This window comes from Falco cherrug, chromosome 3 (genome assembly GCF_023634085.1).
Source record: "Falco cherrug isolate bFalChe1 chromosome 3, bFalChe1.pri, whole genome shotgun sequence".
NCBI lineage: Eukaryota > Metazoa > Chordata > Aves > Falconiformes > Falconidae > Falco > Falco cherrug.
Window position 1 is genome coordinate 119,841,265 of NC_073699.1, and position 69,178 is coordinate 119,910,442.

The following is a 69,178-nucleotide window of genomic DNA, read 5'->3' on the forward strand; positions in this document are numbered from 1 at the left end:
ATGTGACTCCAAACAGGCTCCCCAGGCCAAGTTATCCAAGAACTGTTTACGAGTTAGGCCCAGTTACCATTCCCTGAGAGCTTGCAAAGCGATCACCGAGGCTGTTCACTCAGAGCAAAAGAGAAAACAATGCAGGCTGGCGTCTCGCTCGCCTTCCAAACCAGGGCAGCCACCAGCCGGACTGGGTTTGGACAACCTCACCGAGCAGGGTGCCACGCCAGCGCAGCCCAGCCCAGCTCCAGGGCAGGCTAGGAACCAACGCCTACCCAACACCACCTCATCCCAAGGAGAACAACCCTTCCCCGGGGGCAGGGAAAGGAGAGAGCCCACAGCACTGACTCACCCTGTCCGTCGGCTCCCTGAACCCCAGCGCACCAGCAAAAGCCCGTAGCCACTGCTGGTGGTGGCGTGCCTGGAGCACCGGCAGCAGCTGCGGTACCGGGTACTGGCCCCGCAGGTGCGCAGCCGGTGTCAGCAACCAGCCCCACCCCTGCCAACCACCCCTGCGCAAACCATGGCCCAGGGGAAGCGCTGGTTACCTTCTGCTCCGCAGCATCTGCAGACACAAACGGCCCTGTGCAGCGACAACAGAGAAACTGTCTGTTTGAGGCTGTAGGCATCACACAAGCGACTCTGACCCCACCTGAGGGGCTGGAGGGGGCAGGACTGCCACATATCATGCATGTGGCCTCCGCACAATGCCTCTTTTCTCCTCACTGGACCTGCAATTCACGTGGCAGCATGAATATCATGGGGTATGTATGTACAGACATCTCTGAGCATGGCATCAAGGAGCACCCAGAACGCTCCTGAAGTCACAACAGTCACATCTAAACACATCACGCATTCCTGTCTCAATCCTCCTGCACCACTGCTCAAGAGAGTCACCAAAGAAAGGACCTGCACTACAGCCTACCAGGTCTTTCAAGTCAACAACAGTGCTGGAGAAATTACCACAAACTGCCCACGCAGCCCAACCTAAACCAAGCTCCATTATTAATTCCCTGAAAAAAGTCCCAGTGGCCCCAGCTCCACAGGGAGGAAAAAAAGCAGCAGTGTTAAGCCAAGCAAGTTTGTTTTGCACAGAAGGCCAAAGAAAGCCACATGCTTACAGCAAAATACAGTATAGGACTGTTACTTGCTGTCAGCCCGCAATGTTCATGTGTGCTTTACAGAAAGTCAATCCTCATCATAAAAATTTCCATCAAAATGGGAATAAGAATCAATCATTTCTGACAACTGAAACTCTGTAAAAAGCATTTTAACGACTGTAATCAATCTCTTCCTTCCAGCATACAAAAGGAGACAAGTTTCTCAGCACTTCCTAAATTAAAACTGGTTTATTTTCCAGGGGTTTTTTTAATATAAAATAACATCACAAGTCTGCTTTTCACAAGGGGCTTACTAGAAAGAGATTCTATAAAGTATCCTTGAAATCTATATTCATGCACATACAAAAATCCAGAAACTGAAGAAGAATCAGGGCTGCTGCCACATCTCCACTTGCTTTCCAGAGGGTGAAATTGTTCACTTGGGAAAAGCTACAGCAACCCTTGACGTTTCAGGTCTTCATAGGTCTTCTTATTCACGACGTTCCCACTGGAATCCTCGTATTCCTCCTGGAATGGAACTAACAGTTTAGAGACACGCGGACACAGCCTGCCTCAGGCTGTACTACAGCATTTCAATCTTATCTCCAGCACCACCCGCTGAACACAACCACCCTGCCAAGAACCTCTCTACATGGAGGCACGCACCATCTACCAGCGGGCTCCATGAGAAGAGCTCAGCCAGAGTCAGAATAATTACAAGCTACACTACAGGCTGTTATGTCCCACAGGTACCTGTGTACTGTTGAAAAATTGTTTTGAGACAGAAGTTTAAGAAAAAGCATTAGTACGAGTGACCACACTTCTCACAACAGTTTCTTTTTCTTCTCACACAACAAAGATGACATTGGTACTGCAAGCCAGGGTATTAAAAGATTCTTACACAGAGGGCTGAGTCCATCCCATCAGAATTACCCTCCAGCACGGCACAAGAAGCGCTTTTCATACATCACCACTAACAGGAGCCGTGCAACCAGCAGTGTAGGCTCCCGCTTATCTCTCCAGCATGCAGAGGACCCTCTTAGACACTCTCATGACAGAGCCAGACAGGTCACGCAAGGTAATTGGGGGGTTTCCCATGTACACAGGGCTAGAGACATCCAAATACCTCCAACATCTCACCTCTGTATCAGGCTGCCATCTCTCCGAAGCCTTCTGTTGTTTCAGTTTTGCCCACACTGTAGATAAAAAGTCATACAGGATCTGAGGCCATTTCCAATGAGATACTATTTTTTAATCTAGTAAAATATACACATGATGGGGTTTTTTTCCCCCTTTTAAAATACCGTCACTTCAGCAACCCAGGAATATATCTAATATCCATTACAAATTTCTCATCCCTCTGTATGGTTTACTGAAAGGCACAGAACTAAAGCAAACAAGGCTTTAAAGTGATTATCCAGGATGGGACACAAGAGACAAAGGTCCAGAAACATTACTTCAGAGATGCAGCTCCAAAGGAACAACAGTTTTTGGGAAATCAAGGCTTTACTTGTTTGGTTTCTTCTAGGCAAGAATTAATTTACTGCCAGGAAACCACAACCTTTATCTGCTAACCTGAGTGGGGCAGATTCAAGAAACAGCCTCTGCAAGAGGTAGCCTCTCAAAACATTGGCACAGTTTAGCCGCTTTAACTTATAATCACTGTTAAGTCCCAAGTCCTGTTAAGGCTTTCAAAATCCGCTCTACCATTTCTGAAGTTTTTTTTCTGGCTTCCCCATGAACTTGTTAACAAACATCAAATGAGTAAGTTACATGGGATGATGTACCCACACTCTGCCTGAAGAAATGGTGGCCCACTGCACTTGGCTGAGATTTCATACGCAAAGCATCACAGACAAATAACTGCCAACAAATGAACACTTCGCTGGCAACCCCAGCAAGCATCTACTCCTGCAGGTATCCAACCAAGAAGACACTCTCCTTTTCAGAGCTGGGAGGGATGATCCAAGGAAGGATTATCCCACATGCACAGGGTTTCTTACCCTCTATCCTGAAACTAGTCTCTGGTCACAGAACAAGACAAATTTTTGGTCAGAGCCAATATGGGCGTTCTTATGCCACATTCCTCATTCTGCCGTCACTACTTACAGGACACTGCATCCTCAATCTGTGTGACGTTGGCAAAATGCGCAGTGTTGGGAATGCCCAGGCATCTCATTCCGTGAGCGTGTCGCCACTCCTGGGGAGAAGAGGTAAGAGGTCAGTGCATGAGAGGGAATGCCACTTCATCCACAATGCCAAAAACTACACGGCATATTAAAATCTGGACATATTGAAACAATGTAGGAATCAAAATACAAATCTACCAGTCCTAAGAACTTCCATACAAATATTTTTTCTGTATTTTACACAGTGTCAATACACTGGCAGTCAAGAGGCACTCTGCACCAATCAGACCTGGATACTGCAATTAGTGTTCAAACAAGAAAGGACTGCACAAAAACTGGCAGAAGAGATCTTAATATGCCCTACAAAATGTATAGTTCCAGTTGCATAGCCCTGCAGCATCATCCCAGACCATACATTAGAAGCTGAAGAAGTGCCACACGGGTACTCCAGTGACTCAGCTACTTACTATAAAGATTATCTGAACACAGTACTGATGTTTTTGTAGCAAAATGTTACTTACTGCAAAGTGACGCTGGAAAGCTTTGGGCCCTCGGTAGGTGTAGTTACCACAAATCTCACAATTGTAGTTGATGTTTAAACCATGTAATTTATACAACCAGTATGGGATTGGCTGTCAAGCAAAGAAAAACCAAGATGAGGACATGTGGCAAGGCAGGTTCAAATGGAAGAGCAGTGTGGAGTCAGTGAGATCTCCCGCTTTTCCAGACCTGACAATCTCAGTTACCTTGCCATCCCAACCAAGAGGCAGGTTTTTAGGATTATAAATTATTTCATTTTCTTCATCTTCACTCTCACTCTCACTGATCTGCTCTTCTTCCTCCTCCTCCCGCTCTTCCCCTGTCCGTGCTTGCTTACGCTGCACGTTCTCGTGAGTAAGGTGTCTCTGTTCCTATAGCATGAAAAAAAACAGAAGGAACTGTTCACACAACATGACAGCAACAAAGGGCGGGCAAAATCTTGCAGTGTGAAACACTTTTTCAATGTACAGAGGGAGGAGAATGGAAGACTGGTACGAAACAGAGAACTCTCATTTTACTCAGCCCAACAGCTTAAGTTTTTAGTATAACATTTCCTACTTAAAATGCATGAAAATCTTGTACTACCACTAGCACTTCCAAGATGACAAGCTAACGGCAACAGCCACCCTGCTGAAAGCTCTCACCCCAAAATGAAGCAAGGAATTAAGGCAAGCATCAAGACAGAACAAGTGAAGGTTTGCAATACCCTGAGAGTTAGCCATAAAATAGAAATTATCTACATTGATGTGCCACCTAGAAGAAGGGGAAAAAAAAAAAAAAAAAAAGGAAAAAGACAGGCCTCCCCAAGGGAACATGTCACCTCTCTACCTCGGTCTGCGACTGACACAAGATACACCTGTTCACAAAAGCCTGCCAAGTAATTACCTAATGGAAATACAAATGTAATCCACCATATCCTACTTAATGACAGAAAAAGCTATCTGCTAACATGCACTTTAAAACATTGCAACTCTGGATGTGAAAATAACTTTTCTGGGCATGCTGTCCACAAAAGCGTTGGGTACAGATATGGGTAACCTTCCAGTCACTATTTGATGGTCCTGAAATAAAAAGCTGAAAGACAAAATAAAATCCTTACCCCAAGAACTTCTACATACTCATAAATCTGAGCTTCCAGGAACGCAAGATCTTTATTTCTTTCAGTGTCTCTGGAAATAGATAAAGAAACTTTATGAAGTCCATTCCAGAACTGCAAACATCATGTATACACTGAACTTCTAAAGAGAAATTTGACTTGTACACAGCAAGAAAACAGAAACAAGTACCAAAGAGCTCTGCGCACAAACGCACAAATTCAGCTCTGATATCTTCCATTTGGTTCGGGACCATTTGGTCCAACATAAAAAGCTTCTAATACTCCAAGAATCTCTCTGTCACGACATCTACAGAATACTTCTCATCCAAGTGAAGAGAAAACCACCAACCACAGAATGACCTTTAAGAATTCACCTTTTGCTTCCTTTTGTCTTTGGATTCTTAGCAAACAAGGAAGGATCAAGTGCTTCTAGGGATTTGCCTTTAGTGCTAAAAAGTCTCTGAGCACGCTCTTCCAGAGTACTGTGGAGAAACAGGGAGAAGATGAGTCCAAACCATAGTTTTACGTTTCCCAAGAACTATTTGAATTTAGGCAACAAAATTCTAAATTTAGCTTTTAAGAGATCATGAGTTTTCCTATTATCTTTGTCTTCATTCCTTACGCCAAACTCTTCTATACAAAAGACTTCAGTACAGGACACTTCCCAAAACGGTAGATTCACAGTATCCCCTGACTGGTTCTCAGTGTTCTGTCTTTCAAACACCATTAAGGTAATTCTTGTACAATAGAGACAACAAAACAAGTATCCCATAAAGTAATGCAAGACAGGAAGACCTCAAAAACTGAAAAGGAACCATAAAAAGACAGCATCTTACCCGCCACATTTTAGTCCCAGGGCCAGTAAAGCTGATTTTAACCTGTCCAGTCCCAGGGAGGCCAATTCCTGATCAATTAAAGTAAATGGCAATAAGAGGAGCTATTAAACAAATACATTTTTATTGTATGTCCATTTTAACTCATTAAAAAAGAAAAAAACCCCAAGGAATAGCATTCAAGAAAGGTCTGTCAAGGGTGCGTCATTTCTTACTGAAAAATGAGGAATGTGACAAGCGTAACCAGATCTTTCAGGTTACATCCCCCTAATGGGAGAAATTAAGTCATCAGCATAATCAAAAGTTTTATCTAGAAAGCACAGAGCCAGAGACAAAAGCACAGCAAGTAAAATTATGAAAAGAAACAAAATGACTAAGCTTCCACCTGCTCAAAATTTAGCACTAAGCACAGAGGACTGAAAACATACCTCCCAAGAGGAAAATGCTGAGAGGTCCAGGTGGGCTCCAGCGTGAGTGAGAGCACTGCTGGTCTCTTTCTGCCAAGAAAAAACAGATGCAAGATCTTGGTGACATCCTACAACACTTCATGCAATGCAATATTCTGCCCTCGAGAAAAGCAGTTCATTTGACAGAAAAATTCTCTCACTAAAATGACCAATGGAACAACAGAAAAGATACAAAATCAGCAACCCTTAAAAAAAGGTTTGTTTCAAAGGGGTTATGTTGGTTTTCAAATTCAAGTTAGCATTAAATTGCATCTTTGTGATACACAGCTACACACCTCGCTATAAGATGTAACGTCAGTGATGACTTTACACAAATGATTCACAGAAAACCTATCACAATTACAGCAGCATTCACACGGCATTAACAACTGCTCACCGGCCAGCCAGGGAACGTTCCGTTTTCCCACTTCTTCTCAAACTCAGTTTGAATTTTCCCAAAAAGTTCATTCTGGTCCAGTAACGGTTTCACACGATCGGTGTAATCCTGCAGGTACTCAAGAAGCATTTCAAGGTACCTGGCACAGTAATCACAAGCACAGGTAGTTCAGTATCAGCCTCTAACATATTTCTCTAAGCACATCTTTGGAAAGTATTTTCCCTCTAGTACTCCAAAGGGAAGTCATCAAGATTACGAGTTTTCAACGCACAATTTCTAGATGCAGCAGTTACAAGGATAACTTAAAAGGTCTTTCCAGAGTAGAATGCAACTTCCCACATTTTTGGTGTGCTGTGTGTTTTCTCAGGGCTCAGACACATGACTGAGTTACTATAGCTCAGTGACCAGGCTTGCATGAGTTGAGTTTGACTGTTAATTATATTCTTAGCAGCTGCACATGTAAGAAGCAAATTCCTTCCCATCAACTGTCATAAAAGCAGCAGGCAGGCAAAAAGGCTCACCTCTTATATTCAGCATTTTTTCTCTCCTTGGGAATATCAAAGAGTTGGTCAAATGTGGATAAGTAAGTGATATAATCCAATTTCTAGGGACAAAAAAAGTTTTGAGTCAAGCTTTATACACATGCAGCCAAATTAACATCTAGTTTCCCACTATCAGACCAGAAGAAAAGCACTAGCTCTTGCCATTATTCTGGACTGCAGAGGCCTGGGGTCCTCCGTACACTAACACGTTGCCTCAGACACCTATTAGTCCTCGGCAGCAGCAAACAGTGGCTTTTTACAAGGCCCTCATCACATTAATGACAGAGCGATCAACTCAAGAGAGCAAAAGAGGAGAGTTGAGACACAGCATTCAGAATTCAGATGCTGTCAAGCAGTATGTGCAACAAAGTGACTTCAACACTGCTACTTGGAAATAAATTTACCTATGTAAGGACCCCCACCCCCAAATAACCATGAACCAACCAAAGAAAAACCCTGGCCTTAAGCACTGAAGCTGCCCAGACACATACAGCCATTTACCTCTGACGATTTTAGATTAATGTACTTGAGGTAACAGTCATGCAGATCTAAGTATCGTCCATATCCTTCTTCGTCTGTGAACTCCACCAGATCTATAGGAAAGATCACAAAGAGCTTTACTATGAGCTTAATCTCCTCTATTTGTTATACATATGCTTTAGAACTTGAAAAGGATTAACTGTGGACTAATCTATGCTTCAGGAAGATGCTGACAATGCAAGTGAGATATTCAGTGACCAGGCAACTGAGAGCTTCTCTCCGTAGGCACAGCAGAATGTTCCTCAAAAGGAGCACCACTACTGTGCAATATTCCAGGGGCTGCAGTTCAGAAGAATTTAAATGACAAAAGGAACAATTTTCAGAAGTCATTTAGTAAAAGGGAGGTGGAACTCTGAAATGTGCAAAACAGATCAAATAACTCATTAAATAATACCTCAAGCAAGCACCATGTTTTCACTTAAACTGACTAGCCTCAGAAAAAAACCTACAAACTTACTTTGAGCTTCTTCACTCGGGTTATCTCTGGCCTTCAACAGTTCCTCAAACTCCACTGACATCGGAACACAGATCTTCAAGTACAGACAAAAGTTATAGAAAAAATGGTTACTTCAGCTAATGTCCTAGAATAATTAATATCAAATCACGATAGGTTGCATCAAGAAAACTGCTAACTGAAAGGTATCCAAGCACTTCTTCACCATGCACCAACAAAAAAAGTCTGATTTTAGCCAGCATGAAATAGGCAAGACCAAAGGCCAGCGCAGCAGCAGAACACTGAGCTAACACACAACAAGCAGAGAGCATGGTCAGCATCTTGCATCTTCCCCTATTCACACGACTCTCACAGGAGCCCGTCTCTGAAGCACCACCTAACCTCCAACACCTTCTGTTCTCAAGTGACATTTTAGTGTACTTAATACTGGTATATTACGGCAATTAAACTGGGGGGGAAAAACCCCAGTCTATTATAGGGATGAGGCCAAACAGACCACAAACCACTTATTCTTACCAAGCAGATAACTACTCACCTCATTTGGGTGCTTCCGGTGAAATTCCTTAATTTGTTTCAATCTGTTGTAGAATTCTGCAAATTCATTTGGCCCTGAAATGGCACTGAGTTCTTCCTTCCGTAAGCTGTGCGTTCAAGAAAACAGACAGATTAGAAGTGGAAAGGAAAACACGTTGGCTGCGTTTTGGTCACACAAAGCTCCAGTAAGACTGGCTGCAAACCTCACAAGGTCACATCAGATCTCACAGTCTGCCTGGTTTACGGTTGGAGGCTGAGGGTCATATCTCCCACTGAACACACCGTAGCCTCCACTTAGAAACCTTCAAGGCAACTCAGGTCCTCCCCCCAGGACTTACAAAAAAAAAAAAGAACAAAAGGTGTATACATAGCATGTACGTGTCCAACATGCAACATGGCTCCTGCTCTAGCATGTTTAGTCTCCAAAATTTGATTTCTGGTGTTGCACGCCAGTGTTACTGCCCATATATTTACAGCTGACTTAAAAAAGCCCGCCAAGTCCTTTGTCCGCAGAAGGTGCCCAGCAGATGCTCCGCTGCACACACTGGACGGGGTGTTTGTGTCAGCACTTACCCGTCCTTGTCGTCGTACAGGTCTCTCAGGTTGCCGCTCACCTCCATGTACCTCTGAAGAACAGAAAAGAGCCCCAGACGCCCAGGGACGTTACCGCGGTGAGACCCGCTGGCTCCGGCAGCACCGGGCAGAGGCCAGGCCCACCCCGCTCCCCCGGCCCCCTGCACTCACGTCCTGCATGGCCCGTGTCCGGTGGTCCGAGTTGATCTGGTCGCGGAGCTGTGGGGAGAGGAGCGGGGGACGGGGGGGAGGGAGGGAGAAGGGGAACGGGATTAGCGTGGAGCGGGATTAGCGCGGAGCGGGGGCGGCGCGGAGCGGGGCTGGCGCAGGCCCGGGGTTGGCGCAGGCCCGGCGCCCAGACGCACGCACGCACGCCCGCCCTCCCCGCGGCCCCGGACGCACCGTAGACTTCTTGGTGAGCATCTCCTTCACCATCACGTCCATGAGCCGCTCCCGCTCCTCGTGATAACGCCGCTGCTGCTCCAGGATCGTCTCCATCCTCCCGCCCGCCGCCGCTGCCGTTGCCCGCCGCCCGCTTCCGGTCCTGCCTGCGCCCCGCCGGAAGGCCCCTGCCCGGCTCGTGTCCCGCCAGAAGGTTCCGGCCCGGCCCGCGGCCCGGCGCGGAGGTTCCGGCCCGGCGGCGGCGCTCGGCTGCGGAGCGGAGTGACCAGGCCCGGTGCCCAGTGCCCGATGCCGGGACGGAGGGGCCAGGCCCGGTGCCCGGTGCCCGGTGCCGTGCCCGGTGCCGGGGTGGAGGTGTCACGACCGGGGCTGGCAGCGGCTCGGCCGGAGCCGCCAAGGGGCCGCCGGCAGGAGGCGGCTGTGGCCTGGCCGTGCTCGTGCGGCCCGGAGCCGCCTCAGGCTCCTCTCGGTCCCGCCGGGCACCCTCAGGACGAGCCCCGGGCGTCAGGGCCCGGCACGGGCCTGGCTCGCTGCGCGGCGGCGCCGTGCTGCCGGCTCGGCCCCCAGGCCCCGCCAGCCCCGCGGCTCCGAGCGGAACCCTCCGGAGACTGGGGGCATCCACCTGGCTCTGACAAACCGGCCCGGTGCCACCGGGAGCTGCCCAGGCAGAGCCGCAGCATGAAGTGACAGCTGGTGGCCCTGGCATGGCCCTGCTGCACTCAGCCATGGTGGTGGCATGTGCCACCTCTGCACAGATGCCACATGGCTGCAGAGGGGCCCGCGGAGATCTGAAAGCAGCCTCTCTGCAGATGGGGAGCTGGGGAGAAGGGGGTTCTGCCGCCAGCATCTCCCCCCTCACACAAATAACCTGCACTGCAGCTTTGGGCACAGCGTCACGGCTCAGGCTGCAGCCTGACGGTGCACCCAAAGGAGCAGCTCGATTTTTACTGTCCCATCTGCCCGCTGAAGAAAACAGCAGTGGGACTGAGGCCAGCAGGAGAGGGATCTCAGTGCAAGAGCAGCTGCTGGAGGACATGACAGGCCTGAAGACCACAGTGGTAGCCACCCAGCACGCTGCAGCCATGGCGGCAGGGCCAGAGGAGGGTAGGAAGGCAGGGCTCTGGCCAAAGCCCACATCAGAGGAGGCCTGAGGAGCTGGAGGCCCCCGAAGCACGTCCCTGGCATTTCTGTGGCCTCAGCTGCAAGTGGCTAGTCTTTCTGTTGCCAGGGAGAGACAGATCATTGTGTAAGTGCTGGAAAAGCAACAACAAAACCAAAGGTGCTGACAGCATGACCTGGACAGAATCTGGGCACTGGAGCCGCAGAGGGTCTTGCAAAGCTCCCCAGCACCCCTTTTCCCACCATTTCCACAAGTCCTGTTATTAACAGGCTCAGTGTCCTGCTGTGGCCTAGCTCTGGCAGCACACCCTGTGCCCCTTGCTGCTGAGGCCACAGGGCCATGCTGGCCGGGACCCTGGAGCCCCATCCAGGTGGGTGTGCATGGACCGTCCTCCGCTCTGCTGCTGGACGACTCCGCCACAGAGCGTGGCTCCCGGGGGCAGTGGCCAGGGGAGAGGGTGTCTCACTGGGAGCCTGTGTGTGTCAGCCCGGGCATAGGGGACTGGTAGCAGCAGTGCTCAGGACCCCCCTTGCCTCACAGGTGCCCCTTGCTCTCCAACACAGGGCCAGGCCCTGGAGTCGTTTGTCCACTCTGCAGGAGGGGACACGAGTCTGATAGTCAAGAGAGAAAAGGGGCTGGAGAGAGGACCCCAGCAAGGGGCAGGCAGACCCCTGTGGGCAGGAGCAGGGCTGGATCCCCGCGCACGGGGCTGGCTGCAGGCACAAGGCCCTCTGCAGACATCTTTCAGCAGAGAAAAGGGTTGCCACTGTGGCAACTGCTTACGCTTCCTAGTCTAAATCCGAGTGAAGGAGAGAGTCGTGTTGTATGAGGCCATTAGCTTAAATTATACTCGCGTAGTTAGCAGTCACCAAGAAAATGCTGTTTAATGAAAGCAGCTGGGCTCCGCGCTGCCCAGGCCGGCAGAGAGCTGGGGTGGGTGAGCAGCAGTTGCTGCCGGGAAAGGAGGGGAAGCCTCTTGCCCGGGAGAGCTGTGACACCGCACAGCCCAGCCTGCCTGCCAGCAGTCCTGCCTGTCCCCCTGTGGCAGCGGCTGGACTCTGGCACCACAGCAGCCCAGCCTGGCCCCACTGGTGGGGGGGGGTCTGCAGGCAGGAGCCCTGCTGGCGGCTGCCTTCCAAGCCCCTCCGGGCCTGCCCGCAGCTCTCCCCAGCACTGACCGTACCTGGTGGCACAGGCTGCCCCAAGATGCTGGTGCTGGGTTTGGGATCAGGTCTGGCCCCAGCCTTGGAGGCACAACGACTGCCCAGAAGCAACAGCAAAGTGAAGGCAAAGTTGAAGGCAAGAGGCACTTTTGAAGCCATTCCCATCTCTGCAGACAGCAGCCTCGGGGCGATCGAGGAGTAGGAAAGGGGCTGGGCTGGTGTCAGAAGGTGGGAGAGGGGGGAATGGGAGAGGAAAAAGTCAAATAGATATCCAAAAGTCCTGTTTTGAACACTGCTAGAGCGGCTGCTTTCCGTAGTATCGTGTGTGCACTCTGAAGCAGCCTTGGCATCTCCGGGAAACTCAGCACAGCGTTCGGCCTGGCAGCACGAGTGCCTGAAGCCCACCTACCCATGGACCGCTGCTCCGAAACTCACCCCTACGCTGCGTGCAAGCGTGGGGCATGTAGACAACACCCCCACCAACACCTCCAGCCCGCACAGCACCCCTCAGCCATGCACCCACATGCTGCCCCCGCAGACCTGCGCCCTTCCCCTCTGCCACCGCATCGCTGCCCAGCGTACGCAGCAAGGGCAGGGAAAGCAGGAAGGTGCACTTAGAAGTCTGTGTCATGGCTTTAATTAGCCTTATCAAAATGGTTATGAGCTTGCTTACGTAAACATTCACGCTGCGCGTTCTAGGACCCGTCTGGAAGCAGAAGGCAGTCCTCATCAGGGCCCCAGCAGGCCGGCCTTTCGGGGAGCGCCGCTCTGCAGGGCTTGCCTGGGGACAGGGCGGGCAGCACGCGCATCCAGCCCATGCAGCACCGGGCGCTGGGCGCCGAGGCAGAGGGTGCCGTGACTCTGAGCTACCTGCAGGCCTGCCGCCACCGTGGCTTCCTGAGGAACCTCCGGAGCCCCAGGGAGCCGGACAGAGCTCGCAGGCAGGCTCGCTTAGCCCTGACACAGTTGTTATCCACAGCATGTGGCTTGTAACATCACCTACAGCTGGGCCTGAGGGGAGGGCTGGATGCAGGGCAGGGAGGGACCGCCCAGGCTTGGCACCGCGGGGTGTCCCTGTCACCTGCGCCAATCGCAGCCCCATGGCCAGCACCCTGCACCCACCCCGGTAGAAGCCCCTGTGCCCCTGCAGCCAGGGGACAAAGCCTTCCCCAGCCCATGCAGGTGGCATGCCAGCGGCTGGCGGAGTGACAGGCTCCAGCAGCTTCATCCCATCATGAATCAGAGTCCAAACTGGAACATGCCTGAAGGAAACAAGCCTGTAGGATTGGGCGCGCACCCTCGCTGCCTCTCCCGGCTCAGAGCTGTTGCCCTTGGTACCTGGGAAGTGCAGACGTTTGTGGCCTGACAGGCTTTCAACAACATGACTGTGCTTGAGTGACACGATCCTGGTGGAAGTCCTCCCACAGAAACTGTGGCTGCAACCTTCCACTTTCACTTGGATTTTAATTGCCTTCTTCAGATCCACCCTAAATGCCAAGGAGGGATCATGCCAGTGCCTTGCCCCCACTTTGCCAAGTGCAAAGCTATAATTAAATTTTAACTTGCAAATAAATTATTCATATTTTTCTACCAAGCATGATAAATTATTTAAGCCAAAAGCAACAACAAAAAAATTTGGCCTAATTATGGCAGACAAACATGATCCTGCCCTGGGAAAAGCCAATTCACGGAGGAAAGAATGATACTGAAGGTAAGAATATTGTCTTTAATTACTCTCTTGCACTACAGGCTGCCCCAAAGTACGTCATTTCTTCCTCATGAATGCCTGTCTAAAAATAAAAACGGAGATAAGATTCTGAACTTAGTGTTCTTCCATTTCCCCTTGCATGAAACTTCATCCCTGGAAAGGGAAAGAGTTGAAACCTAGCAGTGTCACATCCAGCCACATGGCCTCTTTATTTTGGGCCGCTGGCATTAGCAGGGTTGAGGTGGATCAAGACCAGCCAGAGCGTGGCCTCCCTCCTCCTCACCCCAGGAATGGCAGCACACCCGGGAGAAGCTTGCTCCGGTGGGAGAAGCTTGCTCCGGGAGGCGATGTTCCATGCCGGGGCAGCCCCTGCAGCCCCTCGGTGCCTCCTGCTGCAGCAGCAGCCTTTGTGCTGGTGGCTGTGGGATTTCTCGTGATTTTTCTGGAAGGAAAAGTGGGATTATGGGAGGAAAAATACTTGTGCTGAGCTACCGCACCTTCCCCTCCTCCCTGTGACCTTCACTAGGTGCTGCCCTGGCTGGGTGGGGACAGAGGGACAATGAAAAAAGGCCCGGGGGAGCATTCATGGGATGCCTGCAGGGTTCAGCCTGCCTATAACTGCATCCCTACCTCCTGATCCTGGGACAAGGGAGAGCTGTTCACCCTTCGGCACCGGCTCTCCCACTAGCCCTGGGACCTGCCTGAGCCTCCCCACTGGTCACCCAGGGGGACGCAGGAGCAGCCTGGGCAGGTCCCTGCCTGGTTTGGGGAGCTGGACATCACCGGCACAGCAACCTGAGCGCTGCCTGAACCCGTGTGCAGCCACAGCTGGAAAAGGGGCCAGTGCCAGCAGCCAGCTGGGAGCTAAGTTAGCTCTTCCCTCCCGCCTGGCCGCAGGCAGCAGCAGGCAGAGCCAGGCAGCTCCCGTCAACTCTGGGCCACCGGCACACGGCTGTACCCGACGCACCAGTGGCTCAGCTTTCCTCCAGGGGAACCTCTGGCTGGAAAGAGAACAAACCCCTGGGAGCCAAGCTGCTGCCTGCGGTGAGCCTGAGCCAGGGGCAGCCACGTCGGTCCCCAGCGGGGAAGCACCCGGCGCGGGCACCGCTGCACGGCTGGCAGCGAGCAGCCATCGTCACCGCTGAGCTAATGCTTCTGGTGGCCTGGGCTGGGACACAAGGCTGCTTCCAGGCACCAGGGAGCATCGGGTCCCTGTCCCCATCCCTGCACCAGCAAGCCCACGGCAGGGCTCCGCTCCCAGCCCAGCACTTCCCCTGGTGCAGGGCAAGCAGCCCCTTGGGGACACCTCGCCGGGGCCAGTGCAGGCTCTGCCCGTGGGGGCCGCAGATCCAGCTCCCGATCCCACCCTGGTGGAGCAGGCGAGCACGGCTCGGGCATGTGTGGTTATTGCTGGGGCCTGTTTCTACACCCCCAGCGCTGCCCTGGCCCCCTAGCCGGTTCTCCTGCTCCCACCTCACCCCAAGCAGCAGCCCAGCCCTGCCCCCCACCCCCCCACCCCCAGTTTGCCTGTACTTAACAATATTTTCATGACTGCTTTAGATCCACTCTGGGAGTCTCGGGGGGATGGTTGTGCATGACATCACCCTCCCCCTCCTGTAAATCAGGCACTGGGCCATGCACAGCCATGACCCATTCATGACAGGGATAAAATCCAGATGTTCCAGCACTACGTGCAGCTGGGTCGTTTCCTTTTTTGGCTAAAAACGTGAGGCTCTGGAGGCTGGCTGCAAGAGGAGCCCGGGGGCCCTTTGTACAGAATCCTTCTGTGGTTAATCCCTGGAAACAGCGCAGCAGGAACAAGGGTTTGTGGTGCTTCTGCTGCAGGACGGGCTTGGCTGGAAACCTCCAGGGCCAGAGCGGCAGCAAAACCAGAGCCCAGGTCACAGGGCAGCAACAGCAACAAAAATCTCACTTGAAAAACCCCGTCAGCTGCCAGAGCAGGAGCCTGCGATGGAGCCAGGAACGTGCACACACAGAGCCGGTGCCATGGTGCCACATGGGCTGTGCCGGTGGTGCCACCGCTGCAGCACCCGCGGGAGCCGAGCCGCCATGTGGGGCACGAAGGGGCGCTGGGGGCCGGGGCAGGCAAGCCCAGGGGAAGTCGTGGCAGCTGTTAGTAAATGTAAAGGAATCTGTGGAAAATAGTTTCAGATGTTAGGGGAATAAATGGCTCCCCAGCTGATAAAAGTGAGTAACGAGCACGCACGGCTTTGGGGAAGGCTGCCAGGAGAGTGCTGCTACCCCGACTCCAGACTACAGCAACTGCCCCACTAACCCTCCTCCCCAGAGCCTACGTGCGCGGACCGGGCAGTGCGTATCGCAGGGGAAGGAAGCTCGTCCGCACAGTGGGATACGATTCAGTATCGCAGCGATCCAGACCAGCTCCCGCAGCAGCGCAGCATCCTGGCTACTGCTGAGCCCGGCGGCATGGCTCCCGTGTGGCCCCTGCTCAGCCCCGTGCTGCAGGACAGCCCAGGCAGACAGCGGGCACGGACGGGCAGGCAGCCCTGGCACCAGGCACCCGCTGCAGCCCCACAGCAAGAGGCAGCGGCTGCTCCCTGCCATCCTGCACGGGGCTGGTACAGCTGATGCTGGGCATGTGGCTTGGGGAGGGGGAGGCACGAGCGCGGTGGGGATCGGCCGCCCCCAGTGCAGGTTTAGGAGCCAGGACAAGTCTGACGAGTGGAGCAGCAACACCGATTCAGCCAGCACTCTGCCCTGTGCCTGCTGTTCGAGAAACACATGAGAGCGAGCATCACTAAAACGGTTTATTATATAAAGCCGTAGGAAATACACAGGAGGCTGAGGTTTAGGACACTTCCTTCTAGAGACTGCTCCAAGCTCCTCAGAATAGCAAACACACAAACTCTGATTTTCCTGCATCAAAGCTTTCAAACAACGGTTCAACAAGGATCTGAATACAGAGTTAAAAACACTTCAACATGCATAACATTTTCTGTTCCTAAGTAAAGCTGGGGGGGGGGGGGGGCGGGGGGGGCTAGCCCCTTCATCCTGCAGTTGGTTACAAAATGACAGATATCATGACAAAAGAGTACAAAAGGAGAAAAAAAAAACCAAAAACACACAAGAAGATGCTTTCAGAAAAGCACGTGGCCATCTAAGCAGGAAAGCAGGGTCAGCAGAAGTGCCCCAGCAAGGTGAGCGAAAGGGATGTAGAGCCAGGGCAGGGGGGGCCCGGGCAGGGCCCAGGGCTGGCTCAGCCCCCGGGCAAGGACGGCTCCAGCCCTCGCCTGAGTCTGGGATGGCTCAAGACGTTCTATTTTGCCCGCACAGGGACTTGGGAGATGCAAAGCCCCTCCTCAGGGCAGCCCAGGTGCCACCTCTGCTTTGCTGGGACACAGCGAGGCAGGAGCGTGGCTGGGGGGAGCCGCCACCCCCTGCCCACCGCAGTGGCAGGGGACGGCCTTGGCAGGAGCAAGTTGTGGACACCCTGAACGTCCCCCTGTCCCCCTCGGCTGACCTCCTGTGCTCCCGCAGACCCTCCCTTCCTGTGGGCAGCACTCCCCTCCCCGAACTAATGGAGGGTCTTCCGACCGCCTCGGGAAGGCAGCTCCTGTCCAAAGCCCTCGGTGCTCTCACCCTTCTCTGGGCCTCAGCCAGGCACATCACAGGGGGGACCACCAGTGGGCCGACAGCCACCGGGCTCCAGCTCAGACACACAGGGGCAGATGTGGGAGATGGGAGCACAGATGGACAAGAACGGGCCAGGGAGTTGGGGAGCATGGGGACAGAACGCCCCGTACCTGCGAGTGATTTGAGCTCCTCATCCACATCTGAGTGAGAGCACCTCTACGGAGATGTGCAGAGCAAAGGGTCTGGCCCACAAACGGTGACGTGGCTACAGAAATCCAGAGGTGGATCCCATCAGGCAGGACATACGCTCTTCTTGGCCACACTCCAGCCTGGTGTCCCCAAAAGGGGCAGAGAGCCCTTCATGCCCAGGTCACCACAGACCAGCCGCACGTACGGAAAGGCTGTGCTGCAAAGCCAGCCGCTACACAGGCCAGCACGGCCAAGCTGCACGCACCAGGAGCTGCTGCTGCCTTGTATCACACAGAGCAAGGGAAGCACATGGGCAAAAGAGAAAAGTCAGCACTGTGCCAGGGGGAGCAAATACATGCTGCCAGCGTGCAGGTCCAGCAGCCCAATGCTGAAGCTGCTGCGACTGCCCTTTGCTTGGCTGGGGCCCTGGGCTTAGCTCATGCCTGGTCAGGCAGGAAGCAAAAGGAAAGAGTAAATTATGGGGGGTCTTGAAGCTCCTTTTTCAACTTTATTTAGCTTTGACTCTGCACAGAGCCATAGCATAGCGTACTCTAGCCTTCAGGGAGGGGCACAGGAATCCCCTGCACACACCGTGGTTTGGGGTCAGCCCCCATCTCCTGTGCCTCGTGCCCTGCCCTGAGATGTTGTTGGGGTGTCTGGCACAAAGACCCTGAAGAATAGAGAAAGCCCCTGCCCCACGGTGTCCTTAGAGGCTCATAGGTCGCTGCTGCAGTCGCGGCACAGGATCTCATCGTTGTCAGGGATGAAGCCTTTCCCGACCAGCGAGGTGTTGCAGCGGGCACAGTTAAAGCAATTATGGTGCCAGTGACGGTCCTCAAAGGAGACGTATTTACCACCGCCAAAGCCTACAGGAGGGACAGAGTGCAGCATTAGAACCCCTGGGGAAACTGGGACGAGCCTCCCGCACAGACCGAGTCTTTGCCTGCTCATCTCCAAGTCAGGTCTTCAGACGCAGCGCTGCACCGTGGCACCCAGACCCCCCCCCAGCATCAAATACATGTGAAATACCAATCTCCACTCTTGTGGGGAGAAGAGGACCAAAATGATTTCAAAAAAATTTCAGATTTTGCAGGGTTGAGATTCTCGGACCAGAATCACCATTTTCCCCCCAGAGGGAAGCAGGGAGTGGAGCTGCACCGTCACAGCGAATGAGGGGGCTGCCAGGAGCAGCTCTTCCAAAGGACAGTGCTAGTGAAATCCTGGGAAGAGCCGTCCTGCCACCAGCCCAGGCTCCTGCAGAGGCTCCACGGGCAGCTTCCTTCCTCTGCCGGCAGTGGCTGGACTTGTGGGCTGTGACCCGCTTCTCCCCGGGACTGCGCCAAACTGATAAGGAGCAGACGGGAAGCAGGGTGCCCATGAGCTGCCCTGTCCTCAGCCAGAGTCATCCTCTGAGTCACCAGCTGATTCACGGCTTTGCCTGCCTTCCCAGCAGCAAGACACAAGTTGCAAATGGAAAGGTCAAGTGGGGGAGGACAAGGAGGGAAGACCCTCTCAAGGGTTTCTGCAGAAAAGGACCCCCTGCTTCCCCTGTCTTAGGCAGGTACGACAGGCCCAGACTCCCCTGCAGCAGCAGCTGCTTCCGCTGTGGCTGGAAGTCTCTGGCTTTCCCAGTCTGTGAGCAATCTTTCCGCGGGACCCGGCAACCAGCCTCACGGCAAGCTAGAGACATGAGATCATGCTGTGAGGGGTTGTTTTGGGAGCCTTTACCCCTCGGCAGAGGGAACTCCTCCCAAGGGGTGCAGTTCACCGCTTTGAAAGATGCAGGCGAAGGGACAGAAGTGGCCCTAGGACCACCGCAACAAAGAGATCCTCCCTCAGGGGGTTCCTTGGAAAGCAGCCGCAGTTGTTTCTGCAGGGGACATGCCTGAGGGCACCTTGCACTCCCCAGCATTTGTCCCCGGGAGGCCTGAAGTGCCTGGAGACACTTGAGCAAGCCTGTATGGTGGGGATATGTACGAGCATCGAGCATCATATGGGCCTGGGTCACACAAGGGCAGCCTCCCCCGGAGAAGTCACTGCATGTCTGGAAGCAGAGGGCGTAGGTCATGCCTTGCCCTGCAGAAGCGCCCCATAACCAGGGCTGTTCCGCTCACCTGTGATGGGCTTTGTGCAGGCGCTGCACTTCTTGGCATAGAGGTTCCCAAAGCACTTGATACAGTATGGGTTGTCATCCTGGGAGGTGAACTGCTGGCCAGCCAGGGGTGTCTTGCAGCCTGTGCAGACGAAACACTCCTTGTGCCATGGCTCATCCCGGTAAGTCACTCCTCCCTTGGTCAGGGTCTGCAGGAAGAGACCCCACACTGGTGACACACAGGCATGGGGAAAGGGGCTGCAGCGCATGACCAGCAGCTGGCTGGGGTGCTGCTGCCTGACCCCTTCTCTGGTGGGGCTCAGACGGGACTGAGGTCACAGAACTCAGGGGCTTCGGGCTGTCAGGCCAGACGTACCTTTTTGCAACGAGTGCAGCGAGGAGCGAACTTGCTCTCATAACAGGGGACACAGTAATAATCCTTCTTGTCTGGGATGAAGGATCGTGACCCGATGGGCTGCTGGCAGCTGCTGCATATGAAGCAATGCTCATGCCAGGTTTGTCCGTTGTACTCCAGCTTACGGGATCCTGCAGAGAGAGCCCTTCACAGTGATGGGAGGGAGCAGCACATGCAGGGGACACAGGAGGCTGTGCAGGATAAACTGCAGCCCTGCACACTCGGCACTGTCCCTGCCCTCCCCGTGGCAGTGCAGGGCTGTGAGCAGCTGGAGAGGGGCCCCAGGCCCACCCCACAGCTGCCAGAGGAGGGCTGCAGGAACATGTTCCCAGCACTGGCACACAGGCCATGGCAGAGATGCCTGTTGTAACCTACATCTGAAGATGGTGCCAGAATGGCCAAGCAAAGACACGCCTTTGCCTCAGGCCATCTCCAGAGACGCTCACACACCTTCAGTCATTCCTTCTCTCCTTGTCAGCACACACCAGAAAATGCCCAGGAAACCCTTTGTTATCTCCTCCCCAGCTCACTTCCCCGTGAAAAAGGGGAACAGAAAGACAGGGCTGCTGTGGTGATTGCAGCTGGGGATCCTGCTGCCTCGCCAGCCAAGCACAGTGTCCAGTCCACTCTGTACAGTGACAGAGGGGCAGGAGGGCAGAAATTCAGTTCTCTTCCTTGCTGCCCTAGTGCTGGACCCTGCAGCCCTGGCTGACGGTGCTGGGACCCGGAAAGAACTGCAGTGCTCAAGTCTGCCTGTTCCTACCTGGCATGACTGTCTTCTCACAGGCAATGCATTTGGAGGAGAACTCGCTGCAGTAGCAGTCATTGCACAGCAGCTCCTCGCCTTGGCAGGTGAACGGCTCGTCGGCCAGAGAACGGTCACAGCGGAAGCAACGAAAGCAGTGCTCGTGGTAATGGCGATCCTCGTAGTACAGCTCCTGGGGAGAACAGCCAAGATGAGGAGTGGACTGATCACCCCAGGGAACCACCCTGCCCGGCCGCGGGGTCCCGTACTCACTCTGCAGTCGTGGCTGATCAGCTCTTTGCACTCATCACAGGTGTTGGCAAAGTGGGCATCGTAGCAGGGGATGCAGTACGGGCCATTGTCCATCTGGATGTACTTGCGCCCATACAAGGACTCCTTGCAGTTGTCGCAGTCAAAGCACTCTGTCATGGTGCCAGTCTGAGGGCCTCCTTCACCTGCTACGAGATCAGCGGAGATGCTGGGTCAGTATCAGCTTACGCTGCCTGCGATGTCCCCGCACAGCCCGGCCGCCTCCAGACGGCAGGGACCGCGAATCCCTGCGCTGAGCCAACAAACAGCCGCTCTCAGGGAAGGACACAGACCTGAGCTGCGGCGCCTGCTCTGTGCCTGTACGCGCTGCCAGAACAGCTGCGCACGTTCAGGGCCTGGGACGAGTCTTCCTTCAGGTTTACACTCAGGTTCAACAGTTGGAGCACTCAGGCACCACTCTGAGAAACTAGGCACGTAAGCACGCAGTTGAGCTTCTCCCTGCCTGCCTCCCTGCCAGGAAGCAAAGCATTTATGATGACCAAAAGAATTTTTTTGCATGAAAAGTTTTGATTTGGCACCGAAAGCAGGACCATGCACACACTGTGGGTGCACATCCCCTGTCACATCAGAGCGCCAGCCACCTTGAGGGAGACCCGTCTACCAAGCAGCCCTTCAGAGACCCACGCTCAGCCACCAGCATGGCCCTGGACCCACGGCAAGATCCCTCCTGATGGCCTCCGAGCTGATGCTCTGCCTGATAGGGCTCTCGGCGTTCCAGATTCTGGAACCTCTCCAGAGCTTTAAAGCAGCTGCTCCACAGGGAAGCAGGAATCAGGCACCCCGTGCTGTGCCTCGCTGCGCAGCCACAGCCCAGCAAACCCTTCTGCACATGTTGCTCTAACTGCAAACACTCTGCAGGGAGAAAGCGCTGGTGAGGGTGGGGGTTTTACAAGGAACAGAGGGGTCAGGGATTTGCACGCAGATCAGACATCTCTTGTTGCCCCTCGTCTCCCTCTCAGATGAGAGGTTTGTGGAACTATTTCCCTTTCTTTGGAGCACTAACTCCAGAACAAGAGTATCCTCCTCCTGTTTGGTTTAACCTGGTTATTCCTAAATATGGAGTTTTCCACTTGCGGAATCACACCCTTTTTTAATACGGGTCGCTATCAAGTGTGGACAAGCCCATGGAATTACATCTCAGCAGTCAGCTGTGGAGTGTGGCACGCTGCAGTTTTCTTAATGAACCCACCCACTCCAGAAAGCGCTCTTATGGCTCAACCAACAGTTTAGCACTTCGTGGGGCAGGGGCTCCCCCCAGCCCCTGTGCCCCCCCCCCCCCCCCCCCCCCCGCGCCTCCCGTATGCCGAAGGCAGCCTCCAGGGCAGGAGCGGATCCAGACAGCTCTGACTCAGGGCAGTGAGCTTCCCAGGGCTATTCTTGGTCAAGCCACACAGCTCCCAGCTGTTGTCAAGCCTGGTATGTGCCGATAGGGTTGCCGGTGAATAAATCCAGTGTTCCCACATGGCTACGTGACCCACAGAGGGGGAACAAAGTCCCTTTTCAGACACTCTCGTTACCCAGCTGCCGCCCCGGCCGTTGCCTGCTCTGCTGACCGCTCTGTGCCCTCCAGCACGGCAGGCTGGTGCGTGCGGCTGCGGCTCTGTGGCGTGTCCCTGCGAGCAGCACGGCCTTGGGGCCACCGCTCTGCTCAGCCTGGCCTCTGGAGCCCCAGCCAGCAGCCCCAGACCGGCTGCGGGCTGGGCCAGGCAATTTCCAGTCTGTTACTGGAGACGAGGCAGGCGCTCGGGGTGGCTGGCACAGGCGGGCTGGATGGGTGCCAGGGCGCCAAACTGAGCCCGCTGCCACAGCTCTGCCCCCAGCCTGGGCTGGCCCCCCAGCACCCCCTTCCTCTGGGGCACCCCACGAGGTGCTCACCCGACTGGACAGCAGCTCCCATGCCCCCAGCACCCCGCACGGCTCCTGGCCGCTGCTCACCCACCACCTCCTCCTCTGCCACCCCACACGCCTTCGCTCTCTGAAGCCACCCGGGACCTTTCTCTCTGGCAAAGAATGAAAAATCAAATTAATAACCCTCCTCCTCCCAGCCCTGTTGAAGGGAACTTTCCAAGGTGTGTCTGTAATAAAAGGGCCTCTAATTAGCACTCCTGCCCCGGGAGCACGATACCGCCAGAGCAGGGAGCTGCCATGTTTGCTCAATGGGCTGCACTTTATCTCTGGGGTCCTGTAACCGGGGTCAGAGGACATCAGAAAACGCGAGGGAAGGAAAAACAACTGGAATGGAGAAGCTTTGGGTTTTACTGGTGACATGGACTCAGCCTCTCGAGCGCTGCTGCCCCTGCCCCTCTGTGAGCCCCGGTCCCCAAACTCAAAACAAGGGGCAGCATTTTGCCGTGTCGTAGGGGCAGGAGGTGGGCAGGATCAACCCACCACAGACTGCTGGGGGCTCTCACCCCCCTCAACCACAAGGCACCCCAACAGGGCAGGTGCTGCTGCCCGGAGTGTGCGCTGTGCCCCGGCCCCACGTGCCCCCTCAGGACCCAGTGCCAGCAAACCACAGAGCTACGGGGTGCGAGCACCAGCGCCACAGCGAGCGCTCGGGGCCAGAGCAAGCCCTGCTCCCCTGGGGCAGCTGAGCTATCACCATGACCGAAAGAGGGATTAAAAAAAAAAAATAATTAAGCAACAGGAACATTTCAATCCCAGCTGGTGTTTGCCACCCAGGCCCCTGGCAGTGCCAGCCCTCCTCTCCCACTCCTGAGCCCACCGGGCTCGCCCCGGCTGGAGCTGCGGGCCGTGGGTGCTGTGCAGCGCTGCTTGCACCGCAGGTGCGCGTCACGCAGCAACCGCCGAAGGGGAAATGAAAACCATATAAACCCTCTGAAAATGACGGACCCAGGAAGACCCTAAAGCAGCGTGCCGTGCTTGCCTCCGCTTTCAGTAGGTTCTCCCCAAAGTCCTCCTGTGCCTGCTGGGCCAGCCAGGCTCCTGCTCTCTGCCAGCCAGAGCGGGCTAGCAGCCAGACAGGCGGCCAGCGGAGCAAGTCCCAGGAGCATCACGCAGCCCAGGCTGCTATGACAGCATACGGGATCAGGCTGCGCTGCCTCTTCCACAGAAAAAAGAACGGGCCCAGGAAGTTTGCTCAGGATTATTTGCATTAGATAAGCTGTTTGCTCGCTTTGTTCTGGTCTCACAGGCAGTGCTGGGGAGGGGTGGCAGAGCCCTGTGCAACGCCAAAGTAAATCCTGCATCTTCGTCCCTGAGGGTATGGCACTGCTGGAGACCAAGTTCATGGAGAAAAGGAAGATGAGACAAAAGAAACAGAGTAAACTAAATCGTACAAAAGCCCACAATTATTGCTGTCTTTGTAATGGGGAACCTGGAAATTGCCTCTGTTCTTGAAGAAAGGAGGTGAAGTTTTAAAATGTGTTAAAAAAAACCCTTTAATTGAGGCTCAGATTTAGAAGGCGCAATATAGGCAGTCACTATGCGTGCTAATTAGCACGTGCTCATACTCTGCAGACTGCACCACCCTGTAAACATTAGGTGCGCGCTAGGCTGATGTAAGTAATGCCTTCAAATCCTAAACAAGGTGTTGCCCTAAAATGATGGGATTCCAGTTGCAAAGCGAGTGTTTGCTTGCCCATTACCAGGTGGCTGCGGTCCCTGTGGGACAAGGCTCACTGAGGCAGGTCCCTTGTCCGTGGGGATGGTGGAGCTGGATGTGGGGTGTTCTCTCAGCTGTCTCTCTGGCTGTCTGAGGGCAAAAACAAACAACAGATCTATGCCTGCCAGCTGCCGACCCTTTCCCTTCGACCGATAGTTGTGCTCAGGGAGGAAGGGAAGTTCAGTTCCTCTCCTGTACCCATGAACAAACAGTTTTGGGAACAAGAGCTTCTCTTGCAAACAACATTTAAAGTGCTCCAGGATGCAAATCTGATCAGTCTGGAACTGAGCTCAGAATAGCTTCATGTATGAGAAAGGTCAGCAATTTGTCAAGGACACACAGCAGAGTCCACTTTCTAATTAGAGAGTAACATGCACCTAACACCACCCCGGTGTCATTGTCCACAGCAACTGCAGCAGATGGCTTAGCAACAGCCCAGGAGATTATTACATTAATTCTAGTGTTGATAAACTGGGGACCTATTACGCAAAGGAGGCAGCACAGACTGTCCACAGCCCGGCTTTCTGCTGCACACAAGCACTTCAGAGCTTAACCAGCCTCTTGAGACGACTCCTGCTACAAGGAACTGCTTCAGCGAGAGGTCTCATGTATATGGTGAACCTATAACCCCGTGTAACTTCACACCAGTTTGTTTTTCGTTGTCAGCTCACAACCAGCTGCTCCACGAAGTGATCCTAGAGCAACCCATATGGCTATTCCTAGGGAAACACTTAATCTTTCCAGGACACAGGAATAGACCTGCCTTTGATGGTCTGTCAGGTTCCTGCCTATTCTCACCTTCCCTGGGCTGCTCTGAGCACGCTTGTGGCAGTTGCAGTTCACACCTAAACAGAAACGTAGAAAAGCAAGCACAGCCTCGCCGGGAGAGGTGAGCTTTCCCCATGTAAGGATGAAACCACCCAGGGACAAGGGGCTGGAAGACCATCCTCAACGTGCTTCCCAGTCAGAAGAGGAGAAGAACGCTTTTTGTTCCTGTTGGCTTTCCAGAACCATTATGGGTCCTGGAATCTGCATGAAATTGTTTCTGCCTGCTACCAACCCTAAAAAGGGAAACCAGCTGCTTGCTCTGAGGAGCAGCTCCAGCTCCTCCGTTACTCTGGGAGCATTTTCAGTCCATATTTCCTGACCAGCATCTGCGGATGCGCCCAGGGTCCCTGCATGGCATGGCCAGCCTGGGCTCTCCGGGGGCAGGGCAGCCAGCTCCCTGGGGACAATGCGGGTTTCTCTGCACCTCCTCACACCACTGCCCCTGCCTGCACCCTCTCGCTCTGCTCCCAAAGCCACGAGCGCGGCTGCAGACCTGGCACAGTGGGAACATCCTCCATCTGTTGTTAAAGGAGATCCTGCTTTGGGGCCAGAGGCTGGAGGCAGCTTTCCAGAAAGGGGCTGAGTGTTTCATCAGGGTAACCCAACCAGACCCAGCCTGCACCCAGCACCCTCAGGAGCTGTGTTGCATCAAGCACCCGCCTGCTCCCAGCACCACTGAGTCACTTCCTGCCCATGGAGCTCACCTCCGAGCCGCCGTCCTGCCCCAGCCTCCCCACCGACAGCTCAGCAGCCTCCAGTATGAAGGTCCTCACTGGGCCCATCAGCTCAGCCACAGAGCTCACCCGGCAGCTCCCCCCTCACCAGCACAACGGGAGGATGCTGCAGGTCATTCCTTGAACACGCAGGGGAAATCTGGTTCTTACAGTCAGCCTCGGAGGCAGGAGGCAAGTGAATCGGCTGGGTGTACAGCCACGCAGCCCCCACCTGCAGCACTGGGACATTGCGCTTACACCTGTGCACGTCCTGAGAAGCTGCACTGCAGTCATATCCCCAAGCACGGGCAGATCATCCTCCTGCCCAGAGCAGTCATGGGCTGCTCTGGGCTCTGCGACACATTTAGCAAAATGGTTGGCACAGTTGTAAGGAAACACCCTGCATTTCAAGTGAAGTAAGTGCTGTCAGAATCACCCTTGCTCAGCAAAGTAGGCAGCTTCCTGCAAATGGCCACAACTTTTGAAGGAAGAAGTAGCAGAAACTGTTAAAGCATCTGACAAATCACAAGGTAGACCTGGATCGTTGCACGACTTTAATAGTCTTAGAATGGCAATTTAAGGGTTTCCTAATGTTCAGAAGGGATCTCTGAGGTGCCCTCAGTCCAAAGAATGAAACCACATTGCATGGACTCCTCCTGACAGCTCTGCATATAGATCAAGATAGTCCTAAAAGCACAAGTGTCCCACAGATGTCCAATCTTACCCTTAAATTCAGAAAATCTCAGCTGATGCCAGCCCATAACCTGCCCAGAGGTGCCCTGCACTGTTTGTACATCTGTGACACAGACATCACACCTGGTCCAAGGTGAGCAATGGCAAATGGCTGCAGTGCAGGGCACGGCCACCACTGCTGGGCTGAGCTCACATGAGGTCCTGGCAGTGCAGGCAGAGTCACAGGCATGCCAAAGGCGAGCAGTGCCTTCGCACACAGCACTGCCTGCATGGAGCAAAAGGGTTCCAGGAGGGTGCTGCTGAGGGCAGGTACAAGGAACCCAGTCCTACCCAAAAGCAGCTTCCCACAGAGAGAAGAGGCTGAAGAGTGAGGTTACAAGTGCAATGAGAGCACTGGAGGACCTAACAGAGACAAAGCCCAACTCTGCAAGTGCCGTAAGAGGTGCCCTTGCCTCACACACAGGATGAGAGACAGGAAGCATCTTTATCACTTTAAACATTAGTGACATGGCACAATGTGTACGCTAATACTTATTTTCTATATCAGCACTATTCTACAGAGGAGGTGGTGATGGGATGCATCTCCAGGAGGCCAGGCTCACTTTCATGCTTTCTTGTAAACACCAGCAATGCTGATTTTGGGAGGAAAATGACCTCTGCTGCCTGGTCTTAAGTACCTGCTGAATTCAGCCAGACTAGATATATTCAAAAGATCTGGAAAGCAGCAATGATTTTTTTAAAGTTTAATTCAAATTTTCTGAATTACCATGAATCATTGGCCAGGTTTCTCAGGCAAGCCAACAAACCCTAGAGAGACAGTACACAGAGTCAGCTCCCCACACACGGAAATAGCTTCGTCCTGCAGACTCACCAGTAGACATGGCTCGGTCTGCAAGACACCTCAGCACCCCCTGGCCATGAGTGGTCCTGCCTGTGGACTGGGGATGTGGGGCTGTTGGGAAGTTCAGGGTCCTAAGGAGCTCCAAAATGCTGCTCTGGTTTCAGAACCCTAGTGAGTTCATAGGCCTTCCTTCCTCTAGTACTAAATTCTTCATTCTTTCTCCTACATAAGGAAAGATAAAACTTTTCCAATGTGAAAGGAAAACGTGCTGCTACTAAGTCCAGCTCTCACAAGGCAGCATCCCCATACAAGGTAACAGGACACAGCTCTAAGCCAGTATTTGTGCACACTGGGACTTTTGTCCCTTCTCTACCCTTTAAAGAAAGAATCGCTTTTTAATGAGGCTGCAGTTGCAGGGGAATCTGATTTTCCATGTTACAGTGGAAAACCAGGCAGGTTTACCCATCTGAGATTTGAACTGTAATTTCTTGTGGCAAAGACCTTCCTTTGCATTTGGTTTTCAGCTACTTCTGTCCCTTTCCTCCCCATATCCTTCTTATCTGAACAGGCCTCCTGAATCCAGCTGTGAGCTGAACCATCCACATGGTGAGCGTGAAGATATGGGGTTTGGAGGAAGACAAACAGAAGATCTAGTCCAACACCACCAGTGAGAAATGCCAGGCTTCCCGTGGGTGCCCGTCTCCACTGTGCCTACCTACCTTCCAAAGCCCCAGCAGAGGGACAGCAGAGTGCAGGCTGACAAGGAGAAAGGCAACAGCCAGTTCAGCCCTTGCTCTAGGCTTGCTTTCTTTAGGGACAGTTAATTGACAGAGAAAGAAGCTTAAGAGTCCCTACTGCGCAGCCATAACACGAAAAACTCTGCCCAGGAGGAAAGAAGAGAATGATTTCAGAGTTAAAAAATTATTACTGCACACCTGTAAGGGTTAATTAACTGTTTCAGGTTCTGAACAAAACCCTCCCTCTGCAGAGGGCAGCTTGGATGGAGGGCACAGATAACAGCAGTGGAACTGTTGCAACGCTTACAGAACAAGCAGCCTGTGTCATTCTGCTGACATTAAAACTGAATGTTTGCTCAAGAGATCAGCTGTTAATCTTTTGCATAAGATATACACAAAGTAAGCAAATTTTGCACACTCAACAGGAAGTCAGGAATTAAAACCACTTGGGCAGTTTGGACCTGTCACGGTTCAAACAGACCATTTAACTGAAGGAGGAAGTCCAAGAGCAGAGGAGTAAGATACAAACACACCAGAAACTTCTCTCCAGCCAAATCAAGTCACTTTCACCAGACGGTTAAGAAACCTGTGGCTTACAAATGTGCCAGAGGAGATTCTGGCTGGTTTCTGAAGAGGTCTGGGAGAAGACAGAGACAGCCTGGCCCAAGCTCTAGGTCGCAGGTACCTTCCCCTGCCACGTGCGGGGCTGACCACGCAGGAGCCTGCTGGCAGCGGCTTGCACCACGCCAGCCTGCTACCAAAGCATCGAACCGGCTGCAGGGCAGCAGCTGCTGGCATGGCCAAGGTGACCATAATAGGAAGAAAGATGCTGGAGCCAAGTTTCAGGGAGCATGACTGATCGCAGGAACTTCAGCGCGATCGGAGGAGCGGGAGTCACAGTCCAGGGAAACGGCTGCTCGTATCAATTCTTAAAAAGGAACAAGGAACAGGCATGCAATCGCTTTCTGAACTCCTGCTCCTCTCAAGCACGTTAGTGGGGTGACTAGAGAGAAGGACACATTCCCGTTCAATTACGGGAACACTGATATCAAAAACACTGGCGTGCACGCTGCCAGTACACACAACCTCCGGGCTTTCCTCGCTTGTGACAGGCAGTAGGTGTAACACCAGCCCGGGCAGCGCTGCCAGCGCCGGACTGCACCACCAGCTCACACGACATCCCCACCAGGGCAACACACACGATTCACACCTGCTTGTGGTGTCTCAGCCTCAACAGCCCTGGCGAATCTGCCATCAGCTAGTGGGTGCTTGACAAATCTCATCACGAGGGTCTGCCAACGTCAAATCCACAAATTCTCTTAGTTTTCCTCTTTCAACTAGAAAATTGGGCAAGAACAAGGAACTTGTTGCTCGCGCAGGGCTGAATAGACCTTTCAGACATATTGAGCAGACTATACATTAACCATCGTCATACTGGCAACAAACAGTAATGCAAGAACACAATGCAAACCCTGAAGATAGTCATCAACCATAAAAAACAGCTTAATGGGCGCTGGCTGGCCTCCAGGCCCCAGGTTTCACACCAGGTCTAGGCAGAGGTTAATTTGCAGGGTAAAACACTCGCTGCTTCTAAATGGTGTAGTTTACCTGTGAACCTTCTTTGCCCGTGTCATTATGAAGTGATGAACAAGAAGAGGTGGTGGGAAGGGACCATAACTGGATGAAGTTTTGTCAAGAAAGTCACGAAGAGAGTATAAGTATATATAAATGTACATGAAACTACAAATTAGTAGATAAGGTGCTTCACGTTACCTGCCTGTTGTAGCACATGTTTTCTTGTTCTGTTTGCTACAGCCTCTTAACATCACACATCACTGCAACTACAACCTCACATGAGGTACAGAGCCCCCCACATGAAGTCAGTATTCTCCAGAAACAAACATATGAGCACAAAGATCAAACGCATCCATGCCCCAAACTCAAAAGACAGAAGTCTTGCACAGAGCCTTGGGTGGTCTAAATCTTCCAAATGCAGAATCCCAGAGAGAACTTTATAATGCCCTGACTATTACAGAAAGAAAAAGGGACTCCCGAAGAATAAGCATGTTGTGAGGATTATAATCTAGTAAAGAAAGTTTAATTTTGGACTGAATTGATTTATGCCCGTGTAACCCAGCAAAGCTGGCCCATAGCCATACAAATGCCTTACTGCTTATCCAACCGCACAAACCCAGGGCTCCAGCAGTAGTGTTTCAAAATCTCTTTGCCCCACAAAATAAAGGTCATATCCAGTACACTAGAATTCAAACATTAAAGCATGACAGGAAATGACTAACTGCACACTGAGGCCAATTTACCTTCATCTTAGATCTGCTCAGCACACAAGAATCTTGCAATTCAAACAGACATCACAGCCTATATGTAGAAAAAAGAATCTGACCGCTCTGACTGCTAGTTCTTGGGTCTGTGTGTCTGAGTACAGATATCACTGCAAAATAATGGATTTCCGCTCTATTTCCCTAAAGTTCTCTTGTAAGCCTAGCCCTATGCTGCCCTGTTCACTTTTCTTTCCCTTAGGGTCAGCTGTTTCTTAAATTGAGGATGAAGCCATTCTTATTTCTGAGGTGACAGAATCACAGAGCCATTTAGGTTGGAAGAGGCCCTTAAGATCATTAAGTCCAACTGTATAATTTAAGTTAGTGTTTACAAAGCTTTTTGCAGTCCCCGATTGAAAGGTACTTAGGAGATTATACGCCTGTTTTGCACATGAAGGCAATCAAGAGGCTGCTTCAAGCCCCCACCTGAGCTTGTGGACAGGCTGCAGGGGATGGGTGCAGTCACAGTGCTCACATGCTGAAAAGCAAACCTGCCTGGTCTGAGCTCCATCCCTTAACTGCCTTCCCCGGAAAGCCTGGCAGCTCTTTTGCTGATTAAGCCTCTGCTCAGCTTCAGGGTTTTTTTTAACAAACAAAGCAACTTTGACTTACAGTAGCAGGGAAAGACATATAAACCAGACATGTTTTATTTAATGTATGCCTATTACTTAAAGGACAAAGTGAATTTTTTCACCAAATTAGGTCAAAATATTCCTGTTTCCGATTTGATTCTTTGTCTCCCAAACATGAGCATTTGTAGTTGGCTTCTTGCATATAAGCAGATATACCGAGAGGGGTAACCTGCGCTGTCACCCTGGCGGTTCTGTGCCTTTTGGGGCTCTCTGCACCCACATGCAATACCAGCAGAGCGAAGAGAAGGCCAGGAAGGTGATGGGGCTCACGTGCCATGCAAGCTCTTGCCCAGCAGCCGCTCTCCCACCCTGCCAGCCACTACCCGTGGGCCTCCCCACCTGCGCTGGCTGTTTGCACGAGAAGTAAGGACACTCTCCATCTAAAGCACTTTTTACAGCTGCTGGTGTCCCTTGCAAGCGAAGGCAATTACAGCTCGGTAGTGCAGCATGTGAGCAGCTTCTAAATCTGGGGAAGGACCGAATCCTGGCAAAGACAAACTGTCTCGGGTTACCAGCCCGAGAGCTGCTTGCCTGTGGTCCGAAACAAAACTAAGAGCGTTTGTTGCCTGGGAGATGCTATAGGTGCCAGCTGCAACCCTCCCGAAAAAAGGTAGGGAGTGCTCTGGAAGGACAGGGCCCCCAAGGCACAGGGAGGTACAGAACTGGGATGGACAGGGTCACTGCGAGAGGAAGATAACCTCTTCTTTCAGCCACTGCCTTGCCAACATAGAAGTGAAAGGAGTATCCTCCTGTGCCTGAAGATTTCTCTGCTAGGTGATCTGGTCCTCAGGTGTAATTTCCTTTTACTATACAGAGCTGGTTATCTTCAAATCGGTCTCCTCCTTAAAGCATTTGTCACATTTGGCACCTTTAAAAATTACTCAAGTACTGCACATTTTAAATAAGAGAAGCCATCAGTTGTAATTGTCACATATTTTACGTAAGATCTGAGAAATAACTCCTTGCGAGCACTAAAAAGAAATCTGCAGGATGCAACGTGCTTTCCAATTTCTGCCATGCTGTGCTGCCACGCTTTGAGACAGGGTCTGTGGTAGTACCCACGAAAGGGAAAAGTGGTGCCACATCCAAAAGGCTAAGTGGAAACAGCTGTTGTGAGGGGTGCAAATGCTCACAAAATTTATAAACGCCTTTCTATCACGCAGGCACGCATTGAGTTTCCAACATCTATGCCCCTGCCTGCTGGATGTGTCGGGTCCTGAACTAGTGCTGCTGCCCACCACACCGGCAGCACGGAACAACTGCTGCTGACGGGGGGCATGGTGAAGCACACGTGCTGACTGTAACTAAACACTCGTACAGAGAGGAAAACTGCTTCTTTACAGAAACAACGCACATTAACAGAAAAAAAACCCCAATATCTGAGAGCCGCTGATCTAGCCTGCAGCTCATTTACAGGACCTAATTCTCGCATTCAAATCTGAGATTTACAAGGAAACGTACATGCAACAGCTTTGTCACAGGTTAAAAAGGAACTGAAAGGTCAGAATTTTAACTAATGCAGGCTCCTCTCATGATGACTTTCAGGTAAAGACCAAGAAGAGTTGATGTTTCAGCCCCTGAAGCAGCAGATATGGAGCAACACCCCATTTCTTTGCTGCAGAGAGGACACTCCAGACTCGTTCCCTGAAGGACGCAACAGCAGCCTGCTCTCCGACTAGGCTGAAAGATCCTTCCAAAGCTGTAGGCACAGTCAGGCACGTTGTGGCCTTCGCCGCAGGAATACACCACCAACGCCCTAATAACCCTCCCTCCCTCTCCTAACCCACCACAACAGGGATGGGCAATTTACAAGCTCTTTGTCCCAAATCAGCAAAGCTCTGGAAACAAAACCTCAGACCAGTTCTCCATTACCTTGCATCGTGGAATGGGATGGAGCAGCGTAAAGCCCAGCAGCCTGGAGGACTCACACTGCAGGCAGCGAGAGCAGGTGCGACCGGCAAGAGGCTCTCGCTAGTAAATCGTCGCTTCACTAGCAAAACACTGGAGTGTTTGCCCAGAAACAAAAGCAGTCACATCGTAAACCAGAGGGTGACATCAGCACAGGGATTGCGTTTCCTACAGAGGTTTAAATGTCATTACTTGTGACTGGAAATTAGACACTTACAATTCAAGTTACTCTAGATTTTCACAAGAGACCTAAGAATTCCAGTTCTGTGTAGATATATTTCACTTTCAAACCCTTTCTATTTCTCCATGTCACAATGATAGAAAAAGAAAAGAAGATTGTTCTCTCTAGCAAAACTATCAGGAAGTGCAAAGCTAATGAACATTGTTATTAACCTAACCAAGTCAGGTGCTAACGAGGTGAGCAGCGGAACTCATCAATTTCCACTGGAAAGGCTCCATGTGATTCAAACAGCATGCTCTACTTTCGGCTCAGTGATTCAAAAACCTCTGAATAAGAGTGAAAGAGGGCAATCCAAAGTTCTGCTTTGCATCTTCTTCTAAAATTAAATCTCAAAGCTATCAGGGATTTGAAAGCACTTATTTCATCATTCCTTAGCTGACTCATTGTTTCACAGAGCACGAAGCGTGATACAGTCTGTGCCCATGGTCCAACACCTTCACCAACCTGAACTGCGCTTGCGACTTTCCACACGCAGCTCTTCAGGCTCTCCAAAAGCAACATATCCAAGGCTTCCATACAAGCGCAACGGGCCAGATTTAATCTTCCTGTGAGTTAATATGATGTTTGCACAGGGTTGAGAAATACTAGAAATAAAACTGCTCTTGGCTGAGTTACATGCAACACACCGCGTACTTCTTGCTATTAATGACTCTTTAGTAAGTACCACTATGACTCTACATATTCCAGAAAGCTCTGCTAGGCATCACAGCAATTTTCTTGGTATGAAGTGTTCACTGAATTAAAGGTAGCCACTGAAACATCTTAAAATTTAAACACTGACTTTTCTATTTCAAAATTTCCATGTGCTGAGAAAGAGAGGCAGATGATAATAACTAATCCACATTTAAGGCCACAAACTAAAGAAAAGTTTCTTTACTTGGAAAGTAGTTTAGCTCCCAGGCGCCCTACTGGAAATAACATATGATGAACCAGTGCAAGACCATAAATGCAAGAGTGCTCAGTTTCCACAGATCTGACATCCCGTACCTCTCATGGGACTGTTGCTTCCTCAATTCCCTAACAGCTGTCGCAAGCAAAAACATTATTTACCCTTATAATACCTGCAGGGCAGGGGGTTATTTTATCTCCCTCCTGGGATTTGCACCTCACAGGCTTTTGGCACAAGGCAAGCCTGGTAGAACTAAAAATGGAACCAAGATCCAAGTCCTCGTCTATCTTTCTTCTCCTGAGATGCAGCACATATCCCCGTCAGCCTGGAAATCACGGACACCCACTAATGCATTTATAGACCTGTGCCCAAACAGATTCCACAAACTGAACTCTTTGTGAGAAGCAAGAGAAAATGGAAGGAAGAGAACAACACGATCTTTAAGGTCCCTTTCCCACCCAAACCATTCCATGACACATGGACACAGTACTGTGCAGTTGCAGAGTACAGTTAATCCAGACTCCAGATCTTTTGACCAAGTAACGCCGGGCCTTCGCTACTCGCTCCTACTATTTAAACTTTGGGCTTTGGAAGTGAGCACATGCAGCTGAAAGGCAGCACTGGAGTAGTGCAGCGCCAGGAGTCATGCACCAGTTCAAACTATGTTAGTTCTTAAGAACAGAAAAAGCCACGTTTCCCTTAAATGAGGGTAGCAGAATTCCAGGGTGAGGTCAAAAGCCCGGCTGGCCAAAGCCAACAGTTTAGGTTAGTACGTGGGGTCACGATGCTGACAAAAGTAGTCCTTGCACTCAGAGACGGTTCAGGATCCTCTTTTTTCCTTGCTGTTCTTTCTTCACCATCTTCACATACATCCTAAGCAATATCCAGGAATACTACCATCAGATGTGGACCTGAGAGAGGAACTTTCATCTTCAACCACGCTGAAGTTAGGCCTTCCAGATAGACATTTTATATTATTAAATTTCTTTCGCTTCATTAGAAAAGCCTTAAAAAAAGACATTTTTTTCACCAGCAGTACTGAGTTGCTATACACACTGTTTTAGTGGGAAACTGCATGATCTGCAGCCACACGGATCTGAACTACAACACAAATTACCTGATCTCTGACACACTCGCAGGAGGGAAATCCTGTGGGCTTGGATCATTCAAGAAATAAGGCTGCTGTACAGTTACAGGAACAACACATGTCCAGAATGGACTCTAAACTGTTAAGATCCAGTCTGAAAATCAACTGTGAATTGTTTTTACAATTTGCATTTTATATTAAAAAACTCTCCCAAAGACCTCAGGAGGCAGAGCTCAGCCTGGAAAGGATTTTTAGAGTTATGCTGTAAAGCCACAGAAAGCAGGGATCTAGAACGGGAACAGTTCATTGCAGCTAAAACACTGATCCTGGGTTCTGCCTGAAACAGCTGGGATTATTTCTTCAGTTAAGCAAATTCCTGTTACTGAAACCCACTGTGATATTTAAATAAATTTGGAGAAGATGCTGATTAGGCACTCTTCTTCCCAGATAACAAGATCTGAACCATATGAATTTATTAATTTCTAAGTGAACACTTGAAATGCGGGTAAACAAATTCAAAATATCAAGGTCATATTTATATTCCAGGGTAATAATTAAATATTTACTCTCTTCTGGTTCCAGTATTCTAGGTTTTTCTATGGACCAAAATATTTAGTCATGTAAAAACCATCTGGAAGACATTCACTTGGCCTGCTAAGATTCATTAGTTTAAAAATACACAAATAAAGTGTTCATTTTATTTCCCAAAAGCTAACACTGCTGCTTTCAGCTCTGTTAGGGTGCCTGATGAATAATGCTTATGCAACATTCTCAGCAGGAGATATCAGATGCCGCAGTTTCACAAATGCATACAAATATCTGTTAACTAAAACAAGTCTTGTATTTAGATTAATGCTTTTCTGTACTAACTCAAGTGATTATTCACAGCAGTATGAAAACCAGCTTGCAAATAGTTCAATCACTCGTTTTATTCTTTCTCCCATGCTCCCAAATCCCTAGCGCTGAAATCTATTTTTAAAAATCACCAATGCAAAGAAATTTCTCTTCAGAACTGGGATTCAGATACCTGTGTTAAAGAATTACAGAGGTAAGCCTCCATGCAAGCCTTTTCTCTCCAAGAATTTCCTGCATAATCTTAATACAGCTTTTTAAAAACCAAGTAAACAAGAGGCACAGCTGAGATTTTGGAAAAAAAAAAAAAAAAAAAAAAGCGTTGAATTTGGCTTGGTATCCACAGGGATCACTTTTCTGGCCAAGAGTTTGCAAAGGGTTATTTATTGGCTAGCCATTTTTCTTTTGCTGGAAGATGCTGAGGTTTTAGCAAAGTTTCTGCAGAGTATGCAACAGTATTCAGCATTTGCTCAGCTAATGAGTTAAATCACTGCAGCTCTCCGATGACTTGAAGATTATGGGTGTAGGAAAAGGGAACGCTCAGAGAGGGGAACTTTCTGCAGCCACCACCAAACTGCGGTTAAAACAGACACCAATGACTCTATTCAGCTCCCAAACCTCAGACAGTTTCCATTTTCTCAATAACAAAGCATTTTTGTGGAATGAGGTAACAGCCTCCATCTGCCAGGTCTAACTCTCCACTAAGATTTCTCAAGAGCATGGCTGAAGGCGGGCAGCCAGCTGAGCCAAGAGGCTGCGAAAGGCAGGAGGAAAGGCAGGAAAGGCAGGAGGAAAGGCAGTTGTCCTGATGCCTGGGAAACAAAGGAACAAAGCTGCAACAGGACAGGCATGGAGAGGAGCCTCTTTGAGACCACTGCACAAATCCTCCTGGGAGTTTGTATCAAAAGTAGCCTCGAGCAAGCTCCAACCAGTGCACAGCTAGAAAGCGCAAAAGGCCGAGGGAAGAGGGAAACTTTTCACTAAGGACGAACTGGGATTGGCAGGAGGAAGCACAAGACAAATGGATGCCACAGGTTGAGCATTCAGCTGTCCATCAGCAAAATGTCACCAGTACAGAGCAGTGGGATTTAAAAGTGAAGACAGGTCTGCGAGCACATGCTGCACGATGCAAACGGGAACACAGATGTCCTGCTCCCAGGACGGTACAGCCCGTGGGACTGGCCACTCAAGCTGGGATGTCCCCCTCCACACCTGAAATGTCATGTGTCTAAGCCAGAGCAGTCACAGCCTCCTGAACAGAGCCTGGGAGGGCTTTTGGTTTTGTTCTTGCCTTGTTTTTGGTTTTGGCAGCCTGTATTTTGGTGTCTCAATTCCAGGGATGCCGAGCACCTATCCATTCTGTTGATCCCAGGCAAAGCCAGCTCAGTTCCTCTGAAAAGCAGATTGCTCATTCAGATTCAGATGAAGATTCTACCTGCTGGCAGGACCCCCGCAGCTGACTTGCATTCCCCTCCGTAAGCAGCCAGTTATTAGTCAGCTCCCTCATAATTCTGAGGCTCAGTCTCAGGTTCAACACACCTCAGCTGCCTGCCCTACGACAGGATAAGCAAAAGGGAACACCACAACCCCAGGCTCACTCATGCAAATAAAGGTAAAAACCTTGGAATCACATGGAGAGATGAGGCCAGCTGGGAAGAGCTTGGAGGAAAAGGTAGCTACACAGCACATAACATCAGGAAAGGATCTTCATGGTGTATGTGGGTCTTCTGGACTATTTTTTGTCACTGCATATATAAATCTTTAAAAAGCAATGCAGGAAATTCGCTGGGACATCGCAGCAACTGTGCAAATGGACGACCTGTGACTTGGGCAGGTCAGAACATAGAGGATCCACCTTAGTTACTACTTTGGTAAATAGTGCTGCCAAGAGCAGTTATTCACACCATTTGGAGCCCTCATTCTCCCTATGCAGCAAAAGACATTTGAATATAAATTTTAAGAATCACAATTCAGAGGTATTAAAAGACATTTCTAGAAAATCCATTCCAATTGTGTTATTTTAGTCTGGTCCATCAGGTTTTACATTTACAATGACAAAGATTGCCAAACAGAAACTGCCCCAAAGCCATTTTGCACAAATTTAATTGAAATTCGCAACCTCCAGACACTAGTGCACTACAAAGGAAGAATGAATGAGGATAGAAATGTCAGTGTAGCTAGCCCCATTTAACATTCACCAGGGCACCAGCTTTACACACTTCTATTCTGCCACAAAACTTGGTAGCTAAAGACTCATCAAAAGCAGGTACATTTAACCCTGGTGCTATTTAGTCCTAGGGAGATGCTGAAATCTGTGCACTCACATACAGTCATATGCACTAAGCAGCAACAACTCAGAAAAATACATGGAGCAACTGGAATGCCACTCACCTGCAACTCAAACAGAGCAGCGTGCTAATTAGGAGAGACGTTTCCCTTCCAAATATGCCAGTTCTCTAACCATCAATCTTTATTTCTGCAGATCAGACACAGCCTCCCACACATGCACTGCTGCAAACAGAGGAGGAGCTTTTTCACATCGGAAGATGCGGGGTGTGCTCCCACCACTACTGCCAATTTCCTGAATGGTCTCACACAATTTCCCACCTCTACATCTAGTTCTCTCATCTAAAGCAAAGGCAATTTTTCATCTGGTTTTCTGAAGGCCCTCGCATTCCTGCAGTACTTTCTCCTGAAGTTTTGAAAACTTCAATATTGACCTCCCCACTCTCTTAATACCACGTACCCAGCTGGATACCTGGAGAACACAACTGGCAAGGGGCATACCTTCTTCCCCAGCCAGGGCAAAACATTTCCCAAGCCAGTTTTCTTCCTGTGAAGAATGCTGCTGTCAAATCTCAGAAATCCACGCTGCTAATACTAGCCTCACCGCAAGGTCAGCCAAAGAGGACTTCCATCAGAGATGAGCTCTGCTAGAGAGGGCTCCCTGGAGATTATAAGAATAGTACAGTCAAGCCCAGATGGCAACAATGTGCAGAGCACATTTCCAGCAAACAGAGTGACTGGGCAGAGGACTATGCAAGCTAAAGTCCACCCTGATCTCTGCCATCTGCTAGTTAAATGCTGAAGTCTAGGCCAAGGCCTTTGGGAAAGGTCAGGATAGTCTTACAGGGTCTCAAGATACTGCTTTTGTTCTCACTATTTGCTTCTCAGTTCCTTGTTAAAAGATACTAATCTCTCTGTAAGGCAGTTACTTGGAGCCAACAGTTTAGATATTATTGCAAAACATACGCTTAAAAGAGACTGGAAATTATATTGGCAGTGTTACAGAGGGGAGCAAAGCGCAGCTTTGGGTCAAAACAAAAAAAAAATAAATCTAAGCTAGTAAGCAATTCCCATGTGATAGTTTAGGAGAGCCAGCAAAAACTTCTAGAAAGAAAACAATACTGTGAGAACGAAGCTAACAAGAGCTGGCTCTTGGAAAAATAAAATGGCCAGTAACGAGCCAGAGTATTGCCAACAGCTCATATCCAAGAGAATCTTTCTGGGAAACCAACCCAAGTCATTACGCTGGAAAGCCCTCAGGGACTAGGGACCCTGAGGCTAAAAGCTGGCAAATTGCTTCATAAGTTAAAGCTGGTCCCAATGTTTTCTACTGCGTAAGAATAATTTGTTTTAGCCTACAGGTCTCTACAGAGCAAGGGGTAAATTAAGGCTGCTTCCTCTGGGAAGGGAAACAGAGTGCTTGGCAGAGCCCTGCCCAACAGGACCTTTTTAGGTTTCCCACCACCGCTGACATCCCTTCATCCCAACGCCCGGCCCAGCGCACTCAGGCTCTGGGCTCTGCTTCACCCCCTGCAGCCCTACCGCCCCTCGGTGCCGCTCCTCGGTGCTGCCCCGCGCACCTAGCACAGCGCACCGCTACCTGGTGGGAAAACCATCCCAGCTATTTCGGGCAGCGCTCCACCAAGCCAGCAGCTGCCACAAAAATGCGATGACTGTGCCTCCACAAAAGCATCTTTTGGAGACTCATTCACCCAAAATGGATGCAGTCAGAGCAATTATTCTGATGGATCTTGTTTTCCAGAGGGGTGAGGAGGAGACCTTGCTCTATCCCTCTGTTTCAGAGAGTAGTTAATACACCAGGAAACAGGTACACTGATGCAGAATGATAAAGGCAAGGCTTTTGTTTGCAGCCCTCTTTCATTTCCAGTCCAGCTACTCGTAGTTACAGGAGTGTACAGAGTGCACAGAAGGCAATAAATGTGCTTCTGTGCTGGCAGAGAAAAGTCCTGCATTGGCAGGGAATATCAAGATGCTGTCTAATGACTTTCCTCCTCTTCCAACTCCTTTTCTGATTCATGTTGCCATCTTCCTTGCAATTGACCTAAATAACATGTTCAGGCAGTGCTGGAAGTATTTCCGCCTCATACTTCAATAGCAGCAAGATCTCCACATCTGGAAAGGGTATTTCTCAGGAAAGTTACACCGCAGGTGTCTCAGGAGCGAGAAAGGAAGAAGTGCACCCTGTCTTGTCTCATTTCATCAGTAAGACTTTCTGGCTGAAGGAGAACAAAGGTTGCCCAGGAGCAGAGAAAACACATGCTACGTCTGTGCCCAAGCCCTGGCAAATCTGAACAATGTGGGCAGAGTATTCAGTTACCTCATTTCCAGGTGTGCTGTCAGCATGAGCCATGACTGGCTTGGGATGAAAGAGAAAAAACTGTTCCTAGATCTGGACTTGTCTGCATCGTTTATGGTAATTATTGCCCAGCAGCCTTTAATCCTTTAATGTCCTATCACGCTCTCAGCCCTTAGTTTCTCTATAACCTTTTGATTGCTGCTTACCATTCTACATATGCTACAGAAGAGGCTGGAGGACAGAGAGCAAGACCACACTATCCCACGGAGCCAAGGCTTGCCACCCCAGGCCGCAGGGAGAGGAAAGCAAAGAAAGCCACTGCAAAAGGACTACAGCAGGTCAGCCATCTTCAGACACACAGCAATTACATATGCTAGCAGCATACAAGCACTTAAAACAGTTCTATCCAAGCAGTTGCTGTACCTCTCCAGCTATTCACTTCAGCACCTTTTGTAAGGGAACACAGGACTCAACAGCACTGCATCACAGGGACAGTCCATCCCCCAGCACTCCACAGTGGCTTCACACATGGAAACATTTTTGATTCCTTCCCAGTCTCATTCTTTCCTTCACCCTAAGTTTAGGCACTCCTGGTAGCCACGTAGATCTCTCACCTCCTTACAAGCCCCATGCAGACTACTGATCTCAATGTTATCTTACAGCAGTGGCCTCCACAGGCTGCGTACTGAGTCAATGAAAAAGTCAATTGAAAATGCATTAATTGCCAACAAGGAAACAGAATGTGGGGAACTACAGGAAAGTATTTTGAAGCTGCATGGGCTGCTGTGGCACTTGCAGCTCTCAAGTGAGGAAGTGCTAGGCTGGGGTTTGCGCACTGTACCTTGCAGGGCAGGCACGAGGTCCTCAGCAGCCTAACAGATGCCTTTCTTATTCAAAGGATACACATAAATACAGCTCCCCTATCCCAACAGAAAGGAAGTTATAGTTGACTGCTACCACCTCTTTTTCAGGTAACAGAGCTTCAAAACTAAAGCAAAGATGCAAGCAGAAGTCACACATCTTTGTGCTACAGCATGTCTGTTTAGTCCACAACAGCTACTCTGTATCTGTTATATCTACATTTTTTTTATTAGCTCATGTTTACTTTGGCTGCACATCCAAGCAGTCATTTAAACAGGGCGAGAGAGGAAAATCTTGGACTCCCAACAATGGCCGAGCAGTTTAATCTGCCACTGGGGACAATGTCTTGACTCCTATTGGCGCTTAGTACTGGCAGGGTCAAGTGTAACATGTGCTGAAGGAAGCACTAGGGAAGCAGATCTGCGGCCGTTCCAACAACACCGAGCATTTCCTTGAGCTATTCAGAGGTCCCTTTCCCCCTTGTGTGTAGAGAAAACAGCTCCAGCTGTCCGGTCACCTGCACACTGGCTTCTCCGCTCACTGAATTTATGACATTTGAGGCTGCTAACAGCTCCAGGTTAGATACAGCACATTCCTCTGGCTTACAGCTCAGATGTTCAAAGCTAAATTAGGAAGCAGTTAGGATTACGTCCTTGGCACCAGCTGCCAGGTTGGTGCTGGAAGATAATTTATACTCCTGAACTGGCACTGGGCAGGTTGGGCATAAGCATCAACAAACTTTCACCCAGCGATGACAACAATCAAAAGGGTCTGGAGTTAATATTTATCCATGGTGCTGATTTTAAGGAAAAAAAAAAATTCCTATTTGAAAAGTTCAAAATACTTTACATAAAAGAACTATGCAGCTTGCAAGCCTAGGACATTCTACAGTAATATATTCAGAGGCAAATAAAAAAATTATACAAGTTAATGTTGTCAGATGACCACAGGCCAAATAAAGCCAAAGTGAGACTGCACTGAGAACAAAAACATAAATTTCAGCATTTTCATTCCATTGCTATTTGGATTCTGTGTTGAGACATTTCTAAATAACTCTTGATTAACTATTAACTTTGCTCTAACGGACCTGTCTTTCCGATTCCTCCCAGAGTAATATTATCCTCTCAGTGGGCTCCTGTTGAGTAAGGACAGAACCATTTGTTAAAACTGTTCTCCATTTAGCAAATATCAACAGACACAAAGTGAGTCACTCAGCAGAGGCAATCCTGCTAGGATGAAATACAGGAAGGTGGAAGCCATGTGGCATTCTTCCATTTCCCCTTTCCTTTCACAATCAGACCCTTGATATTTTCTTCAACAGGAAAACTGACACCCCTCCTCCCTGTAAACTGCTGACAATTGTATTTTACACCTGGCAAAACCAGTGCAAAACAGAAGGAAGAGAAGAAACAAAGAGCAAGGACTTTTCTCAGCAACTACATCTCCGCAGAACGAAGCATTTGTCTTTCCAACTGCAGCTAAAGACCCACCACTTCTTAATGGACAAATCCTTGGAACAACACAACCGCTTTCATGGGAAATGCCACCTCCTCGCTGCGCAATGACTGCAGAATGGAAAATGCTGCAGCAGCTTCGTAGGGAGCAATCAGAGCCGTTAGGGCCAGCTGTGGGACCCCAGTCCCATTGAAACCAACAAAGCATGTGCAGCTGAACCTCTCTGCTTGCAAACTGAGCCCTCATACTTGGATGTCCTATCCTTTAAAAGTGATCCTAAACTCTTGGTGGTAATCTGAAGATCAAATAACACTGGTTTCTCTGCCCCCTAACAACTGGTCTTTTCCTTTTCCTAGATGCAGGTGGTGTCTATTGTTATAGCTGTCTTTAAAAAAACAAAAGCAAACCCCCATCATTTACACTGGTTTTCATGACATCACCAGGCACAACATTTTCAGGTTCTCTCTGAATTTTTCCACTCTGGCGATTGAAATTGCACCTATTTCACAGAAATAGTCAAAGCCCCCTGAGGAACGAGGTGTAGCAGCTTGTGCTCTGGAGACGAATGCTGAGCAAAACTGCAAACGTCATTTGCACCAACCTTCCTGCCGGACCAAGCTGGGCGCTCCACGGTGGGCACAAGCAACCCAAGAACAGCAGATGTCGACCAGGGATACTGAATACTGACCACCAGAGGAGAAACTTTTTCCTTACTTGAGCAGTTAAAAGAAATTACAAAGTTGTCTGACCAGTTAAGAAGCTTGGCTTTTATTCAGACCAGCCAGCCCTCAGTTTTCCATAAACACCTTCTTTGTCTATGGAAACTTTCTCACACAAAAGGTGAGGCAGAAGCAGAAAGGTTTACACTCATGTCTCCATCCCCAGGCTACTGCTGCAATTAGGGCTCTTCAAGCATGACCTCATGCAAGTGAAGGACAGCAAAAACTCCACAGGCATGAATGAGGACCTCAGCAGGCTACCATGAAAATCTTGTGCATCAGTGCTGTGATTACCATAAAAGTCCTCTTCCAGGGAGAGGGGGTGGGAGTCACTTGAGCACTACGAGTTACCAGTTTATTCTATTTTCCTGCTGGCACTTAAAAAACCAGCAGGCCATGTAACAGCATCAGCTCAGCACAATTAAGAACCCTGAAGAAAGCGACTAACCTCACAGAGCGAGCGAGTCGTGGCTGTGAACAGAACCAAGTGCTTCCAGAGTTGGTGGACTGGGAATTTCAGTAACCTGCCGGCAGAGCTCTTCCTGGCTCCATCAGTCAAGGGTTCACCTCTGTCTTAAAGCTGCTAGGTCCAAAACCTAGAAGAACGTCGCTGAGCTTACACCCCTCAGGAATCTACTGACCAGCGAACACCACCAGCTATAGCCACACGAGGCTGGTGCTCCACAGAAAATAACCAGTGCGTGTCATGAGGGTGACCACAATAACACGGGCCAGGAAGGAGGCTCCTGCCTTTCTTCCCCACGATGATCTCGGGGAGCTGAGCCACCCGCGGCTGGTGGTGTCCTCGAAAAGCACAGCTGTTCCAAAGTCTGCTCTGAAACGAACTGCAGTGTAAACAGGAAGCCGAGCTGACAGCAGACATGCCGCAGATGGCTGCAAGTCCTGCAGAGGGAACGGCAGCGTCCTACCCACCTCCCCACACCAAGGAACCAGCCTCAGCTTCAGCACAACAGTCACCGCTCACTGGATGCTGTTCTGCAGCCAGGGGAGATGGACAGATTTTCCCCCAACAGGGGCCTCAAAAACATCCAACATGGAGAGACAGTGGTGCTCCAGAAGTTGGGACCATGCAACTGTTCACAGGGCTTTCTGCTAGGGAATTCTGGATATTTCCAAACAACACCCTGCCGCCTTCAGTGTGTTCCCACCACTCCCTATGTGCAGGTTTAAGTTCTTATTCCAAAACATACTTTTTGCTGTAGAGCATCCACTATAATTAGTGCCCGCAACTAACTATATTGCCTGTATTTTTGTCTCCTATGCCATGCAACCAATCTTTAAAGTATACAAAATTACAGACCTCGCTGGGTAAGAATTACACTAACGCAACTATTGCCTCTAAGGAAGCAGCCAGCAAGAGACGCAAGAGAACCATACAGTCTCCATCCTAGGAAAAGGAAAGAACACAGCACAAAAATAAGACAGGAGAAATGACAGACTTCTTTCCTGCTGTCCTGCCGACGGCCTGTCTCTCAGGAAGTTAAACCACATTTTGACAAAGCTAATTAGGGAAACAAGACAGCTTCCACACCTTTGAACACCAGAAAAATATTACTTATGGCAGATACTTAAATACAAGAGTCTCCTAAGGAAATACCCAAGAAAACGCTTCTCAAAATTAACAGTAAAGGAATATTTGACAATCACACATTCATAGCAGCCAAAAGAGCCACAGATTTCTAATGCTTGGTTGAGAAGTCAGAAAAGTGAAAGAAACGTGCCCACAGCCTTTCCCAGGCATTCACCAGCAGGACACTGCATCCATCAGACCCTTGGCTTGGTCCTGGCCAGCCTTCCCTGTGCTCCTGCCACAGGCTCTCCACTGTGGAAAGGTTTCTTTATGGTTTTCAAAACTGAGGAACAGCGAATGTATTAAATTAAAATCTAAGCATAGAGACCACAAAGCCTGCACCGTGAAAGTAAGTAACCACTGCCGTACACCATCCATTTCAGCTTTGAGTCAGTGGAAGGTAATTCCTACTAACGTCTTCACCCAAGCTAACTATAAAGTACATCCACATTTCCATGAATTCTCATGAAAGAGTCAAAGCGATTAATGTAACCACAAGTACAAAATACTGACAAAACTGGAAACCAAAAAAGAAAACATTACCCGTAAGAAAATGTAAAAAACGGAAACAAACCCGTGTCTAGTAAAAAAACACTTTGAAAAGATGCTGAGCTGTTTTTTAATAGCAAAATTCAAACTGTGACTTGAGTCTTTGTTTAGCACACACACACAAAAAAAGCAAGGCTGCGAGCAGTCTTCCCCCATAGCTACCCGGCGATTCTCTGGAAACATAGCAACCGTTTAGGATGTGTTGAAAAATTCCCTGTACTACGTTTGGGCATTTGGTTTAAGTTTAGTTCAGGGTTTATTGGCTGGATAAAGTTTCAGAGCTTTCTTAATAAAACACAGGTTAAACATTGCAACTTCGCGGTCTGGGAAAGAGACGAGGCCGAAAGGTTTTTGTTCGTTTTTGTTTAGGAAGCGAGCGAGCCGCGCTCGGCGGCACACACCAGAGCGGGGCTCTCCGGGAGAGCGACATCCCGGGTAACGACACAGCAAACCCGGCCGGGGTCCCCGGGGATGCCCCGTCCCCCGCCAGTGCCGGGGACGGCCGCCACCGAGGCGCCTTCCCCCAGCCCCCCGCACCCCGGGGCCAAGGCGGGCGGCAGCTCCCACCACCGGCCCCGGCCCCCGCCGCCTCCCGCCGCCCGGCCCGGCCCGACCCACCTGGTCGGTGTCCCGGGGCGCGCCCCCACTCGCTGCTCGCCCGGCGCTGGCCAGGCTCGGCGCGGCTCCCCAGCCCCACGGCGAGGAGCCCGGCCCGGGGCGGAGCTCAGGCGCGGCGGGCTGGGCCGGGCCGCTCCGGGGGCGGCGGGCTCGGCCGCCCTGTACCCGCCCCGCACAAGCGCCCGCCGCCGGAGCCAGGAGGGGGCCGCGCCGGCGGTGGGAGCGCGCAGACGCTGCAGCAGCGGGGCGGCGCGGCCCCGGTCCCCGCGGGATGCTCCCCGGTGCCGCCCTCCCGAGACAGCCGGCCCAGCACCGGTCCTTCGCCTCCCCGTTCGCTTCAGAGCGGCCCACCCCAGAGCCCGCCCCGCGCTTCCCCGCTACTCAGCTGGGCAGGCGTGGGGCTGTGGCGGGAGGGCTGCGGCGGGCTGCGGGAGAGCCGCCGGCCGCGGGCCCGGCAGGGGCAGCGGAGAGACACGCCGGCTCCCGCCCCACGGGGCAGTCCCAGCTCGGGCTGCGGGTGCTAGACACTAGGCGGCCCCGCGGAGCGCTCCCCACCGCCGGCCCTGCGGCTCCCCCTCCTGGAGCCGCCGCTCCCTCGCCGCGCCGCCCTGCGCTCGCAGCGCGCCCCGCGGCTCAAACACGCGTGGGGCTGGGCGTGCCCGGCCGCCTCCCCGCGCCGGTCACCGAGGCTGCCGCTCGGAGCCCGGCCTGCGCACCCCGGCAGGGCGCGGACAGGGGCCGCGCAGGGCGAGCCGGAGCCCGGGGGACCCAGCAGCGGCGGGGCTCCGCTCCGGGACTCAGGCCACCCGCAGTCGCCAGACTCCCCTCCCACCGGGGCCGAGTCTCCCGAGCGGGCCCTGCCGCCGAGCGGCACCGGAAAGGGCGCGGGTGCCCGCGCTCCGGCCGGGCTCTCAAGGCCGCACACCGGCAGAGACGCCCCCGGCCCGGAGGCGGTCGGGGCGGGCCCAGGCTCCCACCCGCGCAGCAGCTGACGGGGCCGCGCTCGGCCTCCCGCCGCGGGGCCCGGCCGGGCAGGGGCAGCGCTGAGGCACCGGGCCCCGCCGTCGCCATGGAGATGGCGCCACTTCCCGGCAAGCATAGCGCGACCCTTCACCTACGAGGCCACGCCCCTTCCTGCCACCGCCCAGCGCACGGTGTTCGACGGCGTGGCGGCGGCAGCGGGCTGCGCGGGACTAGGCCGCACCGGGGCACTGCGGCGGTGGGGAGGCCTGAGTGAGGCGAGCGGAGGCTACTGCTCCCGCCGCCGCCATGTCGTCCGCCTTCAGGAAAGCCGCCAAGTCGGGGCAGCGCCCGCACCGCGAGCGGTCACAGGTCAGTGCGCTGGGCCGCGCCGCCTCCCCCGCCTCAGCCGGGCTGCTCCGGGCCGGGCCGTTCTGGTGCGGGCCGCGGCGGCCGCCTATGCTGTCTATACCTTCCCTCCTAGCCCGCCGCCCGGAGGAAGCTGGGCCTGCTAGAAAAGAAGAAGGACTACAGGCTCCGCGCTGAGTGAGTCGGGCCGCTGCGAAGGGGGGGGATGGCCCGGGCTGGGCGCGACGTGCGGCCTCAGCGCCGGGGTCGGGGTCGGGGGCTCGGCCCGGCGGCGCTCACGAGTGTTACTGGGCTCCAGCGCGTTGCCTGTGGCCGCAGCGGTGCCTGCGCCGAGATGCCGCGCACTGCAGAGGCGGCGTGAGGAGCCAGCGCTCTCCAGCGCACCGGAACCGCTGTGTCCGATCCCACCTGCCAGGCTGCTGTGCGGACCGTTCCGTATCCCTGTGCCTGAGGCGGGGGAGGGCGACGTGTAGGACCAAGGCCTCACAAAATCGTTGTTATTATGATCAATGCAGGACTTAGAAGCATTATCTTCCATCTTTAACGGCTGACTTTGTAGAAGATCTAGGGAGTCCTGAGCAGCTGTCTAAGCTTTGCAGAATGGGTGAACGTGTTTCCTTTACTCCTCTGACCCTTACTGTTGGACACTATTTGTTTCCAGCTTTGTTAAAGGATAAACTAAAGCTAAAGTAATTCGGGTGGCCAGCTCTATATGTGGAGTCTTGTGTGAGGTCTCAAGGCTCAGAGCATCACTTTTAAGGACTCAGCATCTTGTTGGGGAGTGTGAATGTGGAGAAACTGCTGAACAACTTTGGTTTTATTCTTTTTTTCACCCGCAGTGACTATCACAAGAAGCAGAATGCCCTCAGAGCACTTCAGAAGAAAGCTCTGGACAAGAATCCTGATGAGTTCTATTTTAAAATGATACGTACAGAGCTCCAGGTGAGAAAGTAAATTGCCTTCAAGCAGGGTTGCACTCTGTTACTTGTAAGCAACATAATTTCTTTTTACCTTGTTTTAGTTTTAATTTATAAATCAGTAAATAAATTAGTAGGCTTGGTTTGGTGCCAGTGGAAGGCTTTGAAGAAAATGAGGGACAAAGGGCAAAAAGGTTCTTTTGCTTTTATTATTAGGACCTGTAGTACACTATAGCTGGAATGGTATCTGTCTGCAAGTGCTATGTTCCATCTGGTTTTAGGATGGAGTTCATAAAATAAAGCAGCCAAAGGATGAAGTGACCCCTGAACAGGTGAAATTGATGAGGACGCAGGATATTAAATATGTGGAAATGAAAAGAGTGGCAGAAGCCAAGGTAATACTTCACTTTTTTAGTGTTTTCCGGTTTGCTCAGAATTGTGCTTTTTAGTGTGGGGTTTTGTTGTTGTTGTCTGTTGTGCTTTATGTTTAGTGAAATCTGATTTGTGTGATAGTGGAAGTGACAGACGGAAATGTCAGTGGAGCTCTGTATACAGAACCTAAAGGTATACTGAATAATAAAAACTACTGTGCATTATTATAAAACATGGCAATTTCTTATGTAAATTTCAGACATTATAAACACATAGTGTTGCTTCTCATATTTATAAAGAATTGAGGAGTACTGCTACTGCAGTGGGTTGTTTGGGTATGGCAGGCAGTCAGTCAACAGAAATGTGACCCATTTATGAAAATGTTTCATGCTCTGATGTTGATTCACACACCATCACCACAGATGAAAAATTATAAAGTCAGCCTTGAATTTTCCTTCATGCTTTTGCTTGTGATTTCATGGTAATCGTTCCTACTTTGTCTGCCATATTGATACTTACTGTTTTGAAAATTGATCTCTTATGTATTTGGCTGGGAAATACCAGAAATTACTGTTAACCTCTACTCAAAAAGGTTATGAAGACGTGACATAAATATACACTAGATGTATTTTCAAAGATTAAAAAAGAAGGAAGAGTTCAGATGCTTGTACATTTGAGAAACAAACTGGAATTGACTTCATGGAGTTATTTACCTTGTGTGGCAAAACTGTAATTTTTTTTCCCGGCAGAAAATCGAGCGGCTGAAGTCAGAGCTCCATCTCCTGGATGCCGAGGGGAAGAACCCCAACCAGCATGTGTTCTTTTTTGATACCAAAAAAGAAGGTAAGATTTAAATAGGCTTTATCAGAAAACTTGTTCTGTGATGCTTTTTTGTATGCTGTTTAAAATAGCATCGTGCTTTCTTTATGCCACTGTCATTAAAAAAAGGTATTTTTTTCCCCCAGGAATAATAATTCAGGTGCTCTAGAAATCTCTTTTGGTTACTAGGTAAGACCTCAGTTCTGCAGGAGCTATGTTGCTGGGGCTTCCGTTGCTGGTTGTACTTAAGCTACATGTTTGGAAGGTTTGCTGAGCATTAGTCAAAGAAGTCCATGTGAGTTAATTACTAAATTTCTTTTTATTTATAGTTCAGGAGTTTGATATTGCAACTCATCTGGATACCGTTCCAGAGCTCGTAGATAGAGTGTACAACCGACCGACCATTGCAACATTGCAGAAAGAAACGCTGAAGGGAGCTACTGATCCTGCCCACTTAAAGGTACTCCCGCTATTTGTCTTACAGTTTTCTTAATGGTTTACACATTTCATATAATAAGCACTAGAAAGGATTTGTTGGACGGTTGTGGAGAACAAAGTTCTTCTGTTGTCTTAAAACTTTTATTGGTGATATAAGGCTGTAGTGAATGTCACTTAATTATCAAGTGCCTGGAGCCTACAGTGAAATCTTCCCCTGGACTGACCGAGAGAGAATCCCAGTCCACTGTGGTTTATAAATAAGAGAGTTGTGACATATAGGCTGGAACAGAATGGTATAGATCTGATTAGGCAGTTTCCTTGGCAAAATTCATGTATTTCTCCTCTGTTACACAACGTACACCTATGTGACTATCTTTTCATTAGATTTTATGTGTTTTAAGTGTGATTTTTGCAGCATCCACTGTTAAGTCTCACTTCAAAGCTCCCCAAAAACCCTTGCACCCCTGAATAGGGATGTGAAGAAACTTATTCCAAAATAGATGTATCTGTTCTTGGGTTTCTGATCTTGCAGTATTTTTCATTTAGGTTCTGAGCCTGATGTGGCTTGAAGTTCAGGATTTGTCTCCCCCCTTCTTAGAGACATTTCAGCTATAATCTTAATTCCTGGCTTTCCTATTTAAAGTATTCTGTGATTCTTCAGGATGAGTTGCTTACGCAATCAACTTTGATTCTGATGATTTAGTATCACAGTGCTTTTGTCCCAGAAGTAGCTACACTTGGCTTTAACACTGTAAATACCACTTAATTAGTTTAGATATATTGGGCAGTCCTGTAAGTTTGAGTTGGTATGTGTAAGGTAAAATTAAAGTTGTCTAAAATGCCGATTGGTAAATTTGTAACTTGTTTTTTTTCCAAATCAGATGTCAGATAACAAACACCCTGTGGTCCCTTTCTTCTTGCCAGCTTTCTCAGTTTGGCTTGTCAGTAAAGTAGTTGGACAAGTCGTAGACCGACAATTTTATCCTCTAAACATCTGAGTCATACTTTAAACATGTTGGGATCTGTTCTTCTTAATTTAATTACCTAAATCACACCTGCAGTAATACCATTTTTGTGCTGGGAAAGCCATCCGTTCTTAGTAGGTAAACGTGACCAAACAAGTTGCATTATGAGAGGCCTCTGTGCAATTTCTAAGCACTTCAGGAATTGGTCTCTGGTCTTTTTTTTTTTTTTTTTTTCTCCTCTGGATAAACTGGGTTTTTGTTAAGGAGTTAGATATTCTCTTGCACTCAGCATTGAAATTCAGAGGATTTAGAAAAATTAAATTCCAGCCACTTACTGAACAAGGTTGCACAGCATCTAAACCAAATTGGAAGAGGTTTGGATTTTTGTGTTTGGATTTAGGAATTAAGTCCTAACTAGAAAACATCTTGGTTCTCATACTAGGGGTTAAAATTGTTCTGGAATCCAGCCACAGAATTTAAATAATATTATTTAATATGATTTTAAAATGTAAAAAATGTTTGTGTGGTCCTAGTGCCTCAGAACAGGTTGGTTACAGACCATAGCATCTTGTTGCTCTCTGTCGTAAAGCAGCTTCTTTTTCTTCTTCCAGAAATTAGCCCAGCAAAGGAAGAATCAGTATGACCTGCTGAAGCAGCGCATTGAAAGAGAAAAGGCCATGTTTGTTATTGCACAGAAAATCCAGACACGTAAAGATCTTTTGGTGAGAGATTTAGTTCTGGTTCTTTGAATCTGTTTTGTTAAGGTCATTAGATCTAGTTTTGTATATATGTGTTTCTTCACTCTGATTTTATACTGACACTTCCAGGCAACTCCTAAAAATAACTAATCCTTTTAGTAGGGAAAAAGCGAGGAGATGAAGCATTTCAGTTGTACCATGGCTATATGTGCTAGTCCAAGTTTTACCATGTGAGCAAGGACAAAGACTCACCTTTGAAGTGGTGCTCACAAGAATTTTCTAAAATACTGTTGCCATCTCTCAAGTACTAAATCAATACTTTCAAGTAGCAGAGGAAAGGAACCATTTCTGTAGGTTATGAGATCTTAAAAATCCCAATGACCAAAAAAATTGTCTCAGTGGGACTCACCACTCGCTGGTGCTTGTGAACAAAATAGATTGTGCCCAACAACCTAAAGGTGGGAAGAGTGGATGGAAATACAATTCCCACCTAAACAATGAAAGGCAACCATTTTTCACTAATGTCTTGTCAGTCCCAGACAGGGACTTTCTTATTTATGAGGGTGGGTTGGCTTTTTTTGTTGTTTTTCTTCTTCCTTTTTGCATGCCAGCAAATATTTTTTTCTTGTTCTTTTTTCCAGGACAAAACTCATAAAGTAAAGGTGAAGAAAGAGACAACAAGTGGTCCAGCTATTTACAAATTCAAATTTCAGCAGAAACGTTAATAATTCTGTTAAATGATTGCTACTGGCTTTGCTTAGAAAGAAGGAGGATCCTCCTTTTGGAGGAGGACTGATGCACTGTGTGTTTGTTTTCTGCTGCAGCCTAGCACTTTGTTAAAACGAATTACAGTGGGCCTGCCGTAGCCATAAATATATTGTATCTAATTAATTGATTAATAAATCAGAGAGTTTGTTCTCTTGGTATTTACAGTGGGAAGCCACAAGAGGTGCCTGCATGTCCTAGTAATACGCACCATAAACCACCCTTGAAAACTCAAGGTCAGAATTGAGAGATGGGTTGCAAGGAGCACGCAGACGGGAAAGGTTCTCCGGGACTGTAATGAGCAGTGCTGTGGCCAGTGCCTGTGGCGCATCCAAAAGCAGAAGAGATTTCAAACCAGCTTTTTTAGCTGTCTTTTCAAGCAGGTTTAAATTGAATTGTCTTTCTAATCACTCCTCCTCCCAAGTCCCTCTAATTTTCCCATTCTGCTTGACCGGTACAAAATATTTTAACTTGAAAATATAAAGAGGTGAAAGGCATTGCTAAAGGTGCACCTCTCAACTCAGGTGCCATAGTAGGCAAAGACTCTTCTGGAATGGTGCTGGAAGTGAGGAATTGTTTCTTCCACTGTACAGAAGGGAAGAAAAACTCGACCTTTATGTATAATTTCCATAGCTGAGGAGCCGTTTGTGCTTGCTCTGTCTTCTGCCGTACAACAGAGTAGCACCCATGCGGTGTCGAATGCCCGGGGTTGCCTGCCAGGGTTGAGCAGAGGCGATGCTGCAATTCACGTCTGGGGAGAGGCGATACAGAAGCCAAGTGTGGGACAGGCTTGTCCTCTGCACTGTGCTGGTGCGCTGGTGGTTGGAAGGGGCTTTCAACTGGAAACAATGAAGATGCATCATTGAGTGTCCTGGAGCAGTTCAGGCAAGTTAAGAGAGCTTGGGCACAAACATGCCTTTTCTTATCTTTCTCACTTGTATGATGCCTGCCAATATTAAGCACATGCCCATGCAAGATGGTAAAAAAAAAAAAAAAAAAAAAAAAAAGATGCTCTTGTCAAGCCCTTCCTGCTGCGGGAGTTTTCCTGGCCTCTGGTAGATGAAATGTGACTTTCCTACGTGCTCAGCTGCAGCCACAGACGTTGTTTCTGCCATTGCAAACATTCCCGTGTTGGCAACAGCTGTGGGCTGGGTTTTTTTCTGGGGAGGGTTACGGGGGCCGCTGTGCTTTGCTCTCAGAAGCGAGGTGCTGGTGGGGGAGGGGGTCGGTGGCCTCGCTGCTGCCGCACGCCCTGAGCCACCCAGCCCGGGGCGAGACCCCCGGTGCGGGGAGCGCTTCTCCTTCGCCTTCCTCGCCGGCAAGCACGCGCGGCTCACGGTTCCGACGCTTTTCCCGTGGCAGCCCCTTTCCCGTGGCAGCCCCCTCCCCGCCGCCGGCAGAAACGGCGGGAGGCGCTGGCGAGACCCTCCCCCTCCCGCGGTCCTCCGCGAGGGCGTGGTCGGCAGGGGGCAGCAGCGCGCCGCGCGGGGCCGGTGCCGTCAGGCCGGGCTCGGCGAGACCCGGGCCGAGGGCAGCGGGAGCGGGGCCGGGGGCAGCGGGGCCGGGGGCAGCGGCAGCGGGGCTGACGGCCGGGGGCAGCGGGGCCGGGGGCAGCGGCAGCGGGGCTGAGGGGAGCGGGGCTGACGGCCGGGGGCAGCGGGGCCGGGGGCAGCGGCAGCGGGGCTGAGGGCCGGGGGCAGCGGGGTCGGGGGCAGCAGGGCCGGGGGCAGCGGGGCCGGGGGCTGAGGGCGGCAGGGCCGGGGGCAGCGGGGCCGAGGGCAGCGGGGCCGGGGGGCAGCGGCAGCGGGGCTGAGGGGAGCGGCAGCGGGGCTGAGGGCAGCGGGAGCGGGGCTGAGGGCAGCGGGGCTGAGGGCCGGGGGCAGCGGGGCCGGGGGCAGCGGCAGCGGGGCTGAGGGCGGCAGGGCCGGGGGCAGCGGGGCCGGGGGCAGCGGGAGCGGGGCCGGGGGCAGCGGGGCCGGGGGCGGCAGGGCCGGGGGCAGCGGCAGCGGAGCTGAGGGCAGCGGGCCCTGCGCTGCAGCCGGCGCCGCTCGGCCGCCCGGGGTATGGCGGCGGGCCCGGTTCCCGCTGCTGCCCGCGCTCTGGCCCCGGGCCGTGGAGCCCGGCCGGGAGGGCAGCTTTCGTTTCCTTCGCGGTGGTTTGTAACAGAAACTGAAGATTTTATATGCTTAATTCATTGACTTGGAAAGCTTAAGTTGGCAACATTCAGGGAAACAAAAAGCAAGAGGAAGGGAGCGCACGCTAGATGTTATGAAAATTGCCTAGCTCACCTCTGTTTCTGGGGGCTTTTTAAGCGTCTTTAAAACGTGCATCAAGGTCCCTCTGCGCTGGCTGGGTGTCTTTGAAGTGAAATCTCCTTTAGATTGAGATTTAAATGGATCAATATTTGATCCTTTTCCCTGATTAATTGTACCTGCATCGAGAGAGTTACTGGAAAGGATGGGAAAGAAAACTAGCAATTCTGCTGGAAGACCCTAAAGGAATTACTGTCTGGCAGGAGCTTAAACGTAACAACCTGAACAAGAGCAGCTAATTAGCCTGATGCTCGAAATGCCTGGTGTGCCGTCGATCCCATTGGTGGATCAAGTGTTGTAATGGGCGCAAATGACCTAATCCCTGGAAGACAGCCATCTCTTCCCAGTAAAGGAGCAAGGTATTATGGGATGCAGCAGGTAGCTGCAAGGCTTTGAGCGGTCAGTGGAAGATTACAGGTCAAGTGCCAGACCACTTATTCCCCCGCTGGTAGTTCTCATCTGTCTGCAGGCGTGCAGGAGCTGCAAGCTTTTAGGGGAGGCATGGCAGTTTCATGTTTGCTGGACAGGATTTGAGGAGAAAAAGTGGCCTGTTCCAAGTTACTTTTCCCTGGGAAACCACAAAGGTCTTCACAAAGAGAAACCAGAGCGAGAGCGCTGTTACATCCCTGGTGTCACGTTAAGCAGACTTCTTGCTTGACTCTGACCACAAAAGCCTAGGTACAGATGCAGTGGGCTGTGGGGTGGTTTATCATCTTGTGGCCACAATAGACTGAAAGGATGTGCCAGCTCTCGTGCGCAGACATGTTTCACCTACCCCTGCCTGCAATGTTCAAGGTTTTGGTGGGTGCTGATCATTGAACTTCCACCTTAGCAGACAGGGCTGACTCATACCTCCTGCCCTGCAGAGCTCCCAACAGCTCCCAGCAAAACAATTGCACCACCTCAAAGAGCAAAATCAAAGTTCTTTTATCTGACCAACATCCATTTTTGTGTTATTGCTATGGCTCTGTGTCCAGAGAAACATGCAGGCAGTTAGTGCTGAAAATGTCATCACAGATCACTCGCTATCTTTTGGTGCCAAGCCCCGACTCGCTGCAGCACTGGTGAATGGGAAGTGGCCTGCCTGCTGGAAGGGAGAACCTGTTTTAATTTTCTTTGGCAGACAAGCCTGTGCATTTTTAAAAGGGGGAGGAGCAAAAATGGTGCTCAGATTCTGTTCGACCATTTCTCGGGAAGATCCCCAGTCCCATTTCATGTCTTGAAAGAAACTGTACAGGAGCTATCCGAGAACAGCTTTCCACATCCAACATTGCACTCCGAAACAAAGATCTGAGGCAATAAACAAGGACAAGGAGGGGTTTATGGAGAGCACTGGACTCTTCCCCTCAGCTTCACAATTAACCTTTTAATAGGAAAGTTGAGTGCTTATTCATATAGCAGCTATCTGTGTGCACGTGCACAAATCCTTGTTAATGCTAATTCCACTTTAAAAAAAGAAAAGACAAAATTTGTGGGTGCAATCACAAAGTGACTTCAGGCTGCCAGAGTTAAAAAGCCAATATATCAGGGAGGCAATACTGGAAGTATCTTATAAGAGAGTCATGAGACTTCATCTGGAACACCATACACAGGTCACCAAGATTCAAGAAAGTTTAGCTCATGACAGGACAGATGAATGAGCTTCTGAGATGCAGAAGGGAATTGATAGTGTCTTACAAACAGGCGTAGGTCTTGGCTCCCTCAGCCTAGCAAGATACAGGCGGTACAAGTGCCTTAGAAAGTTTACAAACAGGCAGCATGGAAGTACTTATAGCAGAGAAAAGTGCTGGCACAGATGCAACTGTGTATGAACTGCGCAGGAACAAATTTGCGTTGGAAATCATGTTTTCCAGAAGGTTCTGGAAAAGCCTTGATCTCTAAGAGATTGTGTCCAGGGTTATAGGACACGGTTGCTATCGTATGGCAGTAGCCACCTCTGGTGCAGGGCAGCACCCCTGTGGGTCAGTCACTGGACACAACAGCTCCCCAGGGCACATCACGCAGGGCCAAGCCCTTCCCTTCGGTTCATCCGCAGACCTTGCTCTTGGTTTGACTCCCAAAGCCCTCAGCTTAGTTTCCTCATCGTAAAGCACTGAAATGTTTCTGCAGCGGTCTGGGAAGAGTCAACACCTTATAACTGAACAAAACACACAGCTCGCTCAACCGCAGTGCAAGATCTGAAGCAAGACATTGGTGGGATCTGCCATCCTCTAGCCGGGCCCTTGTGGGGAAGGACAGAGAGAAACAGCCCACAGCTATTTTCTGCTTGTGGTAATTATAGTATCAGAGGCTGAACCAACAGGTTCTTTATCAAGGAGATTCCCTGCAGCTTGCGAGATACAGATATCAAAATAACCCACAGATTCACAGCTCAGGTTTCAGGTGACTCAGAATAATATTGTGCCGTATAATAATTTCATGTAATTCCTTGTTCAAGCTGGAGAACTCAATTGATAATGACTGACTATAAAAGCTAATAGCAGGCTACATTAAAATACTTGCAGGATTATCTCTAGGCAACTGCAACAATATATTACTAGCAGGAGAACCATTGCCAGCCCTTAGGCTTCATGGGTGGTTTCCTGTAGGCCCCATTTTCTGAGCTTGAACCAGACTGGAGACCAGCACAGTGGGATCTCGCGCCCTGTCCCTGGGGCACAGCAACAGAAGCTGACATGCCAGGGAGCTCCGGAGCTCGCCATGAGCAGCTGCTGCTGGGCCTGCTGTGTGCTGCGGCAGCCGGAGGGACACTCGGAAACCCCAGAGCCCTCCTCACTGTTCCCTTTCAGCAGAGCGGAGCAGGGAGGCTTTGATCCCAGCCATCCCACCACCGGTGCCCATAGGTGCTGTACCACACGTTACGAGTCCGCTCGCTGTGAGCCCTGCAGTCAGGCAGCCCGCAGTCCCAGCAGCTCCTGCTCACCATCCAGCTGCTGCTGTCCTGGGGTCGCCTGCAGAAGGGTGGTCTCCAGCTGGCGGGGCTGGCTGCCCTGGCTCTGCTGGTCACCAAGACCCTGCAGTCCTTATGGCAAGGTTCAGCTAAGGTGACTTGCCCAAGGGCATTAAGGAGAAAAGGGCGGTTGAGTTCCTTCTCTCAAGCCTGAGCAGCTTCACAGCAAGGAGTTGAAAGAGCAGGATGTAAATCAGGAATGACTAATTGCTGCTCAACATGGCTGCCCTAAACCTTTCTTTTCCACAGGCTCCTTGGCTGCCCAGACCTTCCACCACCTGGCTGGGAGCAGCGCAGGGGCTTCCCACAGCCACGGACAGCCCGGGCACAGGCTGTTGTCCCCATTCCCATTGCCACACACTCATGACACAGCCCCTCATTTCCCTCCAAACTGAACATTCCTGCCCAAATTCCGTTACAGAGGGTTTCAAATAAATAAATAACCTGCTGCTGCCTCTGTTGGGAGAAGCCAGCCATCAGAGCAGACCAAGTGCTGTGCAAGGTGAAAGCAGCAAATACTTGCTTTCCCGTCTCTATGGTCACATACCCAAAGCTTTTAGTGCCTTGAGAGAAGCAAGGTGAGCAGCATTGCTTTGAGCAGGTTGGAGCCCATTATTTAGTGAGAACATATTCCCAGGATGTCCCTGGCTTGGCAGACCTAAAGACTGAAATAGTAAGTTAGTGCATATAGATCATCATTTACTGAAGCACGAGCCCTGATGCACCTTTCTAGGGAAGCTCTAATTTATTATGCATTGTCATTAGCTGCAGCAGGGCCTTCATTAGAGCTAGAGTTAAGGTCTGTTTTGGCTGCCTCATCAGCATCAGTGAACTGCGTCCCTGCGAGGTTTGATACAATTTAATTAACCTAATTAAAAGCTCTGATTGCAGAGATGATTGGGGTAGAGCCAGCAGCAACTGCATATTTATAACAAGCTGGAAGGTGTGGGACTGGAGCCAAATGATATGCATCTCTAATGAGCTGGTGCTATTGAAGTGTGGATTTGGAACACTAACATTTATTTTTGGCAACAATGGCCAGTTTATCTTCATGATAGAAACGATCACGGCTTGATTGTATGTAGCAGGGAGCTCAGCACTGTGCTCCCTGGGCTTCTCCAGCCCAGTGGCAGCCCCACACAAGCACCCCACAGCCTGGCTGCTCCCCACCAACCCACCCAATGCACCAACCCCTCCACAGGCGGGCAGACACTGCACACACCAACTCACCCCCCTGCATCCCTCATACACCCACCTGTGAGACACAGCAGACAGCACGCACGAGCCCTAACCATGCGCTGGCAGTCCCAGATAAGCCAGGTGGAAGATGCCAGCAGGCTTCCCTTCGCCAGCCACCACCTCCTCCAGCCCTCCCACTCCACCTCTGCCCTCTCCCAGCCCTCCTGCCCCACAGCCAGCCTGGGCTCCATTACCCTTCCAGGCATCAAGTACTCCATGCCCTAATCGCCTGCTGAGCGCTTAGGCACCAGTGCCCAGGTAACAAAAAGCAGCCTGCAGTGGAGAGCTGCCCCCCAGCAGCCCTGACAGGGGCTTCGTGGCTTCTGCTGCCCTGGCCGATTGGGCTGGCCAGAGGCTGGGTGAGTACCAGCACCTGCCCCTGGTCGTCCACCACAGTGACAATCTTTTCTTGTTCAAAAACAGAGAGGCCATCAGCCCCTTGCAGTTCTGTGCTCCGCGGGGGTGCTGTGTCAGAGCGTGGGGGTTCCTGGCAGCCCAGGTCAGGAAACCCTTGTTTCTGGGCTGCTGCAGCTCTGTGTGACAGAGATGTCAGAGGCCTTTCTCTTTCTATGTTTAAAGGCTACAAAACCTGTTCAGACCCAAGGCATGATGTGCCACCAGCCCTCATCCCCCAAGACCCACAGGGATGTCCTGGCACAGGGCCGGAGCTGTGTCCACATCAGCTGCCGCTGCAGCCCGGTGCTGGGTCAGCTGGAGCTGTGGGCTTGCAGGGGCCATAGAGCTCCAGAGAGGCACGGGCAGGCAGGGCAGAGCGTGCTGTGCACCCACCACAGCTGCCTGGCTTTGGGAATGGGATGCAGGGTGCGGGCAGCCTGGTTCCCCGCGGCCAGCACCAGCAGGGCTGCTGCAGCCTTCCCTGGGAGCTGTCGCTTCGCTGCCGGCACTGCAGGCCCCAGATGCTCGGCTTCACCAGGAGGGCAGAGACCACATGCCATTAACTGCCCTGCCCTGCCTTATTGCCCCTCCAATGAGGGTGTGTGTCCTGGAGCAGTGAGCGAGGAAGCAGCGTGGGTTGGGGGGGATGCTCCCCCACACCCTGGTTGGGGGCCCCAGCCCTGGCTTTCCTCTCGGCGTGGGGTCAGGGTGGTGGGGGGAGTCAGGTTCCAGTGCGTCCGGCAGCAGGAGTGTGATGTCCCGCTGCCCTGGAGCAGTCAAGGTACAGCAGAAAGTCTGCCGAGCCACTTGGAAAATTTGATCCATGCTAATTACGCTGCAAAAAGCCCTTCTGATAACGAGTATGAAATGGAAGTGTAGATGATACTCATCTGTGAGTGCCATTAATCTTTAAAACTGGAACAATAAGTGAAAACACTGCAGGGCATGTGAAGCAAGGTGTGATTCACATCTGCTCCTCCGTGGCCGCCGCCTGATTTATTGGCACAAGGCAACTTTCCTGCACTGTTTCAACAGAGCTGCATTACATAACACCGTGGACTGTTTTGCTTGCCTTTATCAAAGTATCTCCTTGGTGTTTTTAATGATCTGCTGTCCTTCTTCCCTGGTACAGCTTGGGAGCACAGGAGATGTGTCCCCCAAACCCACGACTCTTCTCTCAGCTCAGTCTCTATGCAGATGCCTCTCATCCCAGCTGTGATTCTGGCCTGTGACGACAGGGACGAGCTTCCCCAGCCTGAGTGCACTGGTGGGGCAGGGCAGGAGGGTCTCCCAGGGCCCACGCTGCTCTGCGCCCCACGGATAGGGGATGGAGTCTCCTTTTTCATCCCTGCAGGGCAGGTGCTCACTGGGGCACCAGTTGGAAGCACCCAGGGTACCTGTCTTCCTGTCCTCTCCCTGCACTGCACAGACACTCACGCTCTTAAGCCAGAGATCTCCAGGTCCTCTGCCACCCAGAGGTACTGCGTCTATCTTCACATTTGATGCCTTTCATTTTCAAATGGCTCTCTCTGGGATTCACTTTCTTTTATTTAAATTGTGGATTTGCTGAAGTGACCTTTTAGCTGACTCCGAGGAGAGGTGGGCAGATGCTTCCCATTGCAGTCCCAGAAAGACTGCTGACCTGTGGCTTTGAACAAGTTCAAAGCATTGCTTGCCTTTTGGCCATACCCATCAATAGCGCCTTTGGATGGATTTTTCTCCCACACTCCTGAAAAGACATCATCAGAGACATTTCTCCTCACAGGCTCTTTAATATTTACACTGACTTTGTGAACAGATAATATATTCCACCTTTTTTTTAGCCTTTTAAAAGCACATGCTCCTTCTCGTAGCGCAGTTGGAGGAAGCAGTGGCTGCTGCGTGCAGGCTGCCTTGGCAGGCTGGGAGGACAGACAGATCTGGGGGGGAATGCAGATTGCTCTGAACTGCACTGGCCTGCCTGTGGCTCACGGCACCAGCCGGCAGCATACCGCGACAGCCGCAGACCTGGGGTGGCCCTGCTGGGTCCCATGTCTCCTGCTGCAAAAGAGAGACAGTCCTTAAAACCTTCCTCCCAGTACTGACTAAGCCCAAAGCTGATCATCTTGTTAGTTGGAAGACAATCCAAATGCAAAACAAAATGCTTCTAAAATCTGTCCCATAGATTGCCAAGCTTCTTATAAAGCCTGGCCATGGGCTTAACTATATCAAAATCATACAGAGGCTTTTGTCAAAATCATTCTAAACCACGAAGGCAGCAAGCAGCTTACAACCCAGAAGTGTCATAGATGTACTTGCAAATGTTTATCCATAATTTTGTTGATTCCAGACTGCAAGTCCAGGAGGGATTGTCAGATCCTGTGTTCTGATGGCTTGCATGCTGCCATCCACTGCATTTCACTCAGAGAGCCCAAACTGAGCCCAGCAGCTCCAGCTGGGTTTTGGCATTTCAGTCCTGAGGAGGCTGAGCCACAGCAGCCTCAAGCAGGAGATTCACCCCTGCCCAGGGCTTTGGTGATGGCAGAGAAGTGCTGAGGGGAAAGATGCCTGGGTGTTCCTGAGAGAAAAATTGGGACCCCTGAGGCAGAGGAAGGCAAGACCTCTACAGTCCTTGGCATTTTCACTTGGATGTAAACTTCTTCATCACCTCAAACCTGGTGAACATATAAACCACAGATACACGTGAGCAGAGCATAATGAGAAATGTCAACGGAGGCTTCAGGGTACCGTTCCATAGCGCATGTCCTGTGCCTCACTCCACATAGTGTGAAAGGCCCCTGGGTAAGGTGCAACCTCCTGCCCCAACAAAACCCATCAGGCCAACTGTTCATTAGGGCAAAAATCCTTCTTCACCTTCAGAGGTAACAGGACACAGCCTCAGAGCAGGAGATGTGATTACAAGCCTGTGTAAGCTGCAAGTGTTACCTGCCTGCTGAGGGCGACGCAAATCTCCCTGTTCCCTTCTAACATGGTGGTGGACAACCAGGGGTCCCTGGCCCGGTATGACCGCTTCGAGTCTGGTCAGCTCTCCCATTGCATCTCTCCCAGAAGCAGGTGTCAGAGGTGTTTCAGGAGTCCAAGAAAGGACGAGCTCAGTCTCTGCTGAAGCTGCTCCAGTGGCTGGGGTCCCCCTAGTCCAGGGAGCTGCTCCTCGCTGATGGTCCCTCTGGCTCCCCACAGCACAGAGCACCAGCCGCTCAGCTGCCCGTGCCAGCGGGACTGTGGCGCCTCGGGGCTCGCCATGGAGCTGAGCTAGAGCAGTCCTGTGACAGAGACAGGCTGGCGAAGAGGAGCCCCGGGATGGGAAGGCCAGGACGTGCATGGCCGGTGGCGAGGCTCCCTGGGTGTGGGGCTTGTGCCAAGGGCTGGGGCAGCAGGGTGTCTGCAGGGTGAAGCCAGCCGGGGGGGGGCTGGCCTGAGGTAGCCCCTTAGGTGGGCTGGCAATGACAAGAGCGGTGAGGCACACAGCTGCGCAGAGGGGCACATTTTTTCAGTCCGTGTTGCCCTAACAAACAAATGTCCCAGGATGCAGACAATAATGTTTTTATGAGACTCTAAATTCTAAACTCAAATGCTCTTTGTAGTGGACTAATAGCCAACACGTGGCCCTTCGTCTCATGCTGAACTTTTGTGGTCCTACAGGGGCAAAAAAGGCCCTGGTGAGCATTTACACTGAGCACTTTGTTCTCACAGATTTGTAGAGCAAAGAGAATAATGTATTGAGACTCTCAGCCCGTGCCAGTTTGGCTTCATTTGTCCTTCTGAACTTGCCCTGAGAGATAATGTTTCCTTCTAATCTGCTGCCGTCCACCTACAGCAGGGACCCAGTGAATAATTGTCCCAAACAAGCCTTTATTCTTAAGACTCTCTCTGGCCCTAGCCATTTCTCCCCCCTTACAGAGTAATTGTTGTGTTCATTACATGATAATAGCCCAAGCTGTATTCCAGCCCACACTTGCCATGGCCACACAAACGAGGTTCAGGCTGCACTGCTTTCAGGATAATGCCGCTCATTTGGCATTATTTGAAAGAATGTGCCAGGCATCTGAGCACCAGGCACGCTCAGCTCACTTCGCCAGCCTGCCTGCCTGCGTCAGATCACAAGTCAGATACAGTGGCTTTGCTCTCCTGCAAGAAACCAGCACATCCTCCTAAGAGTGAAGGCTTTTTTTTTTTTTTTCCAGGCATGATAATAAATGACTGTTACGCTTCTATGGGAAGAACACACAAGGAAGGGGAAACAAAACTTATAAGTTTCTGGTTAATGTGACAATTTTTTTCTATTCTTTTTTGTTCAGGTACTTATGTCACCCTTTCACAATGATATTTTAATAAGCCTGTGTAAACTTCACAGATTGCGCTTTATATCTGTAGGAGATGGGAAGCTCCAGGGGATAAGCAATGTACACATCGGATGCATGAGAAACCCATTATCTTGTCCGCTCCTGGAAGTTGCTCTCCAGGGATATCTAAAATGGGCGCCCCTCTGAAAATACCCAAGGGAGCTCCCTCTGCTGTAGCGAGGTATTAGTAATAGCCACGCTGGCTGCATGGTGCCTTTCAATGGGATAAAGCTAAGCTGAGGTCAGATACTGTGGTCAGGCACTGACAGGGGGCTTTGTTCCTAACTCTGCTCCCGAGCTTAAGAAACAGCAAAGGGTCACCCTCTGATACCTCCCAGGAAGGCTGGAGAAATGAAAGCCTTCAGATTGTACTGGCCTAAACCTTGGAGTTGGCTGACAAAGTGTTCCTTTGCTAAGGGGAGGCTGTCCAAGTCAAGTAATGACTGTTATTTACTGTTCAGTAATGGGTTAGCTCAGACTGACACTTGCATTGCATGCCAGTGCCAGGCAGAATACGCCAGCCGCTCAGTCCGTGGGGTGTGGTGGTGCAGGGCGAACACCTGCGTGAGCACAGAAGGGTGCATGCAAGTGTGTTTAGGAGCACACGTGCAGAGGGACGTATGCCGAGTGCAATCTGTGCGGGCTGCTCCCAAACTTGTCTATGCATGGCAGGGGGGTTTCTCTCTAGGAAATGTAAGAAAAAACCCCCCTCACATGCAGGTTCACACAGGAGCATGTATATGCAACAACACGCAAGTATTGCCATACGCGTTCACACTCAGTATGGGTACAAGACTGCCTACCTCTCAAAGCAGTGGTGAAAAAAAGAGGCACTGAGAGAGGCTTGGCTGCTGCAGCCTGTGCTCAGTGCTGCACACTGCAGCCCCTGCAAACTCCTGCCTGCCCCAAACACTTGCACATGCATGGCTATATCCCACCAGCCCCACGGCATAGGCTCTGCCCCATTCCCAGGGCTGCTCCGGAGCTCACAGAGCTATCCAGAAAGCGTGAAATATCCCCGCATAGGACAGCTTGTTCCAAGAGAGCAAGAGCCCAGAAAACCTGAGCAGGAACGACAGTGTCCTTTGTGTATCACGAGGCTGGACTGCTGCCAAATTCCTCTGCACCCACTGCCTCTATTAAATGCGTCAATCATTTCTTGGCAATCCAAGCCCCAGAGAAGAGTTGAGAGGCAACTTCAGACAGTTCAGTTGCTTTCATTAAAAGGTGAAAAATACACGCTGAGCAGGAGCTGAGAGCAGGGCTGAGCTCAGTCTGCATGGAGAGCAGGGCTGCTGAACCCTTCCTGCTGGGGAAAGAAAAGTGGCAACAAAAGACAGACCTTCATGTGGTCACGGACCCAGTCAACCTGTGAAATACGCCCCCGATGCCTACTGTTCAAGGCAGCCTGCAGACCCTCACATGTGGGTCTCAGTCTTGTCGGGTGACTGGAAAAGCTGAGGGGGAGTGTCAAGGTGAAGGGGATACAGGAGTGCCCGTGCGCAACCATCCTGGAACAGGTGGGCATGGGGACAGTCATGCTCTGCCTGGGACTGGACCGCACAGAGAGCATCTGCTAGCCTAGGAGGTGCTGCCAGCAGCGTGTCTGCCAGCTGTTGCCAGTCAGCAAACAGGGGTGGAAGGAAATCGCCCCCCCATTTCTGCCACTGAGCCCAGGGGAGAAGGCTGGGTGTTTGGCTCCCCCACCCTTGCCACCAGCCGCAGCGGCCGGGGTGCTGGATGGGAAGGTGCCTTTGCTGTGGGTTGCACCTGGGCTGCAGTGGCAGGGCCAGCAGTGCTGGCACCCGGGGAGCAGCGGGGCTCTTGGGAACAGAACAGGAAAGTCCGGGTGACTCAAAGATTCCTGGCACGGGACACAACCGGTGCCAGCCGAGCATAGCCTGAGAGAGGAGGACAAGCGGGCAAGGACCTGCTGGAGGAGTCTGGGCACAGACCACGGGGCTCGGGAGCGGGGATAAGGGACCTGGGAATGCCTGTCGAAAGTGGTCTGGGGGAATCACAGGGGAAGGCCAGGAGGGAGCCAGGCTGCCAAGCCATGGCGGGTTCAGGGGCAGTGAGAACAGGAGCTGCAGTTGTTCCTGTTTCACAAGGCAAGAAGAAAAGGGCATTGCATGAGGACAGAGGGACTTCAACTGCTCAGCTGTGCCCACAGCCCCCCGCAGCCCAGCACGGCCAGCGAGCCTGCGCCACAGACCGCTGCAAATGGGCTCAGCAAGCAAACGGTTCCTGGGATGCTGTGCTCTGCCCCAGGGTCAGGGACTTTCCTGCTGGCAGATGCCCCCCACTGCCCTGGCAAACGCTGGTTCCTAGCTGGGCACCGATGGCTAGCTCCAGTCCTGATTCCTCATGGCCAACGGCCAGAGCTTCTTCCACCAGCAGGGATGCTGACACATGTGCAGTTACTGTACTCAGTCGAGCCCAGAAAACCACCTCCCTGTGCGGGGACACCAGTGTCCCGAGAGGCTCAGCTCCTGCCAGGGGCTGCCCTGGGCAGTGGGGGAGCCCATCCCTGTTCAGCCCCACTCTGGGGGCTCCTGGGGAGCTGCTGCACGCCCGTGCTGCTCCCACCCAGGCAGCTCTTGTCTCCTTGCCTGCTGCTCTGTTTCTTCCCTTTGCCTCCTCACATAATTGCTTTGATCTTCACTCCAGGGGCTCACTGTTAAAAATTAATGTTTCATGGATGTTGCTGCCCATGGCTTGAAAAATGGCTTTTCTCCCCCAGGTAGTGGCTCACACCAATTCCTGAAGGACTATTCTGCTCTGAGTTAAACAGATGGGGACAAAACCTCTTGGGCTCCTCATGTTTTGGTTCAGGGCAGGATGGGACCTGCTCCTGCCCCACACAGCTGTGCTGAAGGCGGGGGTGCTGTGGCCATGCCACCGTGCGCAGGCTGTCCTGGCAGGCTCTGCCAGTCCCTGGAGCAGCCCTGCCCTCTCTGCTCGGGCTGCAGCACTCGGTGGCCCCCGCCAGCCATGCCCGCAGCCCCGGGGCTCACCTCTGCTGCCTCCTCCACATCGGCAAGAAAGGGGCCCCAGATGGGTGCTGGGGCTCGTTCCCCTGTAATTAGCAGAAGGGCCGGTGCAGGGTGGAGCACGCCATGCCCTCCGTGCCCTCTCGACGGGGCCATCTCCCCAGGCTCCTCCGCACCCTGGTGCCAGCAGCCAGCAGCGAGCACTGGTTCTCTGAGCTGGTAACAGCCGTGAGCAGCGGCGATGCCCCCGGCAGCCCCAGCACCCTTGTCTCCCCTCATGCGCTGCCTTGTCCAGGCTTTGCTCGCGGTGCCAGGGTCCCGCGGGGGTCCTGCCCTGTCCCTCGAGCTTCTTTCTACCGGTGGAGGCTGCTGGGCACGCAACCGTGGCCAGGAGCAGGGTGGAAGGCAGGCCCGCTGCCCGGGGCGAGCGCAGCCTGGGAACTGGGAACGGTCCTCTCCCTCTCGCCTGTCCTGCTGGGTGTTCTGGGAGGGAAGGGATGCAGCGCCTGGGGCAGCGGGGTGGGTGCAGCAGGAAGTCAGGCTTGCAGAGCTGGGTGTGTAGCATGTGGGGATGCTTGTCTAGGCTCCCAAAGCATTTTCCAAACACTTTAATTACAGTGATTTATATGGCAAAAGTGTGGGGGCGAGAGCTTGGGAAAGGCATTAGCAGGTTTGTTCTGAGGGCTCTAATCAGAGGTAGGTGGTGGGGTGGAGGGAGGGTACGGCACTGGAGCTGTACCTTGAACTGTGGCGTCAGGACAGGTTTGAAGGATGCAGAACCTCCCAGCCATGCCAGGGATGTGCTGATGACATCCCTGAGGCCCCCGTGCATTATGTGCCCCTGCGGAACAGCCCCGGCAGCAGGACTACCACCAGTCATCCTGTGCCCATCCGCTGCGCCGCTCCTGAGCCAAGGCCGGTGGCATGGGGACTCCAGGAGACCCTTCCCCACCACCACTGGGGCTTCACCCAGCTGGAGTCAATGGGGCTGTAGTCAGCCCCCCACACAGCACCAGCACAGCCCATGTGTCCCCTGTGGCGGCAGAGGAGAAACATGAGGCCACATGGCACACGAGGGTCTTTCCTTGTAAAGAAACAATCAACAATTCAACAGCAACTCAGTATTCTCCTCTCATCAGTGTTATCTTGAAAATTAATAACCTCTTTACTCTTGTTTTGTACAACATTGCTCCCTTAAATCTCTACCACGTTGCACACACGCACACTTGCGTGTGCGCATCCACAAACAGTTTTCTGCAGTTCCCTGGTCCCTGTGCAGGAACAACAGCTCCCCGGGGCCGGCGAGCCCAGCAGCCAGGAGAGCACTGCGGGGCAGCACAGCTCGCTCTGAAACCTCAGCCCCCCCCAAGGCTGACTTGCTCTGAGGAGACTGTCACTCCTACAGAGCCCTAATTACACTGGAGGAAGTGAGAGAAATATGGGATGCTGTCATGGCTGGTGGGAACAGCCTGGCCCCAGGCACAGCACGAGGGCTGCAGGGCCGAGCCACGGTTATCAGCTGGTGTGGGAGGCGAGCAGAGGGCTCAGAGCCCTCTGAGCTGCCACAGGATGCGGCCCTGGCAGCGTGGCCGGAGCACATGTCACCCCTGCTGCAATCCTGCTTCTTAGCCTGTTTTCTGATAAATAACCTTTTCCTGTCCTTTTTGACACTGATGTTTATTGATGTCTGAAATCCCTTACAGCCAGGTCTGGCCTCACATAGCTGAGGTGCCCCACGCATCCCGGGGCCACGGAGCAGGCGTGGGGAGAGGGGCAGAGCCAGCTCCGCTTCACCAGGATGCCCACAGCCTGCCTAACACACACGCTCCCAGACGTGTCAGGGTGGATGCTGGCACCGTCTCCCAGTGGAAACGTGGCATTGAGGACAGAGTAAAAAACAGCAAGTGCTG

At 51.4% G+C, this 69,178-nt stretch overlaps 3 protein-coding genes across 6 annotated transcripts; 1 reads left to right on the forward strand and 2 right to left on the reverse strand.

Moving 5' to 3' along the window:
• Positions 1–1,325: 1,325 nt before the first annotated feature.
• Positions 1,326–9,736, reverse strand: SF3A3 (splicing factor 3a subunit 3). Its single transcript, XM_055705768.1, has 17 exons — positions 9,578–9,736; positions 9,347–9,394; positions 9,176–9,228; positions 8,604–8,709; positions 8,072–8,144; positions 7,576–7,667; positions 7,054–7,136; positions 6,533–6,671; positions 6,118–6,186; positions 5,693–5,760; positions 5,231–5,338; positions 4,860–4,929; positions 3,967–4,131; positions 3,742–3,852; positions 3,201–3,291; positions 2,232–2,287; positions 1,326–1,619 (listed from the first exon to the last, which is right to left on the reverse strand). The coding sequence occupies exons 1-17, from the start codon at positions 9,671–9,673 to the stop codon at positions 1,542–1,544; spliced, it is 1,506 nt and encodes a 501-aa protein (XP_055561743.1). The 5' UTR covers positions 9,674–9,736; the 3' UTR covers positions 1,326–1,541.
• An 8,131-nt stretch (positions 9,737–17,867) lies between these two features.
• On the reverse strand, positions 17,868–47,252 carry FHL3 (four and a half LIM domains 3). 4 transcript variants are annotated; one of them, XM_055704716.1, is made up of 6 exons: positions 47,119–47,252; positions 20,898–21,079; positions 20,643–20,817; positions 19,841–20,010; positions 19,487–19,673; positions 17,868–18,238 (listed from the first exon to the last, which is right to left on the reverse strand). In XM_055704716.1, exons 2-6 carry the CDS (start codon positions 21,051–21,053, stop codon positions 18,087–18,089), a joined length of 840 nt encoding a protein of 279 aa, XP_055560691.1. In that variant the 5' UTR covers positions 21,054–21,079; positions 47,119–47,252; the 3' UTR covers positions 17,868–18,086. The 4 variants fall into 4 exon arrangements, with proteins under 4 accessions (XP_055560691.1, XP_055560690.1, XP_055560689.1 ...); XM_055704715.1 differs by lacking the exon at positions 47,119–47,252 and adding an exon at positions 46,733–47,068; XM_055704714.1 differs by lacking the exon at positions 47,119–47,252 and adding an exon at positions 46,733–47,067 and having other exon boundaries at positions 20,898–21,082.
• Positions 47,253–47,860: 608 nt separating this feature from the next.
• Positions 47,861–53,202, forward strand: UTP11 (UTP11 small subunit processome component). The gene is made up of 8 exons (XM_055704717.1): positions 47,861–48,064; positions 48,177–48,238; positions 48,901–49,003; positions 49,260–49,373; positions 50,100–50,193; positions 50,499–50,629; positions 52,184–52,294; positions 52,912–53,202. The coding sequence occupies exons 1-8, from the start codon at positions 48,002–48,004 to the stop codon at positions 52,993–52,995; spliced, it is 762 nt and encodes a 253-aa protein (XP_055560692.1). The 5' UTR covers positions 47,861–48,001; the 3' UTR covers positions 52,996–53,202.
• The last annotated feature ends 15,976 nt before the right edge of the window (positions 53,203–69,178 follow it).

Excerpts from the sequence above, each read along its gene's own strand:
- SF3A3 (XM_055705768.1), bottom strand. The coding sequence starts at position 9,673 with ATGGAGACGATCCTGGAGCAGCAGCGGCGTTATCACGAGGAGCGGGAG. Across the intron at positions 9,229-9,346 it reads GGACACGGGCCATGCAGGAC|AGGTACATGGAGGTGAGCGG; the intron begins GTGAGTGCAGGG and ends TCTGTTCTTCAG. Across the intron at positions 1,620-2,231 it reads GATGGCAGCCTGATACAGAG|GAGGAATACGAGGATTCCAG; the intron begins GTGAGATGTTGG and ends GTTCCATTCCAG.
- FHL3 (XM_055704716.1), bottom strand. The coding sequence starts at position 21,053 with ATGACAGAGTGCTTTGACTGCGACAACTGCAAGGAGTCCTTGTATGGG. Across the intron at positions 20,011-20,642 it reads TGAGAAGACAGTCATGCCAG|GATCCCGTAAGCTGGAGTAC; the intron begins GTAGGAACAGGC and ends CTCTCTCTGCAG. Across the intron at positions 18,239-19,486 it reads CTGCACAAAGCCCATCACAG|GCTTTGGCGGTGGTAAATAC; the intron begins GTGAGCGGAACA and ends TCCCTCCTGTAG.
- UTP11 (XM_055704717.1), top strand. The coding sequence starts at position 48,002 with ATGTCGTCCGCCTTCAGGAAAGCCGCCAAGTCGGGGCAGCGCCCGCAC. Across the intron at positions 48,239-48,900 it reads GACTACAGGCTCCGCGCTGA|TGACTATCACAAGAAGCAGA; the intron begins GTGAGTCGGGCC and ends TTTCACCCGCAG. Across the intron at positions 49,004-49,259 it reads TGATACGTACAGAGCTCCAG|GATGGAGTTCATAAAATAAA; the intron begins GTGAGAAAGTAA and ends ATCTGGTTTTAG.